Source organism: Sceloporus occidentalis, unplaced genomic scaffold (genome assembly GCF_023333645.1).
Source record: "Sceloporus occidentalis isolate IW3139 unplaced genomic scaffold, rSceOcc1.0.p SCAF_143, whole genome shotgun sequence".
Lineage (NCBI taxonomy): Eukaryota > Metazoa > Chordata > Lepidosauria > Squamata > Phrynosomatidae > Sceloporus > Sceloporus occidentalis.
The window spans coordinates 2,248,558-2,320,646 of NW_028317123.1; the positions used below are offsets into that span (position 1 = coordinate 2,248,558).

The 72,089-nt window shown below is 38.4% G+C and overlaps 1 protein-coding gene across 1 annotated transcript; it reads right to left on the reverse strand.

Annotated features, from left to right (window-relative positions):
- Nucleotides 1-21,287: 21,287 nt before the first annotated feature.
- Nucleotides 21,288-42,306, reverse strand: LOC149280972 (thyrotropin-releasing hormone receptor-like). The gene is made up of 2 exons (XM_089499964.1): nucleotides 41,503-42,306; nucleotides 21,288-21,698 (listed from the first exon to the last, which is right to left on the reverse strand). The coding sequence occupies exons 1-2, from the start codon at nucleotides 42,304-42,306 to the stop codon at nucleotides 21,288-21,290; spliced, it is 1,215 nt and encodes a 404-aa protein (XP_089356090.1).
- Between the last annotated feature and the right edge of the window lie 29,783 nt (nucleotides 42,307-72,089).

A 72,089-nucleotide genomic window follows, 5' to 3' on the forward strand; every position in this document is an offset into this window, starting at 1 on the left:
TAAAAATAAAATAAATAATATTAATAACAATAATAATAAAACAATAATAATAATAATAGTAATAATAACAATAACAATAGTAATAATAATAATAATAATAATAATAAGAAGAAGAAGAAGAAGAAGAAGAAGAAGAAGAAGAAGAAGAATAGGAATTGGAATGGTATGATTGGTCAGATGGGAATGGAATAGGAGTGGGAAATGTTCTGGAACACATTAGTAAATATAGAAAAATAGGATTTGATTGATCTCTAAAAGCATATGAAATGATGCATAGATTCTGTACAATAGATATCATTATTTCTATAAAATGAAATTCATAAACAGATAATGAATAATATAGAAAAAAAATATATTTATCAAATATCATTTGTCACTTTTGTCAACCGGGTCAATGAAAGTGTATCTGTCCCTTTTCCCAAACCTTACATTTGACAGTTCCGTACATTAAATACACATTTATAATGGATCTATAGATTAAATTTAGCATTGATCAGACAATTCTAAACTAAATATCTTAGAAATGGCTGCACTAAGTTACAAACAAAAAGCACAAGCTAAAGTTTTGATGAATAATCCCTCCACAGATTGGCAAATGGTTAATTGTTACTAAAGCAAAACGCGTTTACAGAAAAGGAATTAAAACTGCATTTTGGCTTTAAATTTAAAAAAAATGCCCAACATACCCTTCATTAACCAGCGGTTTGGGTTAAACACCAGCGTTTCTATATTAGAAAAACCATAAAAATCCCACATATGCAGTAATTCTCATTTAATACGGCTAAGAATTCATATTTTTAATCAAACCTCAAACAGATACCTTCCTGTTCTATGCTGTAATGACGATATTGTGATAGCTATGTAAATTTACACAGTGTGTCCATGCCAAGTCTGAAAGATACTCGGGTAATTAAACCTTAATTTATTGTTGTTTAAAATCAAACATCGTAAATCCTCTGTTCGTGACTAATCCGTCAACACTATCAAGTCCGGCAAGTAAAAGGCTCGACCTGAACGAAACCTAACGTTATAGTCTGTATGGAGGTCTGATTTTCATAGTAAAATAATGATAATATGATGTTTTAAAATCCTAAATGCCTTAAAGGTGAGTTTCGCGATTTGCACCTATTGTCTGGATTAGCAGGAATGTGAAATCAGCTTAATTAACTAAATTAAATCAAACTTTAACATGGAATATACAACCTATCATCTAATTGCTGTAAAAGTCATTCATTTTACAAATTTTACTAAAAAAGGAAATGAAAAATTATTGTTTTGGGTTTTTCCTCCATTAAATTTCAAAAGGTTGGTGCGTCTAAAAATGGAATTCACCAGAATAACCCATTAAACACAGATAGAATCGTTCATCTCATCCATTTATCCAATGGGTTTACCAATTTAATTTGTCAAAAAGACAGTGAGAAAACAAAATCGAGGGGTGGAGATTGAATCATTTGTGGTTCTAGTTAACGGTGCAATTGTCGTGGTCAGTGGACCTTTCTCTAGGACTGACCCAAGGCAGTGCGCCAACAGCCACCCCTTCCCCTGCCGCCATTTTTTCCATGAGTATGTATGGAGTAGAGTAAGGAGGCCATGCCAAGCCAGCACAGCCTCCATGATGTAACAAGCCCATCCAGAAGCACACTGGGGACTCAAAAGGACAATGCCCCCCATTTTGCTGCCGTCTTTTCCGGACCCAAGACCTGTGTCACTGAAGTTGAAGGTCTTATAGGCTGAAATATTTAGAACATAGAGAAAAATTGAAAGTTCATGGTTGAAACCGAGAAGAACGTAGACTACAAATAGCAACGGGGAAACATTTAATTTTGTATCTGTTTTATATTAGATAGAGTGTAGACAATTTGTTTCTTGAAAAAGCAGCATTTAACCAAATGGCACATAAACCAATTAATTAATTAATCTACGGGCCTGCAGTCAGTCGTGGGGCATAAGATGGAGCTCGAGGGACTTCTCTTGCCAACCACAGACCAAACCTTAGGGAGTTACTGACAGAAGTGAAATGCCACCCCATCAATTATTACAGGTGTCTTCTGCATCAGGGCTTCTTTAGTGGTGAAAGGAATACATGAATGATGATCCCCCTGGGAAAAGAATATTAACTGTGTTTACAAATCAATGGAACATTATTGATATATAAAAAAATGAGGCCAATTTATGACGTCGAGTATGAATCTGCAGGAGATGGAAGGAGCAGGAGAAGAGATCTAGAATTTAAAGTAAGAGTGATAGATAAGTGGAACAGCCTCCCAACAGAAGTGGTAGGGGTAAAACAGTGAGGGAATAGACATATGGCTCCTGAATCTAAGACGAGACCAACGGCGGGAGGTTCTGGGTTTCTGAACTTGATGGCTAATGAGCCTTGAGCCTTGGTCTCTCAAGCCAGGAAATGATGGAAATGGTTCATCCTAAATGCTGTACCTACAGTCCTCTAAAGCTCTGTCATTGACCATTAGTTCCAATATTACATATGAGCTTGATGTGACATTTTCCTTAATCCATTACATTTACATTAAACTCTTATCTCTAGAACCTCTGGGGGGTTCCTAGAAATAAACCCCAAATCCATCTGCTTTAACTGCCATTGATTATTTTCCATCAAAAAAGATTAAAATGGAATTCATTCCAATGCGAGGACAATGCAATTTTTAAGAATCTCCTTCACATCTATCACTCAACGGGAATGGATATAACTTCTTAATACGCTTAATACGTGTCAAATAATCTCTTGATCCTTAATTATTTCTATATGTTGAAAAGCATTTTATTTTAGTGCGAACCAAACATATCATTTTAAGGCACATATCGATCATGGATGATATCTTAGTTTTTCTATTTAAAACTCTACGCTTGGCTTAAATTCAAACCACTTGGAATTCTTGTAGGTTGCCGGATTTTGTGCAGTCCTATAGACCTTAATGGTGTTCTGGGTCAACTTGACTCATCCCGAGGAGTCCAAATGATTTTGTTGAGTTAAAGTACTTTGGGTTGAATTGACTCGAAGTGGTTGAGTTGACAGTTGAGCTCACTTTAGTAGATTGATGTGTTCAGTTGAGCTAACCAGAGCAACTCAGCTTGAACGTTGGTGAGTAGACCTCAAAAGGAACGGTCAAGCGAGCACGCACACAAAAAGACAAAACGTGAGACAGCCACAGTACTGTATAAGGCAGGGGTTCTCAAACTGCGGCCCTCCAGCTGCTGCAGGACTACATCTCCCATAATGCTCCTTCAGCTAAGGGGCTGGCTGAGGAGTATGGGAGATGTAGTCCTGCAGCAGCTGGAGGGCCGCAGTTTGAGAACCCCTGGTATAAGGGAATAGTTCCCGGGAAATTATTATTGTCAGCTTGTGTTTCGGATCAGCCACCGAGCGCACAATGATCCTGTTTACGGTTGGACCGTGACGAGACGCTAATCTGTTCTATGCAGTTAATTCACACTTCAAACCTTCTATTAATCTGCTCTTCGTAGGGCGAGGGGTGGATCGGGAGTGCACGGTTCCTTTTATCAGGCAGCTACCCCGCTGTGTGCCAAAATATCCAAGTCAGGATTAAGGGGAAATGGGTTCGAGTTTAAGACAGACGCAAATAGTAATTTCTTCTCGACTGCTGCTGTACAATATATACAAATGACAGTATGTTCATTGTCACAGATCCTCGCAGCAGCTCATTATAATCACAGATGCTTTTAGCATACATTGTACACAGTATGGCTTTTAAATACCCCTTATACCCCTCCGGTACAATAGAGGCAGGTGCCTTACTCTCCCCTTTTGCCAAACTCTCTCTGTTTTTGCCTTACGTTACTATTTCGCATTTCTTTGCTCAAAAGGAGGAGAGATGGAGGGAGAGGAGAAAAAAAAAGGGAGACATAAGCTAATGACACGTGAAATAGCTTTCAGGTAGAGATGGTAAGGGGAAACCTGGTGGGAGATTTAAACAAGTTAGGGCAAATTGTTGTATGCCTTAGACCCTTATATTATTAGGAAACAAATTAATAGAATTCTATTTATTTATATAATTATAACATTTATTATTATTATTAATTGCATTTTATTCCTGGTCATTATCGCACATCTACCCCAGGCATTTTGAACTCTTGCACCTTACTAACCCCTACCACCTGAGCTTGAAGGCCATTCCATGTTTTGATCACAACATTTTAATGTTCTAAAAAAAGCCGTGATCCTGACAGTTCCCCCTTTATTAATAAATACACTAATATTATTGTGTCTTAGAACGAGCGGCAATAATACGCTTAAAAGTCACTTTTTATATTTCATGCACACACAGACACATACAAGTAACCAAAAAAAAATAAATATATTCATTATTCTCCTTTTTAATAATGCGTCAAAAGGTGTTAAAAAAATTAATCGAATCTGTACGGAATATCAATTAGAGCTGGAGTGTTCGAAATAAGTTGACCTGCTAAATTTTCCTTTTGGCTGCGGTGTCTTAATTAGTATTTTAATATTGAATGAGAAACACAAGGACTTTTCCAGGATTAGCTGTTCTGGACTCAATTAAAATGTATCTTGTATTTATTTAGTCGCTATTATTTATTTATTTATTTTGTTGTTTTTGCACAGTTTATTCTAAGAGAATTGGTTCCCCACCTGCTGCCCCTTGTTAAAAAAAATCATATATTTAAAAACATTTTTTTTACTTATACTAATTTAATTAAAAAGTATTCTTACAAAAAAAAGAAAAATAATACAAAAATAATAGGAATTATACGTTAATCCATATATATGCCCAATAATAAAATGTCTTCCATTGTGTATTTAAACCATTAATTGCAATCAAGTTAAGGAAATAAATGTATTTAATTTATTTCATTTATTTTATATTAATTTTATTATTTTGTATGAAGGTATAGTTGCATGAAAACAACACTCATGCTTTATAAAGTATATTTCATTTTATTAGTATATTTATATATTTTTTTATACTTTCTATATTTGCTATCAGAGCATCATATGTTGGCCCTAATTATGAATACTTAAGTATTTTTTTTTATATATCTCCTAATTAAATAAAACCGTCTGACTATTGTCTTTTTTCATTTTGAAACATTGATAAGGCCTCCTTTAGAGCAGAAACACATGAAAGAGCTTTTTTTATGCTAATACATTTCAGCCGTCATGCGTTGGAGAAAAGAAATTGGAGAAAAGAAGGATCAGTTAATTAGAGTGGATGTTGGGTTTTCACGTGACATTAAATGGAAATAAGGGGTATTGAAAGGATAGGCGTTAATATTGTTTACTGTTTCACATCAAAATGCCTATTTGAGTGTGACATTTCAAATATCTGTATGCTGCGCAAGATATTTTGTTCTTCCATTACTTTCAAAAGGAATGTATTTGCAAAGTGAGCATTTAAAGCTTTTTTTGACTATTTAGAAGAGTTGGAAAATATTTTATCTAAAAAAGAAATATGGCTTTTCTTCGAATGTTTTAATGGGGCTATTATGTATCCATCGCAGAACTAAGAAGTCGAGACCCCCTATTGTTCCCATATATGTCCTGGTAGGGCTAAGGGAGGCAGATCCTCAAGTATATAACATTTAAGGGATAGACCCTTATAATATATGTGCTTTAATGTGGCGAGACCCCCAAGTTCTAGAAAAAAGTAAAAAAAATCTTCTGAGCTCAACGACATATAAGTCATGGAGGTCGTGATGGCCCATGACTTTTCATGACTTGTGGCATGATATCGGTGAATGAAATCAGGAGGTTGTGATTCTCAATGCTTCCTCCAGATCTCTTCTTATCGAAAGACAGAGATGTCCCTCAACTCTTCCTTCTAGATGATCTTCCCACCAAAAGTAGGTCATCAGCCTGATGTCAATCAGCTTTACTGTGATAAAGAACACAATCATTGTGACAATGAGATAATGGCTGGATGGGTATCATTATATATTAACATATTTCCTATATAATCTTAGATCTTTCACTTCATGATGGCTCCTTGAAGACCTGCTGAACTTGAAAACAAATTTTTGTACTGTAGGGGCGCATATAAAAGATACATTTAACGATGGGGTAGATGGTTGGAGAAAATCAGTCAATTAGGGTTAAATAGTTGGGAAAAGTTTGAGAAACAACAGGTAACTAAATGCTCTTATCATATCCCATAGATGATAAGCTCTTGGAAAGTTTGGAATTGATGGACATGACTTTTTTCAACCTCATTAGCGAAGGAACCGGTTTATAAACTGAAGATTTTTTTTTTATAATGTAACAGAAAACCATTTGGCTTCGAACTTTTACAGATATAGAAACACAAATTAAAAGCAGGTAAGAATCCCAGGCTGTCTCCGTTGGCTTATTTCAGTTGGCATTAGACGCACCAGAACTCCATTCAAAATTAATCAGCATCAAAAATTAACGTGGCACAGTTAGGGAAATAAGAGCCTCTGCTACATTAAAAATGAGAGTTTGAAAGTTTGTCAACTTTTAATATTGGGGACAAAGTAAAAAAAAAAAGAATAAATATTCATTGTGGCAGATATAAATTATCCATACATACCAAACACATCAAAAATTATGACATTCTTCTAAGAAGCTAGAGAGCAACTGTGAATGCATTTATTTATTCGGAAATAGCTAAAATTTGGGGACATTTTGCAAACATTTTAAACTGTTTTAAACAGCCTGAAAGTATCTTACTAAATACATTTAAACTTGACATTAATTTAGTCTTTATGCCAAAATGTAATTTAAAGCACCTTAATTCACCTAAAATGAGTAACATAGAACTTTTCTTATTGGGAAAAAAACATATTTTATTACAAAAAAAGAAAAGTTTTGCGGTGGCTGATGGGGTGTTGCGGCCCGTCTGCTGCATAAGAGGGGGCAGATTGTCCTGTTGGGTGATCAGGCTCCCTGGTGTGTCACTGCTCCGCGGGCAAGTTGTAACTGGCCCATGTACAGTATTGGGCACAATGCCTGGTATATTACGCAACACCATGCTTCTTTAAAATGCAGCGGGCAGGGATATGACATCATACCCCAGCACTCAGCATAATGGACAGCAGCCGCGGAAGTAAGTGGTGGGGTGCAGCTGGGGTGTCAGCCCTAGGGTGGTGCTGAGCCACTGTCAAAACTTTTCAGGAAGGAATACATGTAGCTCCACAGCTCCACGGGTAGCCAATGGTGCCCTTAGAAAAACGAAGCATTGAGGCAACACTTGGATCTAATCTGTGCTTTTTCAACAAAAGTTGGATGCAATACTTCCCTTTGACCAGGATTACCCACATGGTGAAAGTTGCCAGCTGCAATGTAGGGTTTTGTTTGTGAATAGATACCATCGTGCATGGTGGACGTGCTGGTGCATACAATGCGATGAAGAAACATATGGAAATGATACAACTTTATGAAGAACTGATCTAATGCATTACATAATGGCTTTTGTCTACAGTCACCATCCTTTGAGTCATCCACATTAAAAAGGTTGAACATTGCTCTAGAACAACAAATAAATAGTTCAACGGTTCCCACCAGGTTCCACCGTGTAATTATTGTCTTCTTCACCATAAAAATGCAATAGAAACTATAATTGGACACAGCTCATGGCACTACACGCAATAGATCTTTCAAAACCGACTGATGGTGACTCAGCTTGAGATTTCGGCGTTCATTCCTTTGTTCATCCTTCATTCTAATTCATCCGCTTAAAAAAAACATTTCCAGAATTGAGAGCTTTTTAATGCTCATCTTCAAAACATTGTAATTAGAAGCCACTGTTGAACTTCAAAGATATCAAGGAATGATGGATCCATTAACCTTTGTACTGTTTGTCTACAAACTATAGTTCTTTAGATAAACAGCATATAGATCTATAATAAGCGACTGTGTTTCAGAACAAATGTTACCCAATTATTCTGTTGGTAACATAAACAATTAGGAACATTTCTAATCCCTTAGTAGTGTTCCTGTACTGTAGTTGGTTGATCACGCCTATGGCTTATAATGTTCTAGATCGCCAAAAAGTCTTTCTAGCTTCAAGGAGCAATCAAGATGTCCTCTCTTGAGCAGGGCTCACGAAAAATAAAAAAGTAGATATCATTGGAGGCTTATCGTGGTATGGCTGTGAGCAACCATCAGTGCCAGACTGGGGAGGACTTGACAGCCGTAGGACTTTAAAGCCACCAGGTGCCAAATGATGCAGGTGTGGCCACCAAAGGATGCATATGGTAGCACTGTACAATTTTATACTCCCACAGAATGTGACCGTGTGTATCCAGCCGGTGGCCACACACTTCCTGACTCAATGTGCTGCTGGAGCGGCCCTACTGGCCACCGGCCAACTGGGGGTGGGCCCGACAACCACTGTGATCCAGTGGACCACTCTCCGGTTTTGCGATCTTTGTACTCGGTGGTTCCTGGGGTAGCGAGAAGATCTGTACCTCTGTAGGTTCATGTATAGCCAGGCTATGATGTCACAAGTGAGCACACTGAATGGCAGAGGATACAAGGATGCCCACTGTCTATTTTTTATTACTTTTCTTCTCTGCTTTTCTCGAACACCAGCTAGATATATAAAAAATAATAAATATTCAGAAAAGTTTGTTTAATTCTTATATTTTCCAGAAACTTACCATGGAATTAATTCCTACAGGTGGACAAATGTTTATCATCTGCACAATAATGTTTCTTGCAAATTTAATAAAGGCTATTTTTATTTCCTTGGAAACCAATATTTGTTCTGCCATAAGCTCCATACCCTGTCAAACTTGTAAATTTAGATTAAAAACCTTCCGTTGGGCTCGCCGTTATATTGTTATTAACTGAGGTTTGCAACCCAGGTGGAACACGGACTAATTGTTATAATTTGAAAGGTTTTTATTTGTCACGAAGGTGTTTCTAGGCGGCACGGAATCCACTCCAGAGCGGTAGCAATTTAAAAAATTTGTTATTTTTATTCAATGTTAGATTTTACATAGTTATACCATTTTAAAAGAGTTGTGGGGGCTGGAGATTGGTGACAATTTTCACCCAAAGTATCATACAACACAAATTAGAGACGCTCAACCAAGAACGGAGAGCCTCTTCATAGCCTGTCCTACGGCGGATCCCAGCTTGGGAGCATCTCAGGTTTTAGACCATTTTAGGCCATTACAGAGGAAAAATCTCCATCAACATGTCAGTCTGATCCTACCCCAAGGGCAGTCCAGAACCGAGGTGTGAGGCAAATTTCCCCTCCACGAAGGAACCAACAAACCCCAGACATAAGTTTCGGCCTTTATTGTCCTCATCAGTGGGGTACTTTTTTTTAAAATCAGGAAAACATTATATAATAATAAGGGGTTGTACCCATTATTTGAACCTTAACTATCAAAAGACGCTCCATTAGTGTTTGAATTTGTGACACCACCACGTTAATGATCAAAGTTCCTGCACCACTAATGGAGTTGGTGATCCTATCGAAGATTTTCCAAAAAGTAGAAAAGTCAAGAAGTATTTGTGAACCCAACACCAAGACAGCTATATTTTTCTAATCAAGCTCCAAAAGGGGACCTTTAAATTTGAATGAATTTAATGGAATGTTCTAAACTAGTAATATTTCAATGGTTTCTGAAGGTATCACTCTAGCATCTACACTTCGGGGTCAAAAAAAGATATTTTTTGGTTCATTTTGTTGATAGATACAATCTTTGCAAGTAAGTTATTTTGCAAGATTTCTTTTTATAGATAAAGATATTTTCTCGCATACTGCATTAAAAATGATCAAGAAATGTTTCTATGCTTTATGTATAATTTCTATACGTCTCCATCCATATAATGTCAATAAATGTACTGACCCCTTTTTTAAATAATAAAATCAAGAATCATTTTTCTTTCAAATTCCGAAACAGAAAATATATATATTATTGGAACAGACCCGCTAAATGAAATGATTTATTTTTTTTGCAGATCGTTATTATGGACACAACATGGTTACTTCTTATCAGCAGAGTGAAAAGGTTACCGGTTAAATTTTTTATTCATCCCTAAGGGCTACAACGCAAAAAACAAATATTTGTTCTTCTCAAAAACCAATTACTTCCCATAGGATCAACCATTTCATATAAAAATAAAAAACCTTAAAGGTCTTTTTTTTACAAAGATAGTGACAACATTCAGGGCAGACATTTAGAGAGGTTTTAGACATTATGGCCGCTGGCCTTAAAGTGCCAGCGTCATCACCAGTTCGAACCCTTGATAAGTCATTATCGTAGACAATATCCCGTGTTTAAAGTACCTGACAGTTTTTCTGACCACAATAATTTATGTTGTAATTAAAACAGTACATGGGGGGGGATAATTGAGATTCATAAAGTGTGTCTGGTCCTGTTTACAATTGTATGATACAGATGGTTTTAGCGCTTTAATGTATTATTATCATTGAAGTGCATTCACCAAGGCTTTATCTTACTGTCCTGAGATTAACAAAGCTACATCTGGTCTTGTTTATCCTCAAATACAGTGATTTCTCATACTCTCGCTTGTTGATCTATGGTTCCCGAAATAAGTTATCGTAACCCCCACATTCCTCTGTCCCTAAATGAGAACTGCTAATCAGAACATTGTGGGTCTCTCTGGCATGGGTGAAAGAAATCATTGCTCCTTATGTTCCTCCCTTCCACAGGTCTCCTAAATTGAAAAGGATGTTTATGGTTCGTCTACAAGGCTCTTGAGAAAGTGAGCAGTTAATTGTTCTTTTATAGGTTCCCAGCTAGCGATAGGGAGATTAGTTATTTTCATATTCCAGGAGGACCCAAGGTTTTTTTTAATTTCTGATCACCAAGACTATGACTGTGCTTTCTGTAGGACCCCTATGGACATATATAACTGGAATGGGTTCCACTGCAGGTAATGCAGATAGGTAATTTTTCTCATTTCAATAAATAGTTCTGCCGGCTGAGATAACAATGTACTTTCGAAGGGATAAGCGTATCATGAGAACATAAAGTAACAATGCCCCAGTAGGGGGGCTTTTGTTGAATGGAAGCTTTGAATAGCTCTCTCCGGGAAAGTGAATTCATGGGCTTTCAATTGAAATGAAAGTAATCTTATGAGATTCTAAAGTATTTAGGATCGTCCCACTAAAATCTGACACTCACCAAGTTAAGAAAGACCAAAATACCCAAATACATTGAAAATTAGTTCAGACCACCTGGAAGATGGAGGTTGGAGGAATAAGGGGGAGTTTGTCTTGGGTTATTGTGGACACATCTCAACCACTTGGTCTAGAGCCATCTAGAGCCAGATTGTTATGCCAAGTGCCTCTGCCTAGATTCTTGTCACCTGCTCTTGCCTCAAAAATATATTTTTAAAAAGATCTTTAGGGTCACACACAGGAAGATTTTGGGGGATGCTTGAGTATAAGGTGTATTTAATGGTCAGTTGGATGGGTAATGTTACCATGAGTGTTACCATTTAAGTGGACCTCAATGAATGTATGGGTCTACAAGATCTTTCCAGCTCTTCTAAGTTGAGCCTAGTTATAGCCCCATTGACTTTGACAAGAAACCTGTGGCAGACCATCTTCAAGGGACCTCCATAGCAGCTATACACTTATCTTTCAACCACTAAGTCTGAGCTAAGTACATCAGTGTATAGATTAACCTGTACCTAGTTACCATGTACTCACATTTACATATAAATTATTCATGTAGCAAAGTTCACCAGTCTGTATGGTTGGTGGCCAGCTTTATGGTCATTGAATTCCAGATTCAGCCAATTCAAATGAATATCTAATTCAAAAATATATAGTTTTAAGATTACCATGTGTTCCTTTCCAAGCAATTCCAGGGTAGCATCGTTTACTGTTGTCGTCGAAGAGACACTGATTTTCTCTTTTATTTCCTTCTTCTGAAGATGGTAGTACACTTAGCACAACGTTTTCCCCCCTACAACAAAATAATGCCAAATAGTACTTGCTGTTCACTTAAATTCACTAAAGACCCAGCAGGATTTGTAATCTTGGAAATGTCCATATCGCTTAAGCAGTAAGTGAGTTATCTACCGGAATCAGCAGAGTGTGACATTTACAATTGGATGGAGTGAAAGTTTTATTGATTTTTGTGGAACTTAATAGCTATGCCTCGCCACGTCTGAATATTATCGCCATAATTCCCTAAGTATACCCTTATCCCTTTGTTATCCATATTTTATGGGGCTCAAATAGAATTAACTTCAATTGGATAGTGAGGGATTTTCTAAAAACAAGTTTATGTCTGAAAAGTTCTGAAATAACAATAATATAATTATTTTTTGCACACAAAAAAATGAATATTTTAGACCTTAAGAAGGTTACTATCCATCTGTAAGTTCTGTCGCAATCATAGTATCTATTAAAAGAAAAGTAAAAAAAAACTGGGGGCAGCCATTTTGTTTTGTAGAAAGTTCTGAGAAAATTGTCTCATAGACATCTTGAGTATTTTTTGTAGAGAATGCCCAAACAGAATAGCTTACTGAGAATAGATAAGTTTTAAGTAAATAAAGAAACAGGATGGCACCCAAAAATTATATAAATAGCTAGAATGAAAACAAGATGGACGCCTAGAGCACAACAAGGTTGTCCTCCTACAGGTCAACCCAATACACAAGTATACGTGAAAAGTCACCATTCTTGGGTATTGTAAAGCATTATATTGTGAATATCATCCAATGTACATAGACATATACATACCAGTCCACTTAGAACATTAGATATACTACATTTAGAAAGCAAGTACCCATGAGATCTTCCCCAATGTTGGGCGAAAAGAGGCCCGTGAATATATCATTTTGATGCATCAATATATATACATATGTTTTGTTTTTTTCTATCTCTAGAACACCTGTCTTTATATATATCCCATGACGCAGGATTTCACATAGCACTTTAACGAAGATTATTTGCAATAGATACATTCCACTTGAGGACAATAGACAAGCGATTCCGCGGTAAAGAATGTCATTTTAACAAACGCTCCTATCTCCAGTGTTTAAGCTCTGAGGCTTAGTGATACTATAGAGATCTGGCTTTCGCCGTCTGAAAATCTGGGGCTATAATTAAGAAAGAAGAAATAACACACAAAGCAAGACGCGACATAATAGAACTCTTAAGAAATGAAACACGTGTACGTCTCGATCAAACGGGTTGTAATGGTGCTGCAGCGTGCACTTAGAGTGCAAATTATTGGTATGTACATTATTCACGTATATAAACACAGCAATTGTCTGTATTTACAACATTTTGCTTCCTCCGTGAGCGTTCTCGGAACAGCTTAATGTGATGTATTATTTAGTTTTTTTTTTATCTTTTTTTTTTTATCTTTAGAAATAGCTTTCAATAGCGCCGCATATAAGTCAATTTCAGAAAAGATGTAAATGTGAAAAAATAAAATGTTTCCTTTTTGTTGTTGTTTGCTTGTTTGAATTGTTTTTTGGCTTTCGGTTTTCATCCCCATTGAATTCTTCTGAATAGAGCTGAGAAATTCTGATTTAGAACGGGGGCTAAAAAATTAGGTTTAAAAAGATTAATTGCATCCTTTTTGGATGGTTATTTGTCATAGTAGTCTGGCTGTTTTATTACTTAGAAACACTTAAAAAGCCTTTTACTGTTTCTATGCCAACAACCTATGAGTTCATCCTTTTGTGTGACATGAAAAATAAGAATTCCCTAAAAATAATTCTGAATGATTCAAAATTTCACAAAATAAAAAATATTTCCGTTAGATTCAGTTACAAAAGCTTTTATTTTTAATTCAGCGCTTATAGTAGAAAAGTATCTTTTAAAGGGCCACCTTGTGTCTTATGTGATAAAATGGTTTGTATAACGGAAAAATAGATACTGACGCAACTGGCCAATTGGTTTTGACCGGTTTGTCTTATGGACAGTTTCGATCTGGTGATATCCAAGCATTCACCCTTTTCCTAGCTTGGCTAGATTAGAGCCTGGGGGAACTCTGAAGAACTTGGGACCTCCAATGGAGGTCCTATTCAATATATCCAATATCATGAGTTGAAGCCCAAAAGTGTATCTAAGAGGAAAGCCTCTCAAGTCAAGCTTCCAACTACTGCGAAGAAGAGATCCGTTAAAATGAAGTCCCTTCCTAAAGACCACATAATGGTTTCTACTTAAGTTGGTTAGGCTTTTAAGCTATTTCAGTTCTTCTTGTATAATGTTGCCCTTTTATTCTGTATTCCATCCTTTTTTTATATATATTGATGTTTAATGAGCAATAATTTGCCATTGACTTATTGTATTTGGTATGATTATTCTAGAAGTTTCATTATGTCTTAGGATACAGGGATCCAAGGATATTCCCTATCATCACATTCAGGCTGTAGCATTCATATTTTTCTAAGTAGCAATTCCTATCTGGAAAATGAGGATTACAAAGAAGAAGAGACAGGCCCTTGTACAGTGCCATGTGGATATAATGAAAGGTTCACGGAACGCCAGACATAAATTGATTTGACCTCCTGCTTCTCGAAGGCAGACAGAACACAGAAAATGTATAAAGCAGACATTGAGAATTTTCCTTTCCAAAAAAATGCCCTTGAGAGCAAGCAACGGATAAAGAAAAGAAAATAATCTGAGGAATGAGACAGCGCAATGGGTGTTATAAAAATGATAAAATAATTTGACTTGAATGTATTTTAACAACATTGTTGTACACTGAAAAATAACTGAATAACTGAACTGAATACATTATTCATTCTAAAAAAATCTCCCACAGATGGAAAGAAAACATTTACGCTATCAATGTTTATGGTATTTTTATGGTTAATACAACTCCAGAACTTAAAGATTTCAAGTAAAAAACTATACCTCCATTTTTTTGGCCGTTGTCAGCACCACCTGCCGCCCACTCCTCGCCGGTTTCCTTACTACTGGGCGTCGAGGTATGATGTCATATCCCACTTTTTAAGGAAACATGGCGTGGAAGGAAACCATGGAGGACGGTGATCTCTTTTTTCACTGACCCAATAGGGCAATCAGACTCCCTATTATGTGGCAGAGGGGCTTCCGCCTCACTCGACCTGCTGCCCTAGGCCAAAATACGGCACTAGGTATGAAACGATTCTATCTTTTAATGTTTTGGCCACCACTAGCATTTTTATCTATTTCACCCAGCCTTCTTTTTATTTGTCACGCAGATCTTAGTTTTTGTTTTGGAATTAAATTTACGTTATTAATGTTATTTTTGTTATTTATTATTTTAGTACTTGAGCGTGGCTTCTACTTACTGTGAACTGTGCCATTTTGTCGTCTGTTGTAGCAGGTGGTCCTGTGGGAGTCTGAATGAGAAATTAATGGTTTTGGGAAGATATTTTGGTTGATAAGCCTTTCTTTTGTTTTAATGATTCAGTCATGGCTGTTCTGGTCAGGGAACATCTGGTGCTATTTGATATTCTGTGTATTTTAGCTTGTTTTGTGCAGGAAAATAATGGGATGCCATAATCACAGGCTTTCTCCACAGAGAGAATGCCAACAGTGAGATGTTAGCATGGAAACCAAAGGACCCAAGGTTCTACACTGGATCTCTTCTGAGAGGCCAAAGGTCAATGAAAGGAAGATCTGACAAGAGTTGACTGACCTGATTATTAAATAGAAAATCAAGTTGTATTTATTAAGGGTCATAAATGTAGGGTGGGAGGCAGTATGGTCTAAATATTTTGGGACCCTGGCAGCTTTTTGTACCCACTATTATGTCCATGCTTAAGAGAAAGAGTGTCCATGGGCCAATAAGGTTTGCAATCTAACATGGTAAGTAAGTAAGGACTATACTGCTTCTTGTTCTACTCTTAATTCTTGCCCATCCATGGCCAAGGCAAGAGATGGCCAATAAACATTAGACCTTAAGCAGCGATAGGGAGCAGAAAGCTTTGTGGTGGACATTTCATGAAATGCCCACAGTAATTTCAATAAGCCTAGCCATTGGCACAAGTATCCGAAGGCAGTGACCTTGCTTAAGACGAGCCTTAGACCAGCAGGAAGGCTACCAGATGAAGAGGTCACAGAGAATGCAGAGCATCCAGGGTCATCTGGAACTTCTGTTAAACCAAAAGAAAAAAGAAAATATGAAAAAATAATCGTATTCTATAGAAGGGGATTCCTTGAACTTATTGAAACTTATACTATACAACTTATACTTATACAGTAGTCTCCAATCAACTCATCACAATTAACATTTTATCAATCAATTGGTGATACCTATAGTATTAAAATAACCAACGGGAAAATAATTATAACATATAATTATAAAAGTTATAAAATATTCCTAACTTTGAAATGTATTTTCCTTTTGAATATATTCTCATCTATCAGAAATTCAAGTTCTCATTCATAAACCCAAACAGTTTTTATAAAAAAAAAATAGGTTGTTAAGTAAATTCAGGGCCAGCCCGACAATGGAGCCAAGTGGGGCAACCGCTCCAGGCGGCACTTTTGAAGGGGCGGCACTTTGCCGCCCCAAGCCCTTTTTTTTTTTTAAAAAGCGAAAGAGAGAAAGGGGCGCCTACCCCGTTTTCGCTTACCATGCTGTCAGTACCCGCTTGGCGCCCCTCTCTCTCTCCTCTGCGGCGAGTCTCCCTGTTCGGTCTCGGGGCCAGCTTGTAATGCTGAGCATTACAAGCCGGCACCGAGACCGAACAGGGAGACTCGCCGCAGGACTGCTGAAAGGTAAGTACAAGGGGGGGGACGGAGGGAGAGGAAGGGTAGATAATGGGGGGGGGCGGCAGGGACGGAGGGAGAGGAAGGGTAGATAGGGGGGGGGCGCATTTTGCCTTGGGCCGGCCCTGAGTAAATTGGATCAATTATTTTTACTCCTGATCATTTGACCTTGGGAGCTGTCGGCTACAGGCGCACCGTATTAATAACCACAGTTTAATTTAGAGGTGTCAGAATGTATTAATCCGTTTCCTAGCCTTCCTTTTCAGGTTAACGTGTCGATATTTGCTGAGTATACGGGTCTAATTTTATACATTTAGGGACATAACCTGCTTTGCATTAAATTTAATAAGAAAGAACCCTTGTCAATGACAAAATTTAGTCTACCCACATAAAGACAGCTTTTATCATATTGCATCATTAAATTAATGGATCAAAACCATTGCTAATTGAAATTTTTTATTTTTTATTATTTTATTTTCATTTTAATTATAATTTTTTACTTAGTACTAAAATATTAAAAAGAAGTCTTTTGTCTCAATATTAAGGAGTTTTTTTTTTATCTCAGAAGAGCTGAGCTCAGCTTTAAGTAGTTAACCCATTATTTGTCTGTGCTTCTCAGTATCCAAAATGCCAAAGATGTGGCTCAATAGGATGGAATAATATTTCAAATTCTATGACAAGGTGGCTGTGCCTATAGAAATATAAATCAAGATGGCTTCTAAGTTTTTAATCCAAGTACTTATGGTGTACATTCTTGCCTCCATGGAGACGCCATAAATAACTATCTCAAATAAGTCAACGTAGAGTTCTGTGGAGGGCTGTAGCTATTGTGGTTCTGTTGACCAATCGGGCGAGAGTGAAGCTTTTTCCTCACTCATGACAGGAAGTGAGGTCAAAAGCCAAGACAGTTAAGAAGTAGAAATGGTGAAACGTCATCTAACCCTCTAATACAGATGAGACCCGTATGCCCTACAAAACCCTTGAGCTTTCTAAGGTCAATACTTAGTTTGGGGGAGTTTGTTGTCCTATCCAACTTTTTGAAGAGTCCGTTTAACTCTCCAGTGCCTCGAAAGCCCATTTAACTTTTTCCCCATCAGCCTGTAACGTAGATAATATTAAACTTTTTGGGGCGTTATAAAAGACGTTCTTGGACCGCCTAAGATGCAAACCCAACATCAAGAAAAGAAACTACTTCACTTTATGCTTAGACAGCATTCATTTTATTAAGAAACAAAGATAAGACGTAATACGCATACAAAAGCCAGAAGCCGGTTCTTTTGGTTACATTTAACATAAATCCTCTTTGATCAATGGATTCTGTAGGGCTGAAGGCGCACATGCAATAAAATGATTGTTTAATACGAGGCAGAGATTAAATAGGATGCAATGAAGATGGCAATAACCTTAGCAAAATGACCTGATCGACCCCAAATGAGAATTTTGAAATTAGCATATATGTAAAGCAGATACAAATTCACATAAAATATTAATTTACATACGTTTAACGCCGAATATAACCTTGAAAGTCGTTAGAAAGAAATGATACCCTGCCATGTAAAATTTTTATTCAAATTGTCCACAAAATTTAGATTTTATGGTCAGTGGAACGAGGACCAAAATATCAAACTAAGAAGCACTGGGGAAAAATGTGCTAGAGTCCTTGGGTCAGCTCTGTTAAAGGGACACTCGGGCCATCATATAAATTTTAATGCATTTAATAATTCCTTTAAAATCTTCATGAACCCCCTCCATTGCTAACCTGCCCCTTTCTCAATCCCCCATTTATTTGTTCCGCAAGAGGTGCTTTTGTCCGCACATATCTCGTGACACATGGTATACTCTCTACCAGCTAGCTCCGGCGCTGGCTTGGTGACAGTGGCTGTGGGGGTCTAATTAGATCCCCCCCCATATGACGACACAGAAAGTGCTTCCGTTGATTTATATGAGTGCTTTCCTGGCACTGATTGGCTGTTCAGACAGCCAATCATTGGAGGGACATGGTGGACCATGTAGAAGACATTCTACTGTAGCTCTGCACCTGCAGCTTCTCCCTACGGATTTTTTTTTTGGCATATTTAAAGAATTCTATTACAATTCTTGGTACATAAATACGCATTCTTTTTTCAGGAGGCTGTCTGGGGTCACTGGAGTGTCCCTTTAAGCAATTCTCCCTCGAACGCATCCAACTGCGTTCATTGTAATTATTTGTGCAAGGCTCATTACAACGCAGTGTTACACATGTTAGGTTATAGCTAAATGCATTTTATCCATGATCGTTAACAAAATGTATTATCCGTGGATTAATTACCGTTCCCTCTAATGGACTCTAATGCATTGGCTGATTTATGGTCCATTGTTAAGGTGGCCACACAAAATGCGTTTGACGTAAAACAAAATAGTTTTCAACTGATTTAAAGCTCAAAGCAGCTGCAGAATTTATTTTAGAATTTCAAGGCTAAGGAGGCTTTTTCCCTCATCGAATATGTAGTGATTTATTCTTGGCATGGTCAAAACCGCTTTAAACAATAGGCACTTTCTTTAAGTTTTCGAAAAAAATACTTTTAGTTTTATTATGATTTTTTTTCTTTGTTTTATTGTTTACAGACACCATGGATCTAAATGCCTTCAAATAATTTTAAAAAATACAAATATTAGTCAGAGATGGTAAACTATTCTCCTTTTTTGGTGATAATGGTCCCCTCGCCTGGGAATCCATGCCATACTCACTACAGACAGGACTACGCTAGGACTATGCCTATGTGTCCATTTCCCTTTCGTATCAACTATCCATAGAATTCCTTTTTGAATGTAAGCTCACAAGCCCTCATAAGCCCACCATTCTTTCTAGGAACTTGTTATGACAGTGGCATGAAGCTCATGGGCAGGTTCCTCAAATCCTGTTGTTTTATTATTATTATTATTATTACCTTTTATTTATAAAGCGCCAACAAATTACATAGCGGAATATGTTAGAGCCTAATAATAATCAGTTGTTCCTCAATAGCCAACAAGCAGTAAGGGTGCTTAGATCTAAGTCAACGAAGCAAACACAATTGCTGTGTCAATCCATGCAATGGCCGTTTCTGCCCCTTAAACTCGGCTCCAATGGAGTCCCTGGAAGATATATTCAGAAGATATGTTCTAAAGATATGTTCAAAAGAACGTTCTAGTACTAGTGAAATATATACACCTGGCTGCGATAGATGGATGAAGCCAACTGTCCATTCCTAATGGGCTTGGACAATAAACGTAGGAATAGTTTGTCTGGGTCCTTGACACAGAATTCAATTTCACCATAAGACGGGCTTAGAATTAATGCACTACACAGAGGAGATTTATCACAAGGGCTGACATTTCAGACAAACTGCTCTGCACTCCATCTTCTCCGTGTAACAATCTCACTTTTATAAGTAAAAAAAAGGGTGCTTACGACAAAGAATAAAAGGAAAGAGAAGCAACCAAACGTAGGTGATAACGATGTCTTCTGAAAGATGTGCCCCAATTTTCTTAATGAAGTTCTGCAAAAACTCAGGATTTTTTTTTTTTTTTTTTAATTTAAAATAATTGGTAAATCTGATTTCCAAAAAAAAAAAAGATGTATTCATTTATTTGCCCAATTTTTAGAATATTAATAACAAAAATATAAAAAAAAACAACTTACATTTTTCATTCTACAAACTATACATCTATAGTAAAAATGCTCTAAAATGAGGAATGAAATCAATTTGTTTCACTATATGAATGTTATGTAAACTGTTTCTCACACTTTGTTTATCCTTCACAATAAATTTTTATTTTTTTATAGGTAAAGTGCAATTAAAAAATAAAAATCAATTAAAAAAAATCACTTACTCTGCCCTACAACCCCCCGAGCTGTTTCTTAGCTGCTACTGAAGAAGCAAACATTAAATAAAAAAATTAGTGACTCCTTAAATTAGCTTTGTAAATTTTAATTCAACGGTAGAAAAAAAAGCCTATTAATTAAGGATCAAATGGTACACAGACCCCAAAATGTTTCATTTTCTGTTCCTTTAACTTTGTAGTCGGAATTTCTATGGACCTTTATTTGTAAAAATCTTCTTTATAGTAATTTTACCAAAACAACTTTTTTTTTTATTTAACCCATTTTTTCCAGAAATTATTATATTATAGGTCTTACAAGTATCTTCAAGTTTTTCTTACATATTATACAGATAGAAGAAAGAGCTTCCTGAATCGACTCTTGAAAGAAGAACTTTTTGAGAAGTTTTTCACAATACTGTAGTAACGAACGACGGTTCACGTTAAAAGTGGATGTATCGTTTCCCGAAACTCACAATGGTGTCACTGGAAATCTATGTATCCCTACCATAGCGCCGGCAGATTTAACCCCTTAAGGACAGTGGGCGGTCCCTAAACCCATTGAAAACAATGCATTTTGTCATTAAGGGGTTAAAGAGACATCGGAGAGCGAGACAGTGTATAAATTTGGCAAATATTAAAGATCTTTAGAAGAATTTTTGCTTATTTACATTCCCTCTCCATTCAGGCAATATTTTTTTAAACATTTGTACAACACCATTTCGAATACATTACGTTGACAATTAAAATACCCATCGTAGGACAGCGTCAGAGGTATCATGCAACACTATATGTTCTGGTGGTATCTATGCATTTTTCTGTAAAGTTGACTTTTTTGGACGGGAATCCATTGAGATCCTCTTGGACTGTGAGGTCATGATCCGGGCTTTCGTGAGAACTGTCTTTCATCACGCTGTAGTACACCGGGACGTTGTAGTTGGCCGCCTTCTCTGTCCTTTTCTGCTCACATTTGCAGAGGTTTTTGAAGGCCGCTCGGAACTTCTGGGACATCAGGTTGTATATGATGGGGTTGATGGCGCTGTTAAGATAGATGCACATTCTACAGAACAGCAAGAACCAAACGTTCAGGTAGGGAGGGTCCATGAAAGAGTTTACCACCACAAGCGTACGATACGGCATCCACAGGAGGGCAAACAAGATAACAACAACAGCCAGCATCTTGGTTACCTGTAAGGGGGATAAAGAGACCATGATGAATGATACCTCAATATTTTCAGTAGAATAATTCTTTAAACATAGAGACACCGGTTAGTTTATACGCAGACATGTACTATTATAGCAAGACGAAATAGATCGATGGTCTCCTCATTGCTCTGATCACTATGTCATAGTGACATCATGACGCTTCTATAATTAGCTCATTTATTTATTTAGGTTTTCTCTTATTGTTTCTTTTTTTCCGTTATTTTCTTTTTTTTTGTGGTGTGACCAGTGGCATTTTAATGTTCAGGCATTTGCCCCCCCCACCCCCTAATGACCCTTAGGGGGTGGGGGGGGCAAATGCCTGAACATTTAAATGGTGTGGGTTTAGAACAATATCTTCTTGTCCTTGGATCTCTGTTTCCTATAGACCGTTATCTATATCCTGCATACCATATTTTTTTAATTCTTGCCAATAGAAAATGCCGATTCGTGTAAATTACGTTTAATTAGACTTCACAAATGCTTAATTGTCCATTTTTTTATTTATTAAGCCACCCTTCTTATCGCTCATGTAAAATTATACTTGCAGAAATATAAATTGTAGACGTTGCATTTAAAGCCTGCGTCCAAATCAGCTGACAAAATCTTTTTTGAGTAGAAAGTTTCTATTTTGACAGGTTCTCCTCGTATTTGATATAAAGCCATTGTGCGTGGTGATTTTATTTTTCACAGATGTATCGGGATAGATCTAGAGACTCCATTCACCATCGTCTTCTATTCTTTCGGTGGGAAATGCTCACGCCTGCTTTGTTGAATGCTGCTCTATTTCAAATCAGGACCCTGTGGCTTTTACAACAGATAACGTAAATATGTATTTTCTCTGGATTGTTTGACATTTTCCAAATTGTTTCATTTAGTCGTCTCAGCACGAAAGATTTAAATAGCTTGGCTTCCCCAAAAAACATTTCATTTGCTATATCGTGGGTGGAGGTGTGATTATTTCTGTACTCTTATGCTAACATTTGCATGGAAATGATATGCTTTAATTATCCTTTATTGTATAAACATAGTATGTTCCGTGCTATATACGTTTATATTCAATCATAGACCAATTAGTGATATTACATATCATCTAAATATTTTATTGGGTTTAGAAGAGCAGACAGAATAGACACATGGCAATAATTATGTCCGAAGACCGCTCCATTCCTTGCCAGGTCCTAGGACAGCAGGTCCAGAGAGTGGAAGTCCCATTGCCACAAAGCCCAGGGGCAGATCACCATTTCTGGCTGGTCTACCGCTGCGCCGTGCTGTTCCTCAATGGCTCTCTGATCTCCCAACCAGCCCCTTTACACTTTGGCGGCTATGCCAGTCCAACACAGCCTCCATAGACTCCATAGGCGCCGCGCACCTTAGAGACTTTGAGCGCCAGGCTATGATGTCATCTCCAGGCGCTCCGCAGTAAGGAACCCAAGGAAATTTAAGGCTACTCTACGCCTTAAAGTGCCTTTGAACATCTTCCATACTGCTCCAAATCCCTCAAAGCCGAACGCTATAACATTTCGCAATACAGTCACCCGGCACACAATAGGATCTGTTCATAATGGATGCAAATACACAAAAACAAACAATTGCACAGCAAAATTAATCATCCTTTATGTATTTTTCCAACTCTGCTGCGTTTATTATAGTAATTCGTCCAACCGACATCTACTTTACCCATATGCTAAAAGAAAGCAGAACTTCCTATGCCAGACTGGAAACAGCTATTCCACCGCTACAGCCATTATCTAAAATAAAGTAGCTGTAATTAAGTTCTTTCCTGGTAACATTGTGAATAATTTCAAATATCAACACACAGTGGGATCCACATGAAAGTCTCCCTAAGCCGCGCGATGCTCACAGCGGACGATGGCTAACGCCAGCTGTTTAGCTTTCCAATTTAGTCGGAGGCTCGGCGCAAGCTTATACGTGTTAGGGGTAGCTGGAATTGAAACAGAGAACAAAATTGTACGTGACTTGGCTGTAACGAGAGAAATCCTGCTCTGCTTGGCTGTGAAAATACCTCAAGGGTGTCCCTTACGAAATACAAAGTGCTTCTGTGTTGGCCATTGCAGACACACATTTAATTCTAACACGACTCCCGTGATGCATGATCGAACATGGCCAGACAGCCGTGGGTTGGTTTTATAAGCACGTAACGAGTATAATAATGATTACGTGGAAGTTTTACATCCTTTTTTTTTAATGAGACTGAGTGGAACAGCTTCGGCGCTACCCCTGATGGCTCAATATTTAGATTTCTTAGATAATCCACTATGCATTTTTATTGACCCATAAGAGGGCAAGCGTTTACGCTAATCCCATTTGACATGTAGTAATAAAAAACTTCTAAATAAAAACAAATGGGCCCGTATTTTAGCCCAGTATCTGGTTTTAAGACATCATCGTCATGGATCATTTCATTTCTGCCTCTGGGCAGCCATTTTTTGTCCCAATTCACATGCATGACTTTTGAATAAATAGAGAAAAGAAAAATCATTAATTTGCTTAAAAAAAGAGTGTTAGCTCTTTTCGTATATATAAGACTTATTACGTCACAAGGATGTACCCGTCTTTTTTCATGTGGTCGGAGAGGCAATTGCTGAAGTAGACATCAAATGTAAAGTAATGTTTTTAAAAGAAGGACAGTTTTGAAATTACTTCATTTTTCAACCAATTGCTGGATTAACCGTCTGTATTATTACATATAAAGGGCAACAAAGTCCAAAGACTTGAATGCATGATGTCATAGTGTCCTCAGAACCAACAGGAAGTCCCAGATCGCTGATTTTTTTTTTGGACTATAAAGGAGGATTGTCCATTTTTTTTCATCTTCCTATGGCTGCTTCCAAGCAATACATTTCTTTAATCTTTAATTTATAATTTATAATATTCTTTTTTTTTTTATAAAAAAAGCAATCCATTTCTTTTTGAAATTAACATGCTGACCTAACTATATAATTTGAATACAAAAAGCAGCATTCATTATTATTGTTCTTCTTTATAAAACGAGGAAACATTCTGGGATGTTGGAGAAAATAAAATGTGGGGGTAGATATTATGTTCGTTTGAAGCAGAGATTGTTGAGCTTTGCACTCGGCAGCCTCATGCATATGTATCCTTCAGATGTGATAGGGGTTCACTTGTTTCGGCACATTCCTGCGGGATTGTTTTCTGAAACTGTTATTTTGTAGAAGATTGGTTCCGAGTCTTCAAAAAACATATTCTATGAGGCTTTTGCCATTGTAAAAAGTTAACATTAACATGGAAAACAACGAATGCAGCCACATGATGGAATATTAGAAACACAGAATTTGACAGAAGTATAAAAAATATTCATATATATATATATATATATATATAAAAATCATATATATATCACACTGGGAAAATAATGAAAGAAAGAGAAAAAATAGAAAAAATATGTCAAATTTTATCAACTTTTGGTACGTCAGAGGAGACCAAAAGTTGATAGAATTTGACATATTTTTCTATATTTTTTCTTTCACATGGTATCCAATTCACCTTAAGAGCACACCTTTAAGGTCCTGAAATCTTAGTTTTATGTCGTTTTATACCTTTTTTTATTTTGGTGAAATAACAAAAGAAATATTGTTTCCACGAACAGACTTTTATCTCAAATCAGGGTTTATGATGCCTGTTCCTGAGTCCTTTACCTGTTTATCTCATGCATAGGGTTAACACGTAATATATGCAGGATTGATAAAAAAAAAAAGTAATCTTAATTCTGTTTTCTTAATTGGTTGCAGATTGCTATGTACCTTAGTAAATGAACTGTCGTTCTTTGAAATATATGCGCTATAAAAGTCATCTATCTATGGCGGCTTAGCAATTTGTACCAAGCAGTTAGCGCCTTAATGGAAATGGATTAAAGGGAAAGGATGTTCAGCTTCTGTAGTATCTATGTCATAAAAAGGGTAAATCCCATCGGTAGAATATGCCAACCAAAATGTCGAAGGAAATTTCTATTGATGATAACATTTTTACATTTATTTAATGAACTTAAAAAAAAGTCTCCGTGGCCTACAGCTACATATATATATATATATATATATATATATATATATATATATATATACTATAAGCCAACTCTCACAAATGACTTCATATTATTTTTTACACAAAGATCCATAGAATTTGATGGCAGATCAGACCCATTCGGCCTGTCTAGTCTGCCTGTTTTTCCAGATGTAAAGACTCAAACCTTTATCAGTGTTTGGTCTCATCTTAGATTCAGGATAGCCATAAACCTATGCATTTATATCCTGCAAACCATTCCCCATTTTAGTCGACTTCCTTGGAAATAATTAATCACAAATCCCTTTCTTCTGTTGTTACAGCACAATGCCCCCAATGCTATAATCTGCCTTTGGATTTTATATCCCAAATTCATTATTTTACATTTATCAACATGAAACTGCAGCTGTCACATCCTCTACTAGTCTTCTAAGTTACTTAAATAATTTCCCATTTTTCTTTTCACGTATGATTTTAGTTAATTTGCAGAACATTGGAGATCATTATCACCCGTCCTTCTGTCCCGGAATTAAAAATTCAATGCAACCAAAAAAGACTTTGCCTATCAAAGTTTCCTCTGACGCTCACAAGCTACTGACAATTCCCTGCCACAAACAAATTGTTCTCTCTCGAAAAATTCCACTCCCATGGCAAGAATAATATTTACTTGGCTGAATTTCTGTAGCGTTTGCATCACCTACATTGTGACATTTATGTCATGGGCTGTGTTGTTTTTAACGCGAAACACAGGACTTACTTTCTCGCAGACATCTCTGTTCCCATGGGAGTTACCATGGAAGCAGGCAAAATTCTGAGTTCTATTATTTTGTAACAAATCCGACAAATAAAAATAATAAATAATAATAAAAAAAAAATGTTTAATTTTATTTTTTTAAAATAAATATATTTTTTTAAAAAATATATTATATATATAAAAAATTATATTAAAAATTAAATTAGATATTACATTAAAAAAATATTACATTAAAAAAATGAACTGTTAATCCTTAAAATACCCCAATTTTGAATACCTTTTTATACCAGCTTTAGAAATTATTCTTTCATTGGTAAGTCTCATAAGATAAAAGGCTGGAGACTGCGTGGTTTATAAATTAAAATGGTAGATTGTACCTGTTATTAATGAGTTGGCTGGTTAACAATATAAATTATCTGTTGGTTTATATTATGTTTCACCGAGTCCTTTACCTTCAAGAGTCTTAATGGATATTATTGATCAGAAAGTTAGCCGTGGGGGCATTCAATAAGGATAATACAATGGCCAAAGACTAATGACATACTGAAAGACAAAGCGATAGACTTATAGACAGATAGGTAGACATCTATCTCTTGAATTTGATTCAGAACTTTTGTTTGACATTCTAAATACACTCCTTTGTTTAAGCTTCTGTTTAAGATCTTGGTTATTATTAATAATGTTCTTGACTAGAATGAATCATCTCCAGGGGTCTTCAGGGGCCAAAGTTTATTCCGAACCTCGCTGGTTAAGCACACATCGGCTATTTAACTGTTAGGCATTCTTTATCTGGTAATTAGTATAATTTGTTGTTTTGCAGTCTCAAACATTGTTGAGTTCTTAAGATCTTCTTCTGTTTAAATCCTTAAGTGGATATTAGTTTGGGCTCACGGTGCTTCCACACGCTCTTTCCAATATAATCTGTGCAGGGATACAGTTTTAATAGAGAGAAATATCTAACTTCTGAAGAATTATACCGTCCATCAGAAATTGGGCTGTTCCGCTACATTAAACGTTTTGAGCCATGCTTAAAAAGCGGATTCCGAAATCAAACAAAATAAATCCCGTGATGTCTGATGATTTGAGATGTTTTGTGTTGAATTGTGACAGGTTAATAAAATCCGGATCCGCTACACACTTCATTTCATACCCGGTCATTTTCAGTTTCCTCCATTAATCTCATGGTGTTTGGGACAAACTAAGGATGCGTGAGATAATATGTCACAAGTAAAAGAACCATATTTTCTAGAATTTTATAGGAGTTGTAACCTAAATTAATTTAAAAGAGATGCCTTTAGAATTAAGCAAAAGTCTCTAGAACTTATAAAAGGTAAGGACATCAGAAGTCTTGGTGCCCCAGGGCATTCTTGCCATGTTCCACCCAATGATCCTCCTGCCACCCTGCCCAATGCTTTCAATGGCGCCATCGGGCCTAAGTCTGGAAAGGGGCCACTAGGCTCTAACCTCCAGAAAGGGGTCATCAGGGCACCAAAGCTTGCAAGGATCCATTCCATGGTAGCAGGCTATGAAGGCAAAGTCCTGGGTACCGGGTCATGAGGGCCCAGGCTGGGCTTCTTGCTTTCCGAGGTCTCATTCATGGGTACTGGCCGTAGCCCTCTGATGGTAGCCCTGCCCGGGAGTGCTAACCCTAGTGCTTATAATTGCTTCTTAAGTAGAAAGTAATATGCCAAAAGTCAAACTCGACGTAACCAAACCTTTTAGCTGTGATTCAGTTGATGTCATATATATATATATGTTTTTATGAAACTGAAAAGTATGGTGAGTTATATAGTTAATTCTGCAAACCTGAATGTCACCAATTTGGAAAACATAGAAACATAGATCAGACCCGTTTGGCCCCATCTAGTCTGCCCGTTATATCCTTCTGGGCGGTTAATCCATTTATCTGCCATCCTCTAAATAAAGTAAAACACCATTACATCACATTTACATTACATTAAGGCTGGAATCTTTGGAGACACGATATCTTGCCAACAGACTGAATTCTCTGTGGTCCATTGACTCTTATTGTTGGAATATTACATACAATGGACCCCTGACTCAACCCAATTCCCCAGAATTAAGCAGAAAATATCTCTTCAGATTAATATGTATCATGGGCTGTATGTGAAAGCCTGTATTGCATTCAGTATTTCTCCATTAGTTATAATCAACCAATTATAGCCCATTTCTGTTTCTTGCTAATGATGTTGCTCTCCGTGACCCCGGAGAAGGGAGATTTTTACCTACAGAATACACATTGAGACAATGTCTGGAAGGAAAAAAATTACTAAAAATCATAACCGGTACTTTTTTCAAAAATAGAATCTTTCCTGTACCTTCATTTTTTTATTTTAATCAGAATTTAGACTACGTATACATAATACATAACCACATGTAAACTCATAGCATTTGAAAATCCTAAAATGTATATTCTGGTCCATAAAGTTATTGGCCTTCTGTACGTCTCTAATTACCCTTTCTGTCTATATTTTAGTGTCTATAGTGTTTTACCCATTTGTCTTTTAGCCCAGTACTGAGGGGGACATGAGTGAATCACAAACCTACCTTCAAATCTTTGGGTTTTGGTAACAAAAGCTTGTTGGGGTGAGAAAGCGAGAACTAGTCTGCTTCGAGGGTCTTTGAAATTCTTCCTGGCCCAGAAACACGTTACTTAAAGAAGTGGATACAAAGGCTCTGTATAAGAGACCTCTGAGGTCCCAGAAGCTTATGTGACCCAATAGATTTATCTTACTCTATACGGTATCAACTTCGACTTAAGACTCCTTCATCTAATGTTTCTGTGTCCCGAGTGCAAAGTTTGATCACGGAAATATGGGATCTCTGCTTAAAATAATGAGTTTTGTCTTGGAAGTAGTGAGGGTGCCTAAAACCATTTTATAGCCTATTAAATTCAAGAAACCCATCGTACAATATGACAGCAGAAATTAGCCCCGTTCGGCCCCCGTCTAGTCTGACCATTTTTCCTGCTATAAAGACGTTGGTCTCGTCTTAGATTCAGGAGCCATATGCCTATCCCATGTATGTTTAAACCGCCTCACTGTATTAGCCTCCAACATGTCTGCTGGAAGGCTGTCCCACTTATCTACCACCCTCTGAGCAAAGTAAATCTTCCTGATATTCCATCTAAGCCTCCGACCCTCTAGTGTTAGATTCTGGCCTCTTGTTGTAACATTTTTCCTCCTTTGAAGTAAATTTCTTTGTTAAATCCCTTTAAGTATTTAAACCTTTTCCATCACGTCTCCTCTCTCTCTCTTCTCTCCTCCAAGCTCTCTCGCTAACAATGACAAACCTCCCTGTATTCAGTTACATCAAAATATATCAGCTGCGGCATATTCAACAGTTCTTTGTTTACCTAGCATTTTTTGGCACTGAGCATTCAGGAGTATCTCTTCATCGGGTTTCAAGAAACAAAACGATGAAAGAAGCCATGTTTTCGACGGCTTCGCTGAGGAATATAACTATTATTAATGCAAAGAAAAGATTCATTGTATAAACGGTATGTTCGGCTTTTTGTTTCAATCAATGTAGCTGAACAAACAAGACCCGTCCACCTTGTCAGATAATGGATTAGTTCTCACCTTTACTAACGAGTAACCCTGCGTTAGGCTTAATATAAAAAAAAGTTTCAATAAAGGTAAAATTTTGAAGGAAATGGTTATTAGATTTTTAAATTATATGCAAGACCTGAAACATAAGGATGCGTTTTGTAGAAACAAGTGTTTTATCATGTGGAACAGGCCTGGACTGGCCATCTGGCACACTGGGGCAAATGCTCAGCTGCACCTACATTACCGAGCAGCCACTGGCCTTAAGGTGCCAGGTCATCACCAGTGTGGCCCTAGTTCCAGAATGTGATTTACCTCCAGGAGTACAAGCTATTGGTGCCTCAGAAAACTCTAAACATTCAAATAAATTATTTGAAAACAGGGAGAGGTTGGGAATTGCAAAACATATGGTAACCTTGGGAGGACCACGCTAACAAAATGGGGTGTTCTAGGTAAGAGTCTCAGAAATTGACTTGAGAACCTGGCCTTCAATGAATATGATAAACACAAGACATTGCTGCTAACTAAATAAATGTTTTTGGAGTATTTTATATATGCTTTACTTCCCTATTATTTGGCCTCTAGAGAAATTAGGTAATGGTCTACCAAAAGTCTACTTCCTTCAACAGGAACTTTTTCTACCTAGGCTACTGGCCAGCATTGAGGAGGTCTATGCTCCATGAACAGTAGAAACTTGTGATAATTGGTAGTAATTTATTAACCCGCCTCAAGATTCATTCAAGTAACCCATTAGGACTCGGAGGCATTTGTGGAGAGATCAAACACAATTTTTAGTCATCTTGTCTTAACAGGTTATAGTTTGGGTTGGGCATTTAGCTCACGTCAACAAACAGCATGTGTCACTTAAGAAAGTAGAATCAATAGGTAGACAAATTAAGGGCCACTGTATATTTTTTTTGTCTTGAGACACCATGGGACCTCTCCTTTTGCCCCTATTATGGGTTGAAATGCAGAAAAATGAAAAACATAGATGGATCTTTTCATAAAGAGGTCAAGTGGACAGTCAAGTTAAGGGTTAATTTGAGTGACCAGACTTGACTCCAGTTGCAAGCTCTCACAAAAATTCTCACAGACTAACCAATCTGAAAGTTGTTTGAGAGGGAATGTAAGTGGCTGAGACTATACATTTTGTGAGTTACAGGTGAGGACATGCAAAGCTCAATGTGAATTTACATGTCTTTATCCGTAACTGGCAAAATCATCATCCCTCACACTACAATATCTATTGAACATCAAAAATAAAAACATATCTGAATGACACAAAATGCTTTCTCGCGGAACTCACTGGTTTACTGAGCACAAAACAGAGGAAAAAAAAGAAAACGGAAACACTTTTCACTTGGCGAGAACATAAAAAAATATCACTTTTTTTAGCAAATGTACTTCACAGAAACAAAGCTTTCGCCAAGCTTTGTCACCTGCGTAAAATGAACACTCAAAAGTTTAACCCCCAAAAGGACAATGGGCGGTCCCTAAACCCATTGAAAACAATGCATTTTGAGCTTTGCCAATAAGAGGTTAATATATATATTTTTTAATTTAAACGCATTCGGATCCTGTAATTCCTGAATGATAGGTCATTGGCATCATGATGCGCCGCCTTATAGAGTACATAATTAAGACATTATCCTACTGCATCCGCGTGGATCGCTTACAAACATTTACATTCAATGAGCTGACGTACGTCAGGCTATTTTTGTTACAAAAGCAATTAATTTTATTATCTTGCTAAAGAAAAATGTCAAAGTGAAATTAAATTTGGTATGCAGGAGCTGAGCATTAAATTACCCAAAGCTCCCCTATCAAATTAAAACACTATGTTATTTTGATGGCTTTCAATTACACAATGCGACTCAAGACAGGGACAAGGTCTCAAGTATTGCTCTGGTTTGAGCACTGGAGGGTCAATGAAAGGGAAGAGACACTTATTTGCCAACTTGAGGTTGAGTAGCGATCCTCAGCTACAACCGCTTGTGGTTAATTCTCGAAATTAATGGAGTCCCATCACCCAAAAAGTAAGGGAAACCTGTTTGAGGAACAGGAGAAAGGTTAGAACCAGAGGCTATAATCTAAAACTAGAGTCCGAGGCTCAGATGGAATGTAGGGAAGGTTTACTTTACTGAGAGTGTGGTAGATAAGTAGAACAGACTCTCAGTAGAAGTAGCAAAGGCATATGACTCCTGATTCTAAGACCAAGAACTGGTTAGGATTTGAAACTTTTCAGTAGGAAAACAGGCGACTTGACGGGTCCGGATGGGTCAGATCTGCCGGCAAATTCGATGTTTCTAAGAAAAATCTCTGTATATATCATGTATATTTTCTCAAAACTTTGTTTCATAGAGTCCTTCCATCTGTTTTAGCTAGTGCAACACACTTTTATTATTTATTATCTGAAAATATTATTATTATTTTTATTATTACTGCCATTATTATTACTGTTATTATGATTATTATTATCATTGACAGCAAGCCTTATGTGAACTAAATATTATCTTACAAAAACAGAATATTGAAATTCTAACTTCAGATAATTCTGGAGAAAATAGTTCTGTATCATTTGAATAACTACTGTTAAAGACTTAAAGCCTCTACCACTTTTGCCAGGAGGGTGTTCCCATTATCTACTACACTCATACATTCCATCTAAGCCTTTCACTCTGTAGTTGTAGATTATGGCCTATGTAAAATATAAAGTTTGGGAAACATGACAGAGCTGCTCTAATATCTACAAGCAGTCATTTTTTTTATAGTAGAAACATTTATTCTTCTCCCTTTGTGATGCTGCTCCAAGCCTAATCCCATGAGGTCATGATGAGATCATCTAATATCGACCCAGGCTCTTGGAGTCTATATCATATCTAAGCCGGGTCAGAAAAGGGTTACCGATCATCATGATGACCTTCCAATCTTATTAACCACACGCCGCACACGTCACACACGCTATTCGATTATCAGAGTTTTAACATGTGACCCTTTTGATTATTTACAGTAAATGGGGAATTGCCGGTGAATATTTTCAGCGCATGGTATGGTAATGGTATTTGTGGATTCATCGACATTTAAAAGAGATCAAATGAAGAGTTAATAATCAATTTGAGCGTATGGAATTTCCTGATTACGTACTAACGATCTCCGAACTCCATTAACTGAATGGCGATCAGCCTCTGATGGATGTCACAATTATCTATGTCTCTTAAGTAACGCTTTAGGCGCAGGTATAATTCTCAAAGCTTTACCTCCACCTGCGTGTTTGGCGATATAGTCAGAAAATGAATATTATATATTATATAAGAAACCCGCCTCAGTCATATATAATGGGAACAGCCATCTTAAATGGACAGTTTGAGAAGACAGTAAAGAAGAATGTGTATTCAATTATTTTATGTGTACAAAAACGTGGTCCGACAATTCTTGTAACTGATTGGCTGATTGAAGCAGCCAATCAGTGGCAGGAAAGCTCTTTCATTGACATCAATGGCAGCGCCTTCCGCGAAGGGACACAGGGGTCCGAACAGAGGCCATAATGCAGCGTTTGCGGAGCCAGGAGCTGACTGGTGGTAAGTATATTCCAGAGGAAATAACCCGGGGGTATAAAAAGGGGCAAATAGATATGGGGATATTCTGAAGACTCCACCCCATTTGTAAAGTGGAGGGACACCCTGAAATATTAAAGGGGCCATATTGTAGTGAATATAACGGTTGGAGTTTCTTTTTAACCATCTTTAAGTTTAAAGGAATATTTTTGCTTGTGGAAGTTTACATTTGGGAACAAAAAGGGGAAGAATAACCCATCAATTAACTTCCTGTCCCGATCATTTCTCCCGTTACAAAGGCTTCCGGGTCCCATGGGAACCCAGAATTAAGCAATGTGGGGGGGGACTTAATGGACAGATAATTGTGAAGATCCTGTGGACAGGAAGTTATCATTGCTGCTCCCCAGTGGCGGATTCTGAACCAGGCCAAACAGGCCTTAAAAGGTAGAGCACCAGCATATGATGTCATTTCCCAGCGCCCAACAGGAAGTGCAGCGACAAAGAGGGGGCCGGTGGCGCTGCCCTGCGATAGGTAAATAAACCCCTGGAGTATCCATTATATAGATATATGTAAACCATTAACATTGGTTTATATTTAACATAGTAACATAGTTCATAAGGTTGAAAAAAGACCAAAGTCCATCAAGTTCAACCTATATACATATTGTGTCCCTACTGTGTTGATCCAGAGGAAGGCAAAAAAACCCTTATGAAGCAGATGCCAATTGCCCCATACCAGGGGGAAAATTCCTTCCCGACTCCAAATATGGCAATCAGAATAAATCCCTGGATCAACGTTCTGTCCCTATTAATCTAATATCCATAACTTGTAATATTATTGCTTTCAAGAAACACGTCCAGGCTCCTTTTGAACTCTTTTATTGAGTTTGCCATAACCACTTCCTCTGGCAGAGAGTTCCATAATCTCACCGCTCTTACTGTAAAGATCCCCCGTCTGTGCTGGTGTAGAAACCTTCTTTCCTCCAGCCGTAGAGGATGTCCCCTTGTTATAGATACAGTCCTGGGTATAAATAGGTCCTGGGAGTGATCTCTGTACTGTCCCCTTATATATTTATACATAGTTATTAAATCCCCCCCTAAGCCGTCTTTTTTCCAAACTAAATAACCCTAATTCTGATAATCTTTCTGGGTACTGTAGTCCTCCCATTCCCCTTATTACTCTGGTTGCCCGTCTTTGAACCCTCTCCAGCTCAACTATATCTTTCTTGTACACTGGTGCCCAGTACTGTACACAGTATTCCATGTGTGGTCTGACTAGTGACTTGTACAGTGGTAGAATTATTTCCTTGTCGTGGGCATCTATGCCCCTTTTGATGCACCCCATGATTTTATTTGCCTTAGCAGCAGCTGCCTGACACTGGTCGCTACAGGTAAATTTACTGTTAACTAAAACTCCTAAGTCCTTTTCCATGTCAGTCGTCCCCAGTGTTTTCCCATTTAATACATATTCCCAGCCTGGATTTTTCTTCCCCATGTGCATAACCTTACATTTATCTGTGTTGAACCTCATCTGCCACATCCCAGCCCAAGCCTCCAACCTATGCAGATCCATTTGTAATTGTGCACTGTCCTCTATTGTGTTAACCACGTTACAGAGCTTAGTATCGTCTGCAAAGATTGATACTTTACTATACAATCCCTCTACAAGGTCATTAATAAATATATTAAAAAGAATAGGACCCAAAACTGACCCCTGTGGTACCCCACTAGCAACAGTAACCCACTCAGAGTATGTACCATTAATAACCACCCTCTGTTTCCTATCACTGAGCCAGTTACTTACCCACATACACACATTCTCCCCCAGCCCAAGCATTCTCATTTTATGTACCAGCCTTTTATGTGGCACCGTATCAAATGCTTTGGAAAAATCAAGATATACGACATCCAGCGATTCACCCCGATCCAGTCTTGAGCTCACCTCCTCATAAAAGCTGATCAGGTTAGTTTGACAGGACCGATCCCTTGTAAACCCATGCTGATATGGAGTCATACACTTATTTTCATTGAGATACTCCAAAATAGCATCTCTTAGGAAACCCTCAAACAGTTTACACACAACAGAAGTTAAACTAACAGGCCTATAATTCCCCGGGTCACTTTTTGTCCCCTTTTTGAATATTGGCACAACATTTGCTATGCGCCAGTCCTGGGGAACAGACCCTGTCACTATAGAGTCCTTGAATATTAGAAATAGGGGTCTGTCTATTACATTACTTAACTCCCTTAGAACGCGGGGGTGAATGCCATCTGGACCTGGTGATTTGTCTATTTTGATTTTTTTTAGGCGGCACTGCACTTCTTCCTGCGTTAGACAGGCGACATGTACTGGGGCATTTATCTCATCCTGCTGTATATTACCTGGCATTTCATTTTCCTCTGTGAATACAGCAGAGAAGAATATATTCAATAGATTAGCTTTTTCCTGATCCCCGTCTATAACTTCTCCCTCATTACTTTTTAAGGGGCCAACGCTTTCATTTTTAACCTTTTTACTATTTATATAGTTAAAGAACATTTTGGGGTTTGTCTTACTCTCTTTGGCAATGAGTCTTTCTGTCTCCACTTTTGCTGCTTTTATCTGATTTTTACATATTTTATTTTTTTCCCGATAGCTTTTTAGTGCTTCCTCACTGCCTTCCTGTTTTAGTAGCTTAAATGCCTTTTTTTTGCCATTTATTACCCCCTTTACATTTTTATTTATCCACATTGGTTTTCTCTTGTTCCTGACTCTTTTATTCCCATACGGTATGTACCTTTCACAGTGAGAATTTAAGATATCCTTAAAAATCTCCCATTGAGTGTCTGTACTCTTGTTTTTGAGGACATTTTCCCAAGTTACAGTGTTAAGGGCTTCTCTTAGTTGATCAAACTTTGCCTTCCTAAAGTTCATGGTTCTTGTGGCTCCTCTAAGAGTTCCCTTATTGAAGGACAAGTTATAATCAGTGGCGTCGGCAGGGGGGGGCCAGAGGGGGCCATGGCCCCCCCTACATCATGCTGTGCCCCCCGGTGTGCCCCCCCAATTGAAACGCCGGCTTTTTTTTTTTTTTTAATAGACCCGGAGGAGAGAGTGAGAGGCGCCGAGCGGTTGCTGAGGAATAAGTTCTCAGCAACCGTTCGGCGCCTCTCACTCTTCTCCGCGACCGCGAGGCCTCTTCCTGGTTCGCAGTGCCGGCATTTCAAGCCGAGCGCCGGTATATGTCGTCATATCCGGCGCCCAGCAGTGAAGCCGGCAGAACCAGGGATACAGAGACCTCGTTACCTCGGTTGGACAAGCCCAAGGTAAGTGAACTTCAAAGGGGGGGTTAGAAAGTTAGGAGGGGGTTAGAGAGTCAGAAGAGGTAGATAAGAAGTGAGAAGGGGTAGATAAGGATAGATTGGGAGGGAGAGGGGGTAGATAGGATAGATTGGGAGGGAGAGGGGGTAGATTGGGAGGGAGATGGGGGTGGATGGGATACATTGGGAGGGAGAGGGGATAGTTAGGATTGATTGGGAGGGAGAGGGGGTAGATAGGATAGATTGGGAGGGAGAGGGGGTACATAGGATAGATTGGGAGGGAGAGGGGGGTACATAGGATAGATTGGGAGGGAGAGGGGGGTACATAGGATAGATTGGGAGGCAGATGTGGTAGATAGAGAGGCAGTTGTGGTAGATAGGGAGGGAGAGGGGGTAGATAGGATAGATTGGGAGGGAGAGGGGGTAGATAGGATAGATTGGGAGGGAGAGGTCTTTATGGGACAAAAACGGTGTACGTTCAGCTGTTTGGGGACAAAGTTGACATAATGTGTAACTTAGGTGCTGGTCAGGTTCTATGTGGGCAGTGTGGACACCAGGGTTGGCTTTGGGGTGTGTGACCAGTGATCTATGCCTGTAATTTAGGGGGTTTTATCTATACCTTTAATGCAGAGTTTATATGTAATTTCCAATTGATTTATATCTGCAAAGCTGGGTTTTGTGTCATTCTGTTCATCTGTATCGGCTATATTTCCATACATTATTAATGTTTACCTGCAAATATAGGATTTGCATGTCTTATTCAGTTGATCAATACCTGGAGTGCTGTTTCCATGTGTTGATTATTTGATCTAAACCTTCAGTGCTGAGTGTTCATGTGATTTCCAGTTGATCTATACCTGCAATGCTGGGTTTGTGTGTTCTGTTGGTTTATACCTGCAATGCTATGTTTCCATACATTATTTATGTATACCTGCAAATACAAGTTTTTTTTAAATCTCATTCAGTTGCATGTGCTGTTTCCATGTGTTGTTTATTTGATCTATACCTGAACTACAGGGTGTAAGTAAAAGAGCGCTATGGTTTAGTGAATGAGGGGACAAAGGGACTCTGGGGATGATTACAGGGGAGAGGACCTCTCAATGTCACGGTGCAGTCAGAAGGAGGGAACACTGCACTGACTCTCACTGTCTTCCCCTGATCTGCAGTCAGTGTGGCAAATATATTGGCTGCAGGGGCTAATATTAATATATATCGGAAGCTGGGACTAATGTTTATATATATCGGCAACAGGGGCTAATATTAATATATATTGGCTGCAGGGCCTATTATCAATAAATATTGGCTGCAGGGGCTAATATTTATATATATTGGCTGCAGGGACTAATACTATATATCGGCAGTAGGGGCTAATATTAATATATGTTGGCAGCAGGGTATAATTTCTATGTATATCGGCAGCAGGGTATAATATAAGTATGTATCCGCAGCAGGGGCTAATATTAATATATATCCGCAGCAGGGGTTAATATTAATATATATCGGAAGCAGGATGTAATATTTCTATATATCTGCAGCAGGGTCTAATATTTATATATATTGTCAGCAGGGGCTAATATTAAATAATGAAAGATAACTGTCACTTTAGCTGTTATTTTGAAATCATATTTTAATCACGGTCTTTACTTCAAAGAGATAAGTGCATATTATGTAGTTAAAAATGCACGTCTAACGTGTGTGTGTGTGTATATATATATATATATATATATATATATATATATATATATATATATAGTGTATATGTACCGTTTTATAATTGGCCCCCCTACTTTGGTCCCTGGCCCCCCATGTGCCCCCCCTAAATATGAAACCTGGAGACGCCACTGGTTATAATGTATCATATTGTGATCACTATTTCCTAGATGCCCCCTGACCTGCACATTAGTTACTCTGTCAGGTCTGTTGGTTAATATTAAGTCCAGTAGGGCGCCCCCTCTGGTCGGGTCCTGTACCATTTGGGACAGATAATTATCCTTACTTATAGTCAGAAACCGGTTTCCTTTATGAGATTCACAGGTCTCTGTGTCCCAGTTTATGTCGGGATAGTTAAAGTCCCCCATAATAACCACCTCATTGTGATTTGCTGCCTTGTTTATTTGCTTTAATAATTGATCTTCTGCTGCTTCCATTCTATTTGGTGGCTTATAGCAAACCCCGATCAGTATTTTATTATTTTTCTTTCCATATATTTCTACCCATAATGACTCCACATTATCATTTCCCTCACATATATTCTCCCGCAGTGTGGCCTTTAGGCTGGACTTTACATAAAGGCAAACTCCTCCCCCTTTTCGTTTTTTTCGATCCTTCCTGAATAGACTATAACCCTGTATGTTAACCGCCCAGTCATAGCTATCATCCAACCATGTCTCTGTTATACCCACTATGTCATAGTTTTCATTTATAGTATCCGTTTTATGAGAAACCGGTACTGGAAAGGCAAGCCTTTAATGAATAAGTAACAGTTCCTAACGTCTTCGTATCTTAAATGTCGTGTTTGCTTTGGATTCCCTGAATACATTAAACCCAGCGGAGTAACAGCTGATAAGGTCAGAGGCTCTCGTACAGATAGCGTGGGATGTGGAAGGGATTCATCTTATCTTCTGCTGTCTCAAGCGATATAATGAGCTTATTAAACGTCTTCTCGTTATACACCACCTGGAAGTGTGTTTATACATGAAACGATGAACGGCGGCTTTTGGGAAGGTGTTCTTGTCGTCTGTTTACGTCTAATTATTGGTAGAGTTACACTATATGGACAAAAATATTGGGACACCTGACCATTCCACCAAGAGGGACTTTTGTGACATTGCATCCAAGTGGTGCCCTCTGCACAGTTTATAACACTACAGATCATTAGTAGAACCAGTGCTGTGTCGCTCCAGCCATTATAAGTACGTATATTATAGCTGCGTGGTTCCTTTAAATAGTTGTATTGCCCCCCTTACAAGAATCGCCCCATATACAATTGGGCAGGAGACGCGTTCGGCCGAATACATGGACTGATGGGGGATATACTTACCGCCATACTGCTCTGGCTCCATCAAACACTAGGGGAGGTCTGAGTCAAGACCCCCCCATTGGTACGCACAGGAAGTGCTCCCTTCCAAAGGAGGTGGTTTCCTGCCTCTTCTTAGTGGCTTCAAGCAGCCAATCAGTGGCAAGAATTGTCGTCCCCCGGAGGACTACTTTAATATGCATTTTTTAAAATGTTAAAAAAAAGAGAGAACTCGTAATTTAATATACATTCTGCGGGGGGGAGGCATTAAACTGTCCCTTTAACAATTTTATATTAATTCTGCAGTTTTGAATCTACCATAGTATTAAGTCATTTAAGGTTTTTTAAAGTAAATATTTAAATAGTGATCTAAGTGAAATCAATTTAAAAATTAGTAAAAAAAACCATGAGTGAGTATTTGATGAAATATTATTTTGTGATCATGCTAGACTGGTATTAAAGAAATGTTTACACTATTTAATCCCAAAAAATTCAGCTTAACCCTTAACATGCTTCTTTAACCTTCTAAATACCAGTGAGCCGCGCGAGACACTGGCCGCTTTGAAGAATTCCGTATCAGGAAGAATCATCTGGACCTGAATTCGGTCCTTCACCGATTGTAAACAAAATGACATTTTTACTTGAATGGCAAATAAATCAGAGCTGACATTTCTTAACATAACAGGGCATCCATAAAACATAACGGCGCGGACGCAGACTCCCCGCATAGCGTCGCTAATGAAGCAGAAAATATATTGTGTGCTGGGAAGAATCTGGGCATCCGTGGCAATGATTAATGTCCTAACATTAGAACCATTGTGACTTTTCTTCATCTGCCTTGCTTTTACCACCTCTGCTGGGATCATACGCCATATATCTACACCCTTTTTGAATCAAAAGGGGTTATGTGTAAAATATTGACAATGGTCAAGCTTATGCCCATAGCAACCAATGGAATGCTCGATTCAGCAGGAACATTTTACCGGTTGCTGTGGTGATAAGGCCACTTTTCAAAGTTTGTGTCAGAATCATTATTTATAAATTGCACTTTTTTTTTTATTTTCCCTTACTCAATCGCGTTGGGGAGTTACTTTATTGACAGTATTGGTTTGGAACAAAGGGTAGACAACCGACAACCTGAGGCTCCAGATCAGCAGGGGTTAACAAAATAATAATAAAAAAAGAAAAACAACTTAAAAGCACACCGCAATACACCGTTTAGTATCGAGCAGCTGACTAATTCGTATTGTATGTTTTTCTTAGAAATCAATCTACCCTTCAACATCAGATTGTTTGCTTTTTCTGCCTCCATTACCCAAGAGGATTCCTCCGTGAAAAGAGCAGATACCTTTCCTAGAAATATAGAATCTGCCCGGTATTCCTGCTGTAAAGACTCAAACCTCAACCAGTCGTTGGTCTCGTCTTCAGGAGCCATATGCCTGAATTGACCTCAACCACTGGGAGGCTGTTCCACTTCACTGCCACCCTAACTAACTAACTGATCCCTCCGTCTATTGATAAATTGAATGGACTCACTCTCGTGAATGAAGATACTCACCTGCTTCCGTGAACTCACGGTGTTCTTGTTCCCCTTACATGAAAGTTTTATGGAGTTGTAGGGTTTCCCATGATGTTTAGAGCTCATCCGGCTAAGATCCTGGGGGTTGGATGGAAGCGGATTCATAAATAATATCCTCGCGATCAGTCCGTACAAAACAGTTGCGAGGACCAGAGGAATCACGTAGAAGATGGTGAAGTCCAGGAAATAGATGGGGGTGTACAAGTTTCTAGATACTCTGTAACCACAGTTGACCTGGACGCCATCAGCGAACTTCACTTCCTTGGTGTCCACCAGGAAGAACCACATGACGCAGTACATGGAGGTGAACATCCACACGAAGGTGATGATCTTCTTGGCTCTCGAAACGGTGCAGATGAACTGGGCTTTAATGGAGTGGCAGATGGCTATGTACCTCTCGACGGTGAATGCCGTGATCGAACAAGCTGAGATATTGATCCCCAGGTACTGAAGATAAGTTATGCAGAGGCAACCAACGTAGCCGAAGACCCAAGATGCAACAACTTCTGAGATGTTGGGAAGTCCAGCGGCCAGCAGTACTATCAGGTCAGCGATGGCCAAGCTGACCAAGTAACAGTTTGTCGGAGTCATCATGTGCTTGGTCCTCAACACAACTAAAACTACCATTATGTTCCCGGCAATACCCACTCCGCAGATTAAAAGGACAAGAAAAATGGTAACCACCTGTACCTCTAGGGCATTTTGGGGCATGTTTCCTAGTGTTTGATTGACCCCAGTTTCATTATATACATGCGTTTCCAAAGACATTGTATAATTATCCATGTTTTTCCTTAAAACGTTCTTTCTTTCTCTTTTTCTTGCAAATTATCACAGCTCTAGGCAGGTAGCTTTGCAAGGGGGGGCGATTAACACTTTTTCAAATCAACAATCCCTGTCGAAAAAGAAAAAAAAAACACAAAGGTTAGTAAATGACCATAGTCTAGTTTTCCTTAAGTATTAACTGGAGAATCATCCACACTTGTAAACAAAAAAAAAATCTCATGGATATTGATGATAGGAATTGTAGTTAATTTACCGATAGAATAAAAAATTCTAAAAGAAATCTAAATAAAAAATTCTAATTAAAAAATGTTATCAATTACAAAAAATAAGCAAATTCATCAAGCTTACAACTAAAAAGTATACTTATAGGAAAATATACAATGGTAACATTAACTATTTGTTAACCTTCTAATGCAAAATATATACATTTGCCCCCTTAAATTCCTTATTCTTTAGTTTTTCTAAGTGTGATCATTACAGACTCTGATACATTGGATCTAGAATTAGATATTAATAGAATATAAATTAGAACATAAATCATTTTTTTAAAGATTAAACAAAGTTCTATCATAATGTAAAACTCAAGATGAATGATCGTCAATGAAATTTAAAAAAAAAGGAAGAATAATAAAGAAAATATTTTTTTTTCAATTTTTTTACATTTTGTTTAAGAAAATGTACCATTTCCAGCTGGGTTGATTGGAGAAAGAGGTGAAATCCTGGGGTATAATGGAAGGTAAGAGTGGAATCCACTGGTTACAGGATTCTTCTGAGATGTGATGTTGCCAAGAGAGAAGCTGCCGTTGTTATATATGTGGCTTGCGATGGGAACTGCAGATCAGCACCAGTAGCTTTCGAGACCATGGACAGCAACCAGAGCGCAGCTGCGGCTCGAGCTGAATGAGATACAGCGTTTCTACACATCCTTTCAGATGCTTTTAACCCATTGAGCCCAATAGACTGCATAAACATAAGCAGGCACCCAGCCATGTGTAACAAAGCACAGGAGGGACCTTCTCAAAGAACTAGAGGGTGTAATCTAAAACCAGAGGGTCAAAGGATTAGATTTGCTTTACTGAGAGCGTGGTAGATAAATTGAAGAGCCTCCCAGCAGAAGTGGTAGAGGGTAACACAGTGAGAGGATTTAAACATGCATGGGATGGGGATACGGCTCCTGAATGTAAGACGAGACCAACGGCTGATTAAGGTCTCAGCAGGTAAGACAGGGAGGACTAGATGGAGGCCGAATGGGGCCGATCTGCCGGCAGGTTCTCTGTTCCTTCACATGCAGGAGATGATTGGATTTCCCCCGTGTTCTCTACTAAATGCCCTCGCCTTGAACTCTAAATATTTAATAATGCAATATGCACACCCAAAAAAAAAAAAAGAGGTTAAAAAACACAGATAGTCTTGTTGCGAGAGTTGTTTATGAAATGATAGTCACCTTCTTTTTGAAATATTAATATGGTGTGTGTTTTTCCACAAATCCGACTAAACAGGACGTTTTAGAGCTGCTGCACAGGTGGCGTGGGACTGAAACAGAAGCGGGAGGGTTGGGCGCCATGATAGCCGGGTGAATATACAGAGGGATCGGTTTCTCTGTGTTTACATTTCAGATCTGAAGATGTTGAGGCCGATCATCTCACTGTGAAGAATCCTCTTTGATTTACTTGATGGGTGGTTGTAAAAGAATAATAGCCGGCTCTCCTGCTTTGCGGCATGGTTGGCTTTGCTTGGTGGCACCTGAGGAACGGACCTCCGAGGTCCCGACAGCTTGTGTATCGCCTTAGTTTATACGTTCTGGCAATATATCGTGAAGGGGAACTGTTGGTGTCGCAATTTCTAACATAAGGCAAATTAAATTATTTCAAGTTCCTATATTGTGCGCTTTTTGGTTGTTAACCAATTTGGAGATATTTTGTTGAAATCTAAAATGTTTTAAAAAAATCCTGGAAAGCTAAGATTTGGGGAAAAAATATGCACATTTAATAGTTGTTTCTGTCCTAAAGTCCTCTTTCTTCTCCTGTCTCTGTTTTTACAAAGGCTGCCTGAACCTATTAGTAGCAATCAACAGGCTTAATAATAGGAGAGGGATAACTTAGAGGGGAGGAATAACCATGCGGATCCTGAGGACAGGGCATTGAGATGACTGCTGTCTTGCAGTGTGCATAAGCTGGGATTCTAACACACAACATGCACACACACACACACACGTATACACATATACACATATACACACACACACATATGCACACACACACACATACATACAGCACTCATCACAAGTGAAAATGTCCTTGTTTTTGAATGAATTTTTTTTTTTATTAAAATAACATGAAATGGATCAGAAATCCAGCACAGACGGGGTTAATGTTGTAAATGACTATTGTAGCTGGAAAGGGATGATTTTTAATGGAATCTCTTCATAGGCGTACAGAGGCCCTTTATCACTCCCATCACTGCTGTGTTGCAATGGCCCTTTATCACTCCCATCACTCCTGTGTTCCAACGGCCCTTTATCACTCCCATCACTCCTGTGTTCCAACGGCCCTTTATCACTCCCATCACTCCTGTGTTCCAACGGCCCTTTATCACTCCATCACTCCTGTGTTCCAACGGCCCTTTATCACTCCCATCACTCCTGTGTTCCAACGGCACTTTATCACTCCCATCACTCCTGTGTTCCAACAGCCCTTTATCACTCCCATCACTCCTGTGTTCCAATGACCCTTTATCACTCCCTTCACTCTTGTGTTCCAATAGCCATTTCTCACTCCCATCACTCCTGTGTTCCAATGGCCCTTTATCCCTCCCATCACTCCTGTGTTCCAATGGCACATTGTGTCCGCTGATCCAAGTTTAAGTTTAAAAGGTTAATTGATCGTTAGAAAACCCTTATATATATATATATATATATATGTGTGTGCTGCTTTTGTTTATGAATACATATGTTAACAATGCTACCGGGTTTTATTTAGTGTCTAGTGTCGTAAAGCTTCTGTTCCCAATTTATTTTAATCCTCCTAAATTTGACGTATGTGTTTTTCAGCACCACTTTTTTCACATTCGCTGGCCGGTTAACATGATGTGTTTTGCTGCGGGGAATGGGAAAGAACAAATTTGCAAAAAAACCTAATGTCTGTATGAAAAATCCAGTTCCTTTCCACAAGAAGAACATAGTAATTTATTTAATACCATTAAAAAATATATATATATTTTGGAATACAATGTTTCCATTAGAATTTGGGAAAATAAAATATATTTTTTTAAATTAAGATATTACCTCTTTTTTCAGATGGCTGTATTGTAGGTTAAATGCGTCTTTGGAGAACTTCTCACCCTCCAATAAATGGTATAAGGCCTCTGGGAACGCTCATTGGCCCTACTATTAGTGTTGGTTATACAATTTTATCTCTCTTTTATATCAATGTAGTTTTTTTTGCCTTGATGTTTGTCAATTTAGGTTATTAAACAATAATAGTGTTTTGTTACCTTGTACTGTTCATATGTTCTTACATTCATGACCTTTCCGAACCAGGTTTACCTCTTTTTGTGTTTTTTGAAATCTTAAATTAATCGCATAGGCGCAAACTGTACTTTTATTACCAATAGCAATTATTTTTATTAAAAAAAATATATAGTGCTGCATAGATCTATAGTAATCCTCCAAATTTAACAGATGAGAAATTTTAAAAATGAATATGCTTGAGTACGGGTGGTGCCTAATTAAGCTGATTCTGTTACGAAGCATATTTACTATATATATCCTACTATCAAAAAGACTTCTCCTTCTGTGGCATACACATTATACGTGTCATCATACTATTCAGGGCTCTCTTAAAGTGTATCAGTATATGTCAGTTGCCATGTTGTATAATATATTTATTAACTGGATACCATAGCGAGATAAAAATCTATGCCTGAAATATTCACAATAAGTAACATGCACCTTTTTTCAACTAAAAGCGCATGGGATATTAGTGGATGTTATTGGAGCGGGCTAAAATTAAGTTGTGTACCTACAATGAGTACTTTCACAAAGCCAACTACTCTATAGTGCACTCCAGACTTAATGGGGTATCTAGCTCAACAGAGGATCTAGATCAATAGAAGATCTCGCCCATTGAAGGCCCTAGCTCAATGCAGGATCTGAGCCAATAGAGGATCTAGCTCAATGGAGGATCTAGCCCAAAGGAGGATCTAGCTCAATGGAGGTTCACGCTCAATGGAGGATCTAGCCCAATGGAGGATCTAGCTCAATGGAGGATCACGCTCAATGGAGGATCTAGCTCAATGGAGGATCACGCTCAATGGAGGATCTAGCTCAATGGAGGATCTAGCCCAATGGAGGATCTAGCTCAATGGAGGATCTAGCCCAATGGAGGATCACGCTCAATGGAGGATCTAGCTCAACAGAGGCTCTAGCTCAATAGAGTATCTAGCCCAATAGAGGATCTTGCCCAGTGGAGGATATATCTCAATGGAGTATCTAGCCAATGGACGATCTACTAAGCTAAATGAATAATCTAGCTCAATGGAGGATCTAGCTTACTGGAGGAACTGAAGTTAAACTGGACAACTGTCAATGTGCCAGTTAACTTGGTCACACTAGGCCAGTTTTGTGGCATTTGAGTCCCTTTTTGATACACCTGCCATGTTATCTTGTTGAAGTTCCTCTGTTAGACCTTGCTATGAATTGAAACTTGAGTTGACTCAATAGGAAAATTATATGATTCATCATTTTCTCTCTTTCATATCTTCGTTAATTATAATCTCAACCTCGCCAGTTCAAGATCCTTTCCTAAAAATAGAAGTGCACGACTTTCTATATCATTCTTTGTTTTTTTTTTAATACTTGTAACATTAAAACAAAATAAGAATTGGAAAAAAGAATCAAGTGAATCCCTGATAATTTTGTATGTCATGTTAATTATTCCATAACCCAGGTGAACCACAAGTAGTTGTGAAGTACTTCTACTGCAGTGTCTTTAGAGGACCATGTTAATTACGAAGGCAGGAAACATACGATCAAAGGCTGAGATATGATATTCCACCCATTACCTGAGTCAACAAGCCCCTTGAGATAAAACACATTTATGAATTATCTGTAATATGCATATATCAGAGTATAGGTTGTCATGGAACCTTCGACAAAAAAAAGATCAACACGTAAATTAAGTTTTTGGGCGATTTGGGAAAAACAGTAACATAGTAACATAGTTCATAAGGTTGAAAAAAGACCAAAGTCCATCAAGTTCAACCTATATACATATTGTGTCCCTACTGTGTTGATCCAGAGGAAGGCAAAAAAACCCTTATGAAGCAGATGCCAATTGCCCCATACCAGGGGGAAAATTCCTTCCCGATTCCAAATATGGCAATCAGAATAAATCCCTGGATCAACGTTCTGTCCCTATTAATCTAATATCCATAACTTGTAATATTATTGCTTTCAAGAAACACGTCCAGGCTCCTTTTGAACTCTTTTATTGAGTTTGCCATCACCACTTCCTCTGGCAGAGAGTTCCATAATCTCACCGCTCTTACTGTAAAGAACCCCCGTCTGTGCTGGTGTAGAAACCTTCTTTCCTCCAACCGTAGAGGATGTCCCCTTGTTATAGATACAGTCCTGGGTATAAATAGGTCCTGGGAGTGATCTCTGTACTGTCCCCTTATATATTTATACATAGTTATTAAATCCCCCCTAAACCGTCTTTTTTCCAAACTAAATAACCCCAATTCTGATAATCTTTCTGGGTACTGTAGTCCTCCCATTCCCCTTATTACTCTGGTTGCCCGTCTTTGAACCCTCTCCAGCTCCACTATATCTTTCTTGTACACTGGTGCCCAGTACTGTACACAGTATTAAATGTGTGGTCTGACTAGTGACTTGTACAGGGGTAGAATTATTTCCTTGTCGTGGGCATCTATGCCCCTTTTGATGCACCCCATGATTTTATTTGCCTTAGCAGCAGCTGCCTGACACTGGTCGCTACAGGTAAATTATACAGTCTGTTATAATATTTAGGATACCCCTCACTACTAGCATGTTTAAAGGAGATAGAAACCCTAGTGATGTATACAGTAATAACTCCCAGTGCTGTATACACTAATAACCCCCCAGTGCTGTATACAGTAATATAACCCCCTCAGCGCTGTATACAGTAATATAACCCTAGTGCTGTATACAGAAATAATCCCCAGCGCTGTATACAGAAATAATCCCCATCGCTGTACAAAGTAATACCCCCCAGCGCTGTATACAGTAATAACCCCCAGAGCTGTATAAAGTAATATAACCCCCAGCGCTGTATACAGTAATGTTGGTGACAAAAACCTGACTTTATCTCATTTTGCTCCAATAAACTCCCTTTATCTGCAGATCTGGAGGCCCGTGATATTTTGGGTGACCCTGCTTATTTATTATTTATGAAATGGGAAATGTATCAGTTGTCTTTTCTTCATATATTTGTCAGGAAGCAGACATAATACACATTCATTCATTAAGCTCATAAGAGCAATGTGATTATTATTACATTATTTACATTTCCTCGATGGTAGTACCATGCATACAAAAAAAACATGTTTAACATCCCCTTTAAGTAAATACATCCTAGTCTATCATGGGTGAGAAGACTTATAGGGTAAAGAGATTCCCTGAATGAGATGAATGGCTGAGAAATTATAGCCATAATACATATCACAAGGAAGCAATTACACTGAAATTGCTCAAAAGAGAGGGAAAATTGAGCTTTTTTTGCAATAGAGAAATACTCTAGAATATTTGAGGCAGAGTGTACCACGTTCCAAACACATATTTCTGAGAAATCCATTTTGGAGACAAGATTTTTTTTTTTTGAGGCTCAACTGGAAGAGTTTTGTCTTCTTCTGGATCAACAGCAGGGTTGAATTTGACGGGCGCTTCTTAACGTTCTATGTTACTGTGCTACCATGTGAATATAATTTATTTCATGATTGGCTACAAACCAAACCTAGATAGTGCCCAGGTAATGTAGATGCACCCCAAGGGAAACACCATGTTCATCTTCAACCTCAGTTTGTTTTCTAAACCTATTCATTGGTCTTCCATTGAATTTTCAATAAAAGCCACCGGTCGAGCACATATTTTTTCCCATAGTTGGCACCGTGTATCCTTGACCAACAATCTTGTGTGTAGCCAATTCTTCATTATATCTGCTACAGCTTTTTCAGTAAAGGTGAGACTCTTCCTGAGAGACATCACTCCAACTAAGGGAAGTCTTTCTGGATCTCGTATTACTCCAAGAAGGCCGAGATCTTTCCAACTCAAGAAGATTTATAGTAACAGAACCTTGACTGATTCCAATTTTCTGTGAAGCAGTCATTATTGCACTTTGGTCTCAATAGATATGTCTGTCTTCTTTGGTGCTCAATCATTTCTGCTCTCTTTCCCTCTAAGCATATCCATTAGGTTTCAGACAATGCACCGCTTACAACTTCTTTGGGTGAAGGTGAGATTCATTCTCAAATGGTAATATGAACCAAGATGCCAGCTTTAAGATGTTGGAATAAATAGAACATGGACTATTTTCTGTTCTTCCAAGGTAGAAGCTTGAGACCGAGCAGGTGGAATTGGTAGACAATTGTCTTACGTCTACTGGATAAACTCAGCAAGGAAATATGGGGAGAGTGTCAGCAAGGAGGAGAAGAAGGGCAGAAAAAAGGGGCAAAATGATGAAGAGGTGAGTAGGGTGGCAACTAAAGGGTAACATGGACAACAATTTCTGGAAACATACACTTTAGTAAGGTAAGGATCTGAGGGGAATTAGAAGGGTAGTAAAAGCAGGACATTGAAGAGATAAGACCTTCCGTATATTTAGACTTTGGATCCTGTTTATATCATTCATACATTCGAGAGTGAAGCTTGTTCCTTATTCTGATAGATAGTACAGTAAGTACAAACACTCAAACATCACTCTGGAACTGAAATCCCCGGACCATATGTCTTTTTAATCTAATGTTTACCTCTTATGATAAGGCACAAGGCATGGATTTATCCCCATAGCATGTAACTAGACCATCTCACCAAATGTCTCATTTCTGTTAAGAACCAATAAGAGGCACTCTTTCCACTGACATGCCAATCCACTATACAATTCACTTAAATGGAGGGATAACAAGTGTTTGTATCAAAACATTAAGGTATAAATGATCGAAATATGTGTTGGGTTCATGGTACGCTCAGCCTCAAAGACAAGCCCCCTCAAAATATTAAGCAGCAATTGTAATGCTAGAAAAAAAATAAAGTTTACATTAAATGAGTAATTTGAGTGAATATTAGCATCATTTAGGTGTAGTTGTATTTGAATTCAATGTTTTATCATTTACAGAACATGACCTGCGGTCCCCCTTGGTGACCTGCTACACATCTCCTGCAATGGGACTTTATGTCCAAGGTCCCAGGCAGCCTCACTCTTGGACAATGCATTGTCCTGGAACGAAAGCTATGAGTGAAGAAGGCAACTATTAGGATACCTTAAACCGTCACATGGATGAAAATTGAAAGGAGCATCTTTGGTGGTTTCTTTAATCTAAAGAGCTTGCAAACTTTTGGAGGGTTTACTAAAACAATATTCTCTCTTTCTAAAAAAAAATTAAATAAATAAGAGAGATAATCCCATTCCCCATTATCTGGCATTTTTGACCAATAAAAAAAGATGGACCAACTGAGTTTTCAATTCTTTCTGTAGATCCAAGAGTCATTATGCTCATAGGGACAATAGGTTTCCCAGGAGTGGATTTACTTCTACCGTCTACTAAAACCTGGCAATTCGACCTGACGTCGCTCTCAGTATCCCTCATCTCTACTGCACGGTGTGGGTGTGGATGGGTTAAACATCATTAAGCTGGGTACGAAGGGTTGGATACTTCTGCTATTCTTTTTGCTATTTGGTCCAGAGTCTTTCCTTACTTCTCTTCTCAAGAGAAAACATAAGACTGGTATGAAAACGTTGAGACTTGCTTATCCTCAGACAGCTGCTCGCTCTTGGTGGTTGTTGACTTGCACTGTATGTGCCCTGAGGTTCCATCATGAGAAGCTGCCCACGCTCATACATGTCCGTAGCAGAAAGCCTTTCCTTTCAGGGCTTATGTCTTGTCTTTGGAGGCCATTCATTCGACAAGAAGAATGTCTCACTCTTTTCATCCAGGCGCTAATTCCTCGTTCTTCCCACGAAGACTGTCGAGGAGTCCTACTTGGGCCAAATAGTTCATCACACCAAAAATAAAAACAGTTTTACTCTCTGGAGGGGATCTTAATATCCTTTATTTGAATAGTTAATTAAATTAACATAAGTTGGCTTATAAAAAATAAATTATGTTTTCATCATATTTACCATTTAAAGCAGCGTTTAATTATCTGCTCTGTGATTCAATGCACCTGCCATGTCCCCACTTAATCAGACAGCCACAAACGTCCCGTAACATTACACTTTCCCGGCTGTTTCCCATTATTCTGTATAATATAAATATATAAAAGATCGGGGTTATTAAATCAAGCATTAATTATACAATCTGCAATGTCTTAGTTACAAACATTCTAGTTTTTATTGTCTAGAAAGAATGTAAATGTTTAGACGAATTTCAAAAAAGAAAAGCTTCTTTTTCAAACAAATCGATGAATCATTCGCCAGTTAACAATACAAATATCCATCTAAACAAAATCCCTCATCTGTACCCTGAACGCAGCGCGGACCTGCATTTTTAACATATTTGATGAGCAGACACAAAGAAATATGGTAATATGAGAAGTGAGTGCAATCTATATGCTAATATAATGTTTGGGGCATACCTCTAAGGGATCTTTACTGTTATTTGAAGTGGTCAGAATATATGAGGCATTTATCCAAAAGCAATCAATGAAAAGATAAAACCAAGAAAATAAATGCATCTATATATAAATCACCTCCCGCTCCACGTCTATGCATACAAAGCATATCCTATGGTGTAACACTTGTAGGACCAGCGATGAAGAAACCTTGGTGAAAGTATAGTCCCAGTCCGGCAGTGTAGAGGTGGCGAAACTTCGGTAATACCTTATACACCCTTGGAACCACGGGATAGTCGGGGACGACAGGATCCTTGTAAGAAAAGTCCGGGAGGTATGGTATTATTGAACTTCACGGTGGGGGACAAGGCTTAAACTTTAATCGGTCGTTGGTCTCATCTTAAATTCAGGAACCATATGCTTATCCTATACCAGTTTAAAGTTCCTTTCTGTATTAACGTCTACCACCTCCTCTAACACCATACATTTAAACATACATACACACACTATCTCTTTCCCTCCTGTCCCTCGCACCAGTGACCCTAGGATAACCCCTGATATTCTAACACCATATGCTGACAAAAGACATCACAGTAACACCATACACTAACACACACTCATGCTAACACCATATACTAACATACATACATTATCTCCCTCTTTTCCCTTACATCACTATGCCTAGGCTCACACCTGACACTCTAATAATATTATTTGACACATGCTTTAGACCTAACACTAACACTCACACAATCATGCCAACTCCATACAGTAACATACGCACACACCATATGCTGACACACATACTCTTGCTAACACCACACACTTACACATTCATACCATATAATAACATACACATACTCTACTGCCATACAGTAACACACACTCCCCAATACCATACACTAACACATTCACATACATGTTTCACAACCATACATACTTACATGTCAAATCACGGCTGACCAACACTACTGTCCTGGACAGTCCTAGTCCAAATGTCCTAGACGGTTGTTAAAAGGACGCATTCATTGGAATGAAGATAATATTTCTTCAAATGCTTTATCTATTTATTTGAAAACATTTTCAGGGACAAGTAGCTTGTTGTTGTCATTTCCCCATTAATGTCAGCGGCCGAACTCAATTACATTAAATTATTTAGTTCTAGGGTGCGTCCTGTTCTATAATTAAAAATTCACCCATTCATCTCTTCCATTATAACCCTACCTGAAGCAAATTGCTTTGAAGTCTTCAATCTTTTGTATATCATAATTTGATACAATATATCTTACCTAGACTTACATATTGATCCGGCCATGATTAATTGAATTTCTTTGGCAATGTGGCATCTCGTCTAATCTAATTGTTTGGAATGTTGTCTTTGGTGACTTCTTGTAATCAATAAATGACACATGGGTTTTAGCCTCAATCAGTAAAAGCTGGACATTGTTGATTTTTCTGTCCATATTAAGGCAAAAATTATGGTTTATGGAGCGATCTCCACCCAAGATGTTAATAGTAATTAAGATTAAGATTGCTATGCCTTAAAGGAGACAATCTACACTCAATCCTCCGCATTGAATAATATTCCCAACAAGCTTTGATCCAGTCTTTAAAAAAGCACTCAGTTGTATTCTCAAAATACGACCAGGAAGATGTCCTCTTGGTTAATATGGACCAACTCAAAGATTAAACCTAAGAAAGACAGCTTGAAGGAGAACAAATAATCATCAAGCCCTGATCCACATCAATGCATAATATACCAAACAAACCTTGATGCATTCTTTGAAGATGTATTGGGCACCTAGATTTATTTTGAAAACATGAACCAGAAGATGTCCTTTTGGGTCAAGATGGGCCAATTCAGCGACTAATCCTAAATCAGACAGTTTTTGTACCAAATGAAAACCAGTGAAGACATTTCCAAGTTTTATGGACTATCAAATTCTCTTCACTCGCAGAAAAATTGCAATAGTGTCATGTATTGATTACATGCCACGCCTGATACTCAAAATATTTCTATATTGCCTTATCCCACACATGGTAATTTACTATTTATTGCATTTTCAGCGTCTTACACATTTATGAACACAAGGACAAGGTGACCTGGGCTTAATCTGTCAAATATCATGTGTGATATTTCTGTGAGTCATGTCTTATTGTCCCGGGGAGGCCTCCTCCATGTCACATTTGACATCAGAGTTAAAAGTATCTAGAAATTCATTCATGTATTCTATAACAGCTGGACCATGCTCGTATGGTCTTTTCTAGAACAGCATGTAGCTACCTACTGCTTTTTATAATATTTGATGCTGATATAGGAAGCTGGCACTTCCCTTTATTAAATAGTGATGTCTTTAATGGAGTTATGTTACTAGATATTGGAGCTGTCAAGATGATGGCCACATTTGGTGGCAAAATTAATGAGATGGTTTGGATTTTCAGGGCTGGATTCACCTAGGGACCTGACGGTAGATCTCCTGCATGAGCATTGCCCCTCAAAAATGGGGCTCAGTTTTAATTTCATTTTATAACCTGTTTTACAGCTCTTTTAAAACCCGTTACCTATGCCATTGCCAGTCATAAGGTCAAGACATCTTGTCTATCTCTTAAAGCCCTACCTTGGGTGTCTTAGGTATAGACTACCATCAGTTACTTTCCTTTGTTGTGTAATTCTTTGGATATTTATGCTCTTATCTCTTCACCCAGCGGCCTTGATTTTTTATTTTTTAGAATTCATCTTGGAAAAGTAACAAGTCATTGCTTCAAACATCCACCCCAACTAACTTCAACGTCCTTCCATTATTATTGACCTACTGACCAGAGTAGAATGTTGGGGTGACAGAGCTAGCTAGAGTTGGGCTAGAGAGCTAGCGAAGATGCAAAAAATATGAGTATGTTCACTTTATTTAACGCACCAGTGTGTGGGTGTTACCGAAAAATAAACCTTTTTGTATTAATCACCGCATCCAAATTGGATTAGTTAGCGATTCCACCGTACAATTATTCTGACACATTTAGACAAAAGAAAGTTAGTAAAGCAACACTAATTTAATTAAGACCAAGATTCGGTCTTCTAGAGTTACTGTACTCCTTCTGTCTTTTAATTAAAATATTTAATACCTTTACATGGATTGACACAATGCCTAAAATGTAAAAATTGTACTTAAAATTTCATCTAGATATTCCAGTGTTGATCATCTTAGGTTCCTGAGGTCACATGAGGAAATCCTAGGTTCCAAATACTTTCCTTTACAGAAAAGTACAATAACAATAAATATATAATTTCATGGCTGACATTTTATTTTGTTTCTGTACTCCGTCGAGAGATGCCTTTTTTTTTTTATGAAGAGTTGAGAAAGCTCTTCAGCCAGAACAACCTCTTCTATGGAAAGAGATTTTCAATTTCTGTGTTCTTTATGGAGCATTGTTATCAAAATATGAAAAGCCCATCTACCTGATGAATGGGTTCCATACACACACATTCTAGAAGTCTGGAGCTCTTGTTTGTATCAGATATTGAAACACAGAATATGGGGCCAGTAGATAAGAACCATTCTGACCATCTTGTCTGCCCAACATCTCTGCAGTAAAAACTCAAAACATACTCGTTATCATCTATAATTATATGCTTATTCAATGTATGTTTAAATCCCCTCACTGTATTACCCTCTACCACTTCTTTTGGAAGGATGTTCTACTTATCTACAACCCTCTCGGTAAAGTAAAACTCCTCTACGTTATAGATAAACCTCTGTCCCTCTAGTTTTAGATCATGGCCTCTTGTTTTCTCCTCTTTGAAATAAAACTTCCCTCCTGTACTTTGTTAAATGTTTCTCCTCCATCTCCTCTTTCTCTCTCGTTTCTCCTCCAAGCCGTACATAAAGAGATCCCTTCGTCATTCCTGATTATTTTTACATACGCAAACCATTCACTATTTCAGTAGCTCTTTTCTGGACTCTCTCTAGAATATCTATAGGCTTCTGGTCTCCAGACTACCTTTTTTTAGTGGACAATGCATGATAATCGTTAAAACAATTGACTTCATAATTAAAATAGGCCAAATCAGTGAGGTCTGTATACAATACAATGACAGGTGCTGTTTTGTCGGAATGACGGTATAGAACCTTGTGGAATATCTTTCTCCTAACATTCCCCTAAAAGTAATTTCAAGAATAATCAAGGAGCAATCACGCCATAAATTACGATGCGCTAATTAGACAGGCTTCCTAGTGCTCTAATTTTCCTTCCAAGTAGCTAGATCAAGAATGAGCAGAGGGATGAATCGAGGGAATGTATTCATTCAGCGTGTTTTAAGCAGTCCATGAGTTGAATATAATTTCAATCTATGAAAGCATTCCATTTTCATAAAACATATTGTTATGTCTTACTCACTAATCTAAAGGCCGCATGAAAGTGTCTAGAAGATCTTCTTCGGGAAGTGTTCTTCTACAACCCAGTAATTGGAAAGAAGTACAGTTTAACCCTTTTAATCTCTTAAATTAGTGACATAATCGTGATGGAGGCAAAACTCAGATGCCCACATAATTGTACGATATTCTAAATGACGCTACTGGGAAGAAGTTACAAAAAAGGTTACAAATTCAGGAAAACTAGGAAAAAACCATGTGAATAATAAATACATTTTGATTCTTTGAGAAAAAAAATGAGCATTCAACTGAAGGAAGCATTACCAGCCTCTAGAAGAACACAAGGCTTTATTTAATGCTGGGCTCATTAGGGAGGAAAGCTATAGAGATATCTTTATTAAACATAAATGTACTTGATGGATCAATCTTCCGCAGTAAAATAAACACTTCTGATTTTGTTAAGTATACTTTTTCTCCTTCGCGCTTCCCTCGGCTATCAATTGAAGTTTCTATAGCCTCCTCCTTGGGCCCTCGTTGACATTGTTATTACAGAAAAGAAAACTTGTTGAATCCTCAGAAAGTGGGGGATGAATTATAAAACCTGAACAAAAATAACAGAATAACGCTAATGGAAGCTTAAAAAACTAATATATAGGGGCAGCTTGTACTAAACCAGCACTAAATAATAGCACAAAATGTCACCTATAATGTCATCATGATTGTGAGGTAAGAGAAGGACCCTATTTATATGTTTCATATGAGATAAACCAGAGTTTTAAAAGAAAGCTTGATATATTTAGCCTTTGATCTAGTTTGAACTTGTGTTTTTCCATTCAAATCATATTAAGAGTTCAGTAAGGTGGCCAAGCTCTCTTATGTTGGCTACAGATCTTTAACCAGGCTGATCATGACAGTCAAGAAACACTGGATAAACATGGTGGATGGGTACAAGGGGGGGACTAATCTTCATAACCAGCCCATTACCATTATAGAGGCCTGTGCTTAGAGTGACAACATGCCCCAGATTTCCCGGGACAGTCCGGAATGTGACTATCTATGTCCCAGGTCCCAGGCAGCCTCAATCTATGACAATGGATTGTCCCAGAATGAGAACTATGAGTAAAGAAGGTTCCAGCCAATCAGGAGAGACAACTAAACTCTCCCGAGTCCCTCCTTCACACAGAGCTCAGTGTAATCTCAGTGTGTTTGTCTGTTTGTGTGACTGCGTGTGTAATGTCTGGTAATAGAGGGGTTCATTCTCTGAAACTGCTCATGTTTGGTAATAAAAGGGTTAATTCTCTGAAACTGCTCATGCCTGGTTAGGACTATATATATATATATATATATATATATATATATATAATTATTGAATCTCTTATTATTAAATCTGGTTCTACGGTGTGTAATGTATCACTATTAAAAATCGCTCTTAACTTTATGTATCCTCGCAAACTTTGCAGCATTTCGCGAACTCTCTTTATAGCCGTTCTGTTTGTTTCTACCGTCATCTTAATCATCTTAAAAACTACTGAAGCATTTTAAGACGCCATGCAGTCATTTTTATCCTGTTTAAGTCTAACTGGCTGATTTTTGCATCATAAAAATTGTAGTATTTGGGAATATTTCATTTCAGATCCTGCAGTGCGTCACACGAAATGGGTTACAGAAACTGAACTTTTGTGCTTCATGCAGGCTTTTTGGGAGGGATAACTTGCTGGCTTTTAGGGTTTTTGATGCAGAACCCTTTTTATTCCTGTATTTTAGTCTTTTGTTTTTATTTAGTGGTTATTCCAATCATACTTTCCAAAAATACTGTCAACCTTAAAAGTGAGGACAACAAGGTCCTCTTGTTATGCTTATCTACAGTCTTGGCTTCATGTCAAGTTGATTGCATCCATCTGTGAGTTTTTATAATTGGGTGTGTGAGACGGCAAGCGTGACATCACCACACGAACACTTCTTGCACCTCAAGCAGGTAATCTAACAGCCAAAACACATAGCTCAGGATTGATCTAAATTCACACCCTAACAACCCTACCCTGGTAAAGAGTGAGAGATTAAAGTCCACATCACCACAATTATCTTCTACCTCACATGCTCCACTGTCACTCATGTCATTGGGGTATGACATCATATCTGTGTAGGGAAGTAGGGAGGTCTCAAGGACCATATATCCTCTCGTACATCACATATCTGTACATATCTATAGGAGAAGCGTATTCAAGCGTATTCAACGTGATTTTATTTTACACCGGGTACGTGATAAATTCTTTAGAATAGAATCGCAGGGCCTTCGGACATGACAGGGGTAGCCTCGACTCTCGGGCTATGTCATCCAGATAACCACCCCCCAATAAAACACAGACACGAAATGTGGGATGAATAAAGGCCACAGCCAATTTATTAACGTCATTGCCACGCAACCTGTAAACATAAAAAGGTGCATTAACACGGCAATGACCCAAATACCATAAACACCCGTAAGCTTGCCAGGACCAACCGGGGCCGAACCGTAAGCATAACCGTATGGGAGGGCATACCATGATGCCCCTCCCCCACCTGAGGTTCCAGCAACCGCCCAGCCAGGAACCTCCCACCGAGACTTGAACACCAGTGGCAATAACCACATAACACCCCCCGGCAACCTGGCAAGCTACCGCCCCCCCGGCTGTGACAAAATCCTGAAACAAAACAAAGAAAATTAGTAACAAGGTCACATATCCACATGAAACATCACAAAATAAAGGGAGGGAGGGTGGGACAAACACACCGGGTATGCTGGCACAACAAAAAGCCCCGAACCCCCTTAAGCCCCATCCTTATATACCCCCTTCACTTCCTCCCCCTCCCCACTGAACTTTCTATGACCCCCTGACCTAGCCCTGCTCTGCATCCCTGTCAAGGCCCCTTCCGTTCCATTCTGACTACACGGGCATCAATCAAATGGTTGTAAGAAGCCCAAAAGCTAAATAACATGTTCTTCTACATTTGCCAGTGTGACAACTTTAACCTTTATTCTATTTTTTTTTTCTTGATACGCCGACTGTACTTTTGTTATACGTTGACACCGATTGGCTGCTGTGTTCTGTATTTCTTTATTTAACAGGGTTTATTCAATGCACGTCGCCTAGAAGCAATTGACAGTTATTACAGGCTGGTAACCGTCAAATAACTTCTCATATATATACAGAAAATGAAAAGATGTTGAATGGGTGGAAAAATCAAAGCTTAATATTGTTGCCGTTGGAGCAGCTTTCTTTAGGGCGAGATGAAAATAGAATATTGTAAAGGTTGTAAAATTATTGATTATTCTTTTGAAAATAGGTTATAACAGAGATGTTTTTCTATGAGAAGTAATATATGAAGTTTAACTCATTTCAGGGGGACTGAAAACAAATTAAAGTAAATTGAAGACAATCTTGACCGATGTAGCTCAAGTATGGCCCTCAGACCCATCATGACCCTGGGGACTTTTTTGAAGTCCTGAAAAACCTGAAAATGTGAGCATGCACATACTCGTGTGTAGCCACCACAACAGGGTTATATTCACATGGGTGGCTACTAAAACATGGCTGTGGTCAGATTACACAGAACAAAGCGGTAGCTATGCTGGTAGCCATAGAAAGTCAACCACCGAGTACCAGTGAAGTATAACACACTGGATTCTGTTTCGGGAATATAGCTGTTGTCTAACAATCCAGAGGCTGTAGATGCTCCAAGGAAAACATAACACATGTGGCTATCATGGCCGTTAACCTTGTGTAAGACATGTTTTATTGACTTAGACCTTCCAAAAGAAATTGAGCTTAAGATGCTTCAAAATAAAACCAAATATTTTAAACCTTAATACGTTAATTTTCCGTAACAGAGGTTTATATAGCCCTAGAATCATTCTGACGACATAGTCTTCAAGCGGTCAAAACCGACTAGAGTATGGGTGGGAGAACCTTGTCTCTGGTGGCTTCAAGACCTTACGAGGAATCCAGGCCTACAGATCAGTGCTCTTCAACCCTCTCCTCAAAGCACACCTAACAGTCCAGGATTTAGGTATTGCTCAGGTGTGTCTAAGGTATTACTCAGGTGTTTAAGGTGTTTTTGTTTGTTAATTATGCAACAAACCTGAGTAACACCTAAATCCTGGGCTGTTAGGTGTGCCTTGTGGAGAGGGTTGAGGAACACTGCTATAAATAACCCACACTTCCATTGCTCTTTGGGTACATAGACATTCTGTTCCTTAATTGTTTGGAAGTTACAGACATCCTCTTGCCAGAACTCATTAATCTGCATAAATACTAATAAAAAAAGCATGTCTGTTTAATTCTAGAGTTCTCTCCCGTGATTGCCTAATAATGGTCTGTTTTGTTTAAGTGTCTCCACGCTGCCACTTTCCATAGCAATTGCTGACAAAATTAGATGCTCATTAACTTCCAAGGAGAGAACACTTTATTAAAAACAATATTTACACCTACCGAGAAATTCTAAATTAAACTTTAATCTCAGGATTTATATTTAGCATGTCAGTAAGACACTTGGAAATTTATAATGCAGATAAGCTTGTGACAGAAGATTAGTTAGATAGATAGATAGATAGATAGATAGATAGATAGATAGATAGTTTTAGGGGATGTGACTAGGATCAGGGGTCTATGGGGTCCACACAACATGTGCCACTAACATATGGTTTCCTAGGGAGAGACTATCTCAGTGTGACAATGTATCAAACCTAACATTCCAAGCAGAAGTATCTACATAGACAGAAGTGAGTAAAGTATCAATGAAGTTAATAAATTAGTGTAAATATATAAATATTGGTGTAAAACCAATAAGAGTGAAATCATTTTGTTACCTTATGGAGAAGCTGCAGTTCCCTATCCCCTGCATGGTCCAAAGTTTCATATCACTGATTGGCTGCTTGATGGAAACCAATGGAAACGTCTTCAACAACCGCTCGGCGCCCCTCTCTCTCCTCCGTTCCCTGCCGCCACCCGGCTCGGCACGGCCCTGTTCTTACCAATTTTATTCTTTGGCTGCAGAAAATATTCCTGATGGATGCAGTTATAAAAAAAAACCTAAGTAGACAGCATTCTATAAACTGTTCGCTGAGACCGAGTATTATATTGGCAACTTGGCAAAATAAATATCTTTTTGGCTTTCTCCCAAGAAACAGCAAAGTCGTGACAGGTAATTTAAAAGGTGAAAGTAGGAAAGGGGGGGGTTTATTTACTACATGCTTAGCCATTCATTTCTCCGCCACGAAAAGGTCGCCTGTCGACTTGTCGACTCGCCACAAGATGGATGGGGACGAAATTCATCGCAACAACGAGGTTAGATACGTTTCCTAATATTTATACCCTGGTCGCGTGATTTCCGCGTGGATTGAATTTTATTTTCAGACTTGGCAGCATCCTGGTAAAAATGCATTTAAAAAGATCTTTGAAAAAAAAATAAAATAAAAAATTGCTATTTCCAAAGGCAGGCAGTCTTAATCTGTGCAATATATCTCATATATGCAGAGCTTTTTACTGAGAATTAGGATATTTATTATCCTCTCAATGACTAGATGGAAGTAAGTCGCTTGGAAGAAGGAGGGAGAGAATTCAAGAGTTCATATGGTTAGCACCGATACAGCTATACAGGGTGTTTGATGGTGTGGCAATAGCCTATACCTGGGAACGCTCTGGGTTTCTCCAGGAGACTCCGGGTGAAGAGCTGTTCTCTGGGTCACTAAGGGCGGCAATGTCCATTGGGACACCCACCGATATCAGCAGGGCCTCCTACCCGCATCCAGCAAGGGGACAGAAAGTGGACATCCAGCAAGGGGACAGAAAGTTCCCAGGTATGGGCAATAAGTGGGGATGGTTGGTGCTGCTGGAAGTTGTCGGGGCCACTAAGTGGGCTGGCACATAGGTCTGCCCACCTTCCCACCTGAATTGTATTACCACCTAGTGTTGATAGGTGTTCAATTGGGAGCTATAATGAAGGTCAATGGAGGCCTGTGCTTCAAGCTTTTACAGCTCTCTGGACCAATAAAAGCAGGACAGTGGTAGTCACTGAAAATTGTGATGGTATGCTATCACCGTCATAGTGTCCAGTATAGACTATGTAGGACCCTGCCACGTTAGCCCACTTGGAGTCCTGCCACATATATGATGTATTAATTGAGCTACTCTGTACCGGAGATGTTTCCCAGTCTGTTGCGTGAATTCCTTGCTAGGTCTGCCACCTACCTTGAATGGGGGTGTTGGGTTAAAGGAAGCCAGAAGAAAGGTTCGGAAGGAAAGCATATAACTGGTTATGATAGATGATAGTTAAATCGAGCTCTTAGAAGTGAAAATGCATCAGTATGAAAAAAATAATGCCTATCGACGAGTATTCATATTTCACAAAAGTTAAATAGGGTTTTACAAAAAATATATATTTTTATTATTTTATTTATATTTAATTTTTATATTGAATTAATTACTATAGTATATTTAGTATATATACTTTATAGTATACAATTTCTCTAAAAATCTGCATGTAAATTCCTTGTACTTTCTTTTGAGTTTATGCAGTGTCCCGGCATGTTTCATCCTCATTGGCTGCTTATTTAACAGCTTTTTTTGTAATGTGTTCCATAATCGGTGGGAAAAAATGGAAGTAGGAGACATCGCCCAGCCCCCAGGTCACATAACAGAAAAGATTAAAAAAATGTATTACAAATATTAAAACTTTACATGATAAGGAAAAAGTGTTAACAAATTATAAAGTATTTTTTTATATGTGGTTTGTTCCAACTTTATTTTTGATTTGAGAACTACTTTAATTATTATGTTAAAAAAAAATTAAGCGCATTAAAAAAATCAAGTTTTATGGACGGTTTACAATTTGTTCCAAATTTAAAAAATAGATTTTCACTGCATGTTTAATAAATGCTGTAAATTCACTTTTTTTTCATAAAGCACTTTAATTGCAGTCCTTAATTTTAATGAAAGAATTATTGGGCTGTGCAACTATTATTTTTTTCTTTGAAATATAAAACATGTCAGAATCCTTTGTTGAAAACCCATTTTTGTATAATTATAGATAATGCACTCTATGTTTAGCGAGCCAATAAAAATTATATTAATGTGAATCCATGCGGAAAATAATTGGGTGCTAGCTTGAGACTAGACACTGGGAACATGGACGGTCTTTGTTCGACGTCAGTAGTGAATAATGTGAATTTGTGTATTTTGGAAGAAGAGGAGTCAAAACAATTTATATTTGCACATTACACCTTGCGGACTTGTATTTATTTATCTTCTGCAAATAATGGGATTTCAAAACAATGTGGAAATGAAATTCTGTATTTTATTTTTTTCGCAAATCGCTGGTTATTTCCAATCTGTTTAAAAATGTTAACTCTTTGGAGGTGACTATATACGTTCTTGGGCTCAGATTTTAAATACTTTGGTTCAAACACTGGTTTGGAGGCAATGATTTACGATGAATCTAGAGAACTTCAACCACACCAAGCCTCATCGGCAGCGTTCTGCTAATTGTTGGATCTTGGCTCCCTCCTGGTAATTGTTGGTGTCACCCAAGTGATCACATATTTTGGATTATATCACAAAACTATATTATACTAGTGCATGAGATCAAGCCTTAAATTGTAATAACATGGCAGGTCCCAAATAAAGACCACGGGTTCTCATTTTGGGACAACTAAGAGCCAACGTGTGAATAATGACTTTGAAGGAACCTCTTGACCTTGCCACCAAATTCTGTAGACACCTTAAAGCAGTGGTTTCCAACCCAGTCCTCCAGACACACTAACAAGGAAGGATTTACTAATGACTGCATTTTATTACAAGGTGGGGGAGAGTAAAAAAAACCCTGAAATGTTGGTGTGCCTTAAAGACTGGGTTGGTAATCACAATTGAGTTATTCTGATACCTCCATGTTCTGGACAAAAGCCCAAGTTCGTTCAAATAGATGGCGCAGAAGAGAGGTGATCCATCAGAATTTGTTAAAGGTCAATCCGATTGACACTTTCAATGGTTCACATTATTATTAATGGAGATTGCAAATTACTCCTTCGGTTTTCTTGCTTCATACAGTCAACACTGTTTATATTCTACACATTCCCTTGTCTTGATGCATTGCAGTCTTGATGCATGCATTATCTGCTCATGGGAGCTATACTACATAACCAGGTAATTGGTGCTTTCAATATAGTTTAGCACAAATGTGCCAAAATAATAAATAACACACACACATATATATATATATATATATATATATATATATATATATATATATATATATATTTATATTCATTACTGTGTTTGTGCCCAAAGCGATATGCATGCTACGGGGTAGAGGTAGAAATGTGTTCTTGAAGATGAAATCTCATGGGGAAAAAATACTCTTCTTTATTCACAGAATTGTATACAGGATAGTAGTTTATCATGTTATTTTCATCCTGTAAACTCTGTAGACTTGTAGGTGGCCATTGTCGACGGTGATGACCTGCTTATGCAACAGAACCTTTCCCCCACTGACATTCAGAACAATTAAGAAATGCAGGACATTGGTTTAGTGGCTTCGGAACTTCTAGGAAGTTTTTTGGTCTCCGCCTGTCTTCTGGATGTTAGCACGGCCAGATTGGTCATCTGGAACACAGGGCAAATGCCCAGTGGGCTTCTAACCAACAAGACCCTATACTCCGGAGGCAGAACAGGGGCTGCAGCGTCTGGCCGACGGCTGGATATTCCTGGCCGCACCATACATGAGCGTTAAAATGTAACGTGTAGCCTCTATTATCCGGCCGTTGGTCACAGTTACGTCAATAGGCGGTCCGAGACAAGCTCACCATCTCTATCTTCTTTATGGGGAGGATGTTGTTTCTTACTGAAACAACTTCAACTGTTAGTTCATCCCTGAAACTTTTTTTACCCGCTTTCTATCTCTTTTCTTCCGTTTTTTTTCGTTTTTATTTATTTTTTTTGGTCCCACGAATACCTAAGACAGGTTGGGACAAAAATAACAGCAGCGTATGATGTTCACAGCATGATTTACTCAACAGAGCTTCTAGAGTGGATTGTCTTAGTAACGCCACACATTTATACCCTTCAAAATGACAGCAAGAGATGTTCAAAACACTAAAATCCAATTTTATTCTGATTTTTATTTACTTCAAGTCCAAAGTGCATGACTTAATTGCAGAAAAACTGACAGTGCGCACCGTGATGATTATTATTTTTCTGTCAGGTTCTGGCTAAGGGTCTTGGTAGTGAAAACCTCAAGTTTAATGAATATACCCAAAGCCAATAGAGCACTAGAGAGGGGGTGCATAAGGTAAGGGGCAATTCCAACATAGATTAACCGTGTCTCTTTTAAAAATTCTGCAGGATAGTTTAAGTTGTACCCTTCGTTTGCTATAATGAATGTGCTGTGTATTTTTGTTCAGCTGTGTATTTCTGTTCAGCTGTGTTTGGTTATGCTATTACCCTGCCTCCCTCACCTGAAGCCTAGACCACTCACACCTGACCTAATGAACAGGCTTTATATCCCTGCCTCCCAATAACAGAGTTGTGAGTTCATTAAGTTCTTTGGAGCCATAGTTCATTCCAGACGCTGGATCTGTCTGTTACCTTTTAGACCTGGACTGCCTTTTGGATTTACCCTTTTGCCAGCCTGTTACCTGTTTGACCCGGACTGCCTACTGGATATCCCCTTTTTGCTTGCTACCTGTCCCAGACCCTTTTGGATACTTACCTGGACTTTTCTACCTTCACACTCCTCAGCAGTCTGTATACATGATATGCCTCCTACTCTGCTGCTTATGGTGAGATGTCTGCTTTGCTTTGTGTAATATACCTATCACCAAACATTCCGCTTGTGTCATTTGTGAAGTGTGTTTCTTACACTCCTGCGCTCTGGACTCCAACATCCAGTTAAGGGCTGCAATATGATGGGCCTGACAAAAATGGTAAGCGTCAGGGGCGACGAAGGCAAGTACCGTGGATGCAAGACACAAGAAAGCCAGAGTCAGAGCACAAGAATAAGACAGAGCTACTTAGTAGCCAGGGTCAGGTTAAAGAGGTTGGCGAAGTCCAGAATCAATAGTCGAGGTTGGTACACAAAGATCAGAGAGAGATGTTTAGTTTCCAAGGTCAGGTTTCAGGAGGTCAGCAGAGTCCAAGGCCCCCATCTAATCGCCCGTTTCTCCTGCTGTAAAGACTCAAATCTTAATCAGTCCTTGGTCTCATCTTCAGGAGCCATATGTCTATCCCATGCATGTATTAGCCTCTACCATTTATGCTAGGAGGCTGTTCAATGTATCTACCACTCTCCCAGTAAAGTAAATTGTGGCTTATGTTACACAGTCAGGCAGATCATTGATGGAGTTGGCCAAGCTAGCAACTGCCCATTTGCTTCCATCATGGAGATCTAGACTAGAAGAGGGCACTAACGTCATAGATCAGAAACTCCATAAACTCCAGACCCAACTCCATTCCAGACACAGCGTTGTGGAGTCTATAGGGTTAATTTGCCAAATGCAACTATACTCAAGGCAAACACCACCGCATGCCGCCTTTTTCGTTCATCTCCTAGTTTTATCAAATTAACTAAAAACCCCAGGCAAGTAAAGAAAAGGTTACACAAATCTATCATTCACCATCTGCAATGCCCTAAATAACATGATTTTAATGAGATATATAATTTTATATATTTTTTTTCATCCTTAAAATGGTATCATTGTGCATAATAAATCCCTTAATGATCCATTTCGGGATTAAATGGGATTATGTCTCGTATTTAAAATAATCTCGGAGTCGTCGAACAGGAGATTGCTTTGGCTTCCCCCCAGTTTTGAACTTTGAGTAGAATGTGACAATTTTCGGCAGTAGGTACAAAAAGTGGCTGATTAGAAGCCCGACAATTCCTATAATTTGGGTAGAAAGACTAATGGAGGAACCTGCTGCATCAGGATGAGCGATAAAAACCATTACGAGCCAGGAATGTATCCAAAAGATCAAGCAAACATCAGATTTGTACTCTATCATTAGAATGTTCTCTCTTCAATTATTATATTATTCTCTTTTTTTTTTTTACGTTACCGTAAAGTAAGGACTTCATGATTTTCAGATAAAGGTTTGAGAAAAATAGACAAAAAAAGAAAAATTAATTATGTGGGATTAAAAAACAAAAAAATATTTGTCTGTTCTTCTTATTGGTATCATTTTGGTCTTGAAAGAGTCTAGTACTTAGCTCCATGCGCAGCTAATTGCTCTTTGATCTGTCGTCCTGATTGATACCACAGCCTTGGGATTTCTTTTCATCGACCTGCTTTCCTCGTGTCCCTTTAATAATATACTGAAGAAGAGACCTCAATAGTCTTGACAGATTGTAATCTATTTTAATTTAGTTGGCCAATGAAGGTATCATCTTTACCAATTTCTGGTCAAATCGGGACTCCTTGGAAGGCACACTACGGTATGCGATCGGCTCCTGGAGCGGTAATAAGGGTAAGCATATGGCGCTATTGACCAACAACCCAGTGGGATTCAGATGACCAACGTAGGTCGGATCATGACCTCCTTCATGACATCGTTCTTCACATGATGATTCCACTGTATATGTTTTCTGTTTTCCAAAGAATTCAACCATTAAGTCTTCTTGAATGAAGCTTGTGTGGATGTTCCATTCTCTGATATAGTTTGATGTAAGTAATTTTCATCCAAGATCTTTACAAAGCATTAAACAGAAAAGAAATAAAGGCTAGAAAAGCATATTCAGCTGTTAGCGAACTCATTGTATCCAAGTAACAATCAGCGTGTCTTTTGTTAGTCGATGAATTACTTTGTATACAAGTATAACATGCTATATGTGTATATATATATATCCCATCCCATGCATGTTTAATACCCTCACTGTATTACCCTCTACCACTTCTGCTAGAAGGCTGTTCCACTAATCTACCACCCTCTAGGTGAAGTAAACCTTCCTTACATTCCATCTAAACCTCTAACCTTCTAGTTTTAGATTATGGCCTCCTGTTAAGAAATCAAACAGGAGATATATTTATTTTGAATAAATAAAATACATTTAAAGTCAACAGAGGCTTCAAGGGAATTTTCAAAATAATTAAATCCCCCCCCACACTGTTTTTTCATTAGGAATACACACAACGTCATAATACACTTCTAACCATCAAAATTCCTAAAACTAATTTACATTATTTATTTTAAAAAATTATATAGAAAAAGTAATTTTTTGTAAAAATATGTGGTGGTAAGAAAGACACATTATCTGAAGAATGGAAGGTTTCGGTGGTGCGGCTATGTAATAATTCTCTTATTCAGATCTTCATCTGTTACAGATACGCATCTCCAAAGGTTTGTAGCGGAGTCCATTAAACCATCGAATCTACACTAATTAGTATAAAAACAAGAATAATAACAAGAAAACATTAGTTACCTTGGAAGCGCATCGTTGCTGCCATGACTACCATCCCATTCCTGCTGCTTACTCAATTTTGGAAAATTGTAATGAGGTTTCTACAATGGTTGGCATGGGAACCGGTTGGCATTTTATGAGGTTACAGCTCGCTTTCCAAGTGTGCAATCTTTCAATAATTACAACGTAAAACAAAGTTCTGAAGTTGAAAACAGAATGCTGTTCAATAGGAAGTAAAATGCCCCATTTGTCGATGATTGTCTTTGTTTGGCGTGTTTTGGTCACATGTAGGTCAACACGGAGATGATGCTACAAGGAATGTGAATACTCCTGGCTGTGATGATAATAACTCCATAAATAACTTAATCCGTGGAGCCCGATCTGGAGCCAGCAATAAAAAGTATCATTCACCTTCCAAGAGACTCCATCTTTTCTTGGACCAATAATATTCTTTCATAGAAGCATAAAACCTGCTGGAAGGTTGGTCCCATTTGGCCCCATCTAGTTTGCCCAGTCGCATAGTCAGTCTTTGGTCTCGTCAGATTCAGGAGCCATATGCCTATCCCATGCGTGTTAATATTTCCATCATTGTATTAGCCGCTAATCAGAACCAGCTCACCAGCGGCTGATAGCTAGTTACTTTGTTGTGTATCAACCTCTGTGGGAACACATGGGAAGCCCTGGCTTCTGCTAGTTGTCCTCAGTTGAGTCGGTGGTGAGTCAACTCAAGAACTCAACTTGTGGGCAACTTGCAGGATTCTATAAGCAGGAAGCTTGCATAGCATCCAAGGTCTCCAGAAGCAATTCACTTTGAATGGAACTTGTTGGTGCCGGAGTTAAGGGATAACCCAGAAGAGTATCAACTGCAAGACAGGTTGCTGCTTAACGCGTCCATTACCTAGAGATGAAAATACTCACCCAGGTGCAGTTCAAAAGCCAGCTTGGCACTTAATGATGCACATGCAAGCTTCTCGAGGGGTTAAGATGGCACTGATAAGCTGTTTGGGGGCTTAAATGGCACATATAAGCTGTTTGTGGAGAAATGTGGCACTCACAACCTGGTGGCAAAGCTGGCACTGTGGGACATGTTTTTTTTGGTGAAGACGGGGGGGGGGCAATTTTAGCACTGGGGCCTTGTGGTTTCTAGTTCTCCGTGTATAGCTGACGAGCTCTACCTGGGCTGCCTTTCCGTTTAATGACACTCCTGACAAAATGGGGTTATTTAAGCAAATGGTTTTTCTTGCACTTCTTGGGAATGTCCATCTTCTAATTTGCTTTATCTAAGGTTACATATAAGACAAAGTTTCAGATATGTTTGATAAAAATTTCCAATACAATATATTAAAAAGGTGAACAAATAATACATAAAAAACTATATTTCTAACAATTCATTGATTTCAAGTTTGCATAAGAAGCCCTGGGAGTTATAACGATGTTCTGTCTTGTCAGGAGGTATAGATATTCTGAATGAAGTCACCTGTAGTCAAGCAGGGATTTTCGCTGTGATACAGCAGCAAGAAAAGCACCAAATGGGGGTGCTCAGATCTCAGATCAGAATATGAGAATCTACCTGTTTACCCCAAGACTCTGAGACCGGGGTGAATCAGGAGGTAAAGCTTTTCACGTTAATTCATGGTATGGAGTTACCTTTCCCGACTCCACTGTCCAACAGCCTCCTTTTTTGCCCGATTTGATTTAAAACTAAGAGCGCTCAACGTTATAAGTGAGGCCCAGATTCATTCCCGCCTCATCAACACCAGAAAAGCACCAACAGTGTGATTTACTATACATTCTAAAAAGTGCACTTTGCTAGATTGATTGGGTTTTAAGGTCGCCTTAATGCAATGAAAATAAATAAAAAATGCTTTAACAATACGGTCATAACACTTTATCCGTCCGTCAGATTCAAGTACCTGGCGGGGTCACCTATTACAGACTTTTAGCTAAATGCGTGGATCGATATAACCTAAGCATCCAATTGACCTTCTTTATCCTGGCATTAAAAGGACAATTAAAGAAGCTTCCCCTGGATGATCTTATAGAAACATAGACTTTACCGGCCTCATCTTAGACTCGGGGACCATACGCTTATCCCAATGCGTGTTTAAATTCCCTCACTGTATTACGCTCTGCCACTTCTGCTGGGAGGCTGTTCCATGTACCCACCACCCTCTCAGTAAAGTAAAACTTTCTTGCAATACATTTAAGCCTCTGACCATCTAGTTTTACATTTGCCTCCTGCGGGGCAAAAATATAATACATATATATATGTTTATAGTATATATATAATTAAGTCACCGTACCCTTATACTGTCCACTGTAGCTTTTAGAATCAAGGCAAACGACTAATCTACACGGGCAGGGCCGGCGAGGGCCTTGGGTGGGGAAACCCAGTTGTATGAGCTATAATTTTAAGAGGAAAAGACGGAATTAGAATCAGTAATAAAAAGGGGAAGTTCTAAATTTAACAATGACTAATGTAATCCCCCCACCCCAGTTGGTTCTGGGAAAATCTAAACAGTTATAGACAAGGTCAGGGGTCATTTCTAAAATTCTTGTGTTAAGTTAATCAGATGAGAAGACGCTGTAATGTATCCCACAGGGGTCATAGTGAGTAAGGGATATAGAAAATATAAGGGATATACAAAATAACAGAAGCATTATAGAAAAAAGAAGTTAAAATATAAAAAAAAAAGGTGGGGGTTGAAGACACAAAAGCCGCCATCTACAGCGAGCCAAACAAGCAATCAGATTTATGGGGTAAACTCTTAAAACCGGTGTCAGCAACAGGAATGTTCATTTGGTTGCTATAGCGATAACACCACTTGCACCAGAATCACTCTGGTGATGGCCATAACCTAGGAACTATCCAGGTTATCCGGATCTCTTTCTCTTTTGTGGGGGAGTGGCTTTATTGTGAGGGTGGGGCTAGCCAGCATTGTAGGCAGGGCTAGTTACAGGCGGTGTTGAGTAGGACAGAAAGTGGGCAGCATGTGGGAGTGGCTAAACATCGCTCCCGCTGCCCAAAGAAAGAGAGGGGCGACTCGGAGACCCAGGAAAGCAGCGCTTTAGCCGGAGACTCCTGGTCTAACCCGTAGAGTTCCCGGGTGTCACCGGGGCCCTAGTACTTGGCTTTCCTGGGTCAACTTAAGACACCTTTTGTCTGCTTCAAAGTTCAGCAATAT

Coding starts and splice junctions, on each gene's coding strand:
- LOC149280972 (XM_089499964.1), bottom strand. CDS start 42,306: ATGGATAATTATACAATGTCTTTGGAAACGCATGTATATAATGAAACT. Junction 21,699..41,502: donor CCGTGAGTTCACGGAAGCAG/GTGAGTATCTTC, acceptor TCCCCCTTACAG/GTAACCAAGATGCTGGCTGT.